Source organism: Mobula hypostoma, chromosome 1 (genome assembly GCF_963921235.1).
Source record: "Mobula hypostoma chromosome 1, sMobHyp1.1, whole genome shotgun sequence".
Classification (NCBI taxonomy): Eukaryota; Metazoa; Chordata; class Chondrichthyes; order Myliobatiformes; family Myliobatidae; genus Mobula; species Mobula hypostoma.
Window position 1 is genome coordinate 63,164,482 of NC_086097.1, and position 72,089 is coordinate 63,236,570.

The window sequence follows — 72,089 nt, forward strand, 5'->3', positions numbered from 1 at the left end:
ATTTTACTTTCCAGGCACTGTACATTCCCCAGCAGAATAAATAACAGTGGAAGTCTGAACCCTCTCCTCCTTAAATGAACTTTTAATCCAGTGTGGTTAAATCACATTAAGAAAATTTATCACCACAGATTCGTTTCCCCCATTATCATTGACTTTCTGAAGCTCTTGAACCAGCAAAGAGGGTGTCTGCACATACAAGGCTTCTACAACCCTTCAATCACTTAACAGCTTCAAGTTTCATGTGCACACATGCTTTCAGATGTTAACATTTCTCCTTTTTCTGCTGATATTCTATACAGTGGGACTTCATTGTTTTCAACACCATGTATGAACTGCTGTTTCTTAGTACTATCCTACCTTCCTTCCCACCCTCATTAAAATCAAACCATTCAATCATGTCCTGATTGTGTTCTATCAATTCAATGAACCATTTTAAATAGTTTATGTTCATTAAGATGCAAAAATATAAGTTTTATTGGCAAACTTGTTTTGTTTAGGAAGATAAATATTGTACATTCTTATTTCTCTGAACATTAAGCTTTCAAATGTCTTAAGTATGTTTTCTGGTAATAAGTAATCTTGAAAAGCTTTATTAGCACATCATGTTTTTGCTTGTACTAAGTAGTTTTCAAATGATTAGAATTGATTTCTTCTCAGAACTCACAGGGGCCATTTTTTCCTTTAGCGTCCCTGTGATACAATAATTTACACCAACAGCAAGGGCCTTTCTGCATGCACTGGGACAAGCATTCAAATGGCAACAGTACTGAAGTAATGATAAAACAGATGATTTCTAACAACACAGTTCAGAATGTCCAACGCCCAGCTGCAACTCGACAGTGAAACGTTCCTAATTTCTGATTTTAGCACAGAGATTTTTAAATCATTTTCATCCAAGGGCAATATTTCCTAATAAAATATATGCTCTTGAGGAAACAAGAAGTTAAGTTTTAGCAAAGACAAGACTCGTTCTGTCACAAGAGAATCATGTACAAGAGAAAATCTGCAGATGCTGGAAATCCAAGCAACACACACAAAATGCTGCAGGAACTCAGGAGGCCAGGCAGCATCTATGGAAAAAACTACAGTCGACATTTTGGGCCGAGACCTATCAGCAGGACTTCTGTGAATCATTCTAATAGTACTTGACCAAACCTGGACCTTAATTCTCCCACTCCCTTCACTATTCTCATGGTTGCACTTGCCTTGAGGATCCAAATGTCCTCAAGAATTTGCAGCCATGACTGTCTTGTGAAGTAAGCAGCAAGCCAGATCATCTATTGACAGATCTATTATTCAAAATTGTTCAAGCTCTGACACGGCTTTGACTACTGAGTCCAGCAGCAGAGTGCTTCCTCAAGTGAATCAACACCTGTCTTCCAGCAACATAGTGGGTTGTAAACCAGGAACCAGCTGGTTTCCAGGTTCTCCAAATCACCTTTAAGTGAGAAGTATGATCCAGCTTTGTGTAAGATTTCTTCGAAGACTCTTCAGAACATATATTCAATATATTGACTGCTCACGAAAATGACCAGGATTACAATCATTTATATATGGGATCATAGCAGCATAAATGACAACTTAGCCCACTGAGACCACTCTGTTCCCTTCGTAAACCAATGCAAGTCCCATTTCCCTTTGTTTACCTTCAGGCCTAAAAATTATCTTTTATTTTGGTGCGTATCCAATTAGCTGCTTAAACTCCTAATTGGCTCTGCTTCCACCAGCCTAGTGGGTGAGGTGATAAAAATCAATCCCTGCCAGAAAATGGTTTTTTCTCAATTTCTCCCCAAATCCATTGTCCATCACTTTAAATCATGTGTCCTTGTGTCACTTAATTACCTGATTATGGGTATTTATATTTTCTAAAGACACAATATCCTATAATTTTCTATCCAATTCCCTTCAACATTTTTTACTCTGAAATGAACAGTTTCTGTAACCTTTGATTTTCCTTTTGAAAACCTGTGATTTTCCTCACCACCGGATTATTCTAGTAAATTTCTTCTGCATCCTTGCTAAGATATTAATTTATTTCCAGAATGAATGTGATAGTCTATTTGTAATCACGCTAGTGCTTCAGCCTAACTTTTCGAAAGTGTAGCTTGAGATAATTTGCACAACAGTTTGAGAGAACAGCACTAAATAGAAATACTTGACTTTTTTTAAATAAAAGTTCAAGAAAATTTACAAGTTACTTAATAATCATAAAACTTTCACTAGAAAAAGGAAACAGCAAATTACCAAGTCTTTAGATTCCAATCAAAATATGCCAAGGCAGCTGAAAATGGACAATGTTTGAGATTCATACAGAGATGTATTTATTCTTTCTGGATTAATTTTACTTCTGAATGTAGTCAAGTTTGGGAAGGCCTCAATAAAGGAAAAGTCTGGGATCCTAATAATTCAAATGTTAGGGTGTCATACAAGTTGTGCATGTTGAGGAAATTGGATATAGAAGAAAATCATGCCATAGCAACAACATATTTTAAATTAATTAATTAATTAATTAATTATTGGGCTCTAGGAAAGCTTGCAAGGCTAATACCTCAAACAACAGGAATGCTGCAGATGCTGGAAATTCAAGCAACACACATCAAAGTTGCTGGTGAACGCAGCAGGCCAGGCAGCATCTCTAGGAAGAGGTGCAGTCGACGTTTCAGGCCGAGACCCTTCATCAGGACTAACTGAAGGAAGAGTGAGTAAGGGATTTGAAAGTTGGAGGGGGAGGGGGAGATCCAAAATGATAGGAGAAGACAGGAGGGGGAGGGATGGAGCCAAGAGCTGGACAGGTGATAGACAAAAGGGATACGAGAGGATCATGGGACAGGAGGTCCGGGAAGAAAGACAAGGGGGGGGGAACCAGAGGATGGGCAAGGGGTATATTCAGAGGGACAGAGGGAGAAAAAGGAGAGTGAGAGAAAGAATGTGTGTATAAAAATAAGTAACAGATGGGGTACGAGGGGGAGGTGGGGCTTTAGCGGAAGTTAGAGAAGTCGATGTTCATGCCATCAGGTTGGAGGCTACCCAGACGGAATATAAGGTGTTGTTCCTCTAACCTGAGTGTGGCTTCATCTCCACAGCAGAGGAGGCCGTGGATAGACACGTCAGAATGGGAATGGGACGTGGAACTAAAATGTGTGGCCACTGGGAGATCCTGCTCTCTCTGGCGGACAGAGCGTAGATGTTCAGCAAAGCAGTCTCCCAGTCTGCGTCGGGTCTCGCCAATATATAAAAGGCCACATCGGGAGCACCGGACGCAATATATCACCCCAGCCGACTCACAGGTGAAGTGTTGCCTCACCTGGAAGGACTGTTTGGGGCCCTGAATGGTGGTAAGGGAGGAAGTGTAAGGGCATGTGTAGCACTTGTTCCGCAAACTTTGCAATAAACTCTATCACTGTTAAGGCAGGGGGAAGATGGGGTGAGTGTGGATGTTCAGGAAGTAGAGAAGACGCCAGTGAAGGCAGCATCAATGGCGGATGAAGAGAAATCTTGGTTCTTCAGTGAAGGAGGACATCTCTGGTGTCCTGGAAAGCAAAGCTGCATCCTTGGAAGAGTTGCAATGGAGCGAAAGGACTAAGAAAAGCGTTTTTACAGGAGACGAGGTAAGACGCGGTATAGTCAAAATAGCTGTGGGTATTGATAGATTTATTATAAACCTGATTTATTATAAATGATGTTGGTCAACAGTTTGTCTCCAGAGACAGAGACAGAGAGATTGAGAAAGAGGAGGGAGGTGTCAGAAATGGACCGTGAAGTTAACGGCAGGGTGGAGGTTGGTGGCAAAGTTGATGAAATTACAGAGTTCAATATGAGTGCACGAAGCAGCACCAATACAGTCATCAGTGCAGCAGGAGGAGATTTGGGAGCATTACAGAGGAAGGCTTGGGACATGGACTGTTCTACGTAGCCAACAAAAAAGCAAGCATAGCCAGGGCCCATGGCTATTTTATTTGATTTTACCTACTTCAGATTTATGTCTTCTAATGTACCCGCCCTGCTTATACAGTTTAGGGGCACAGTAGATGTGGCCAAAAACATCTCTGCTCATTTTACCTGATCTACTCCTGGGGTTGGTGTTCAGAGGGATGGGAAATGGCTACAGAAACTGTGCTAAATATTGCTATGGCTGTTTTGAAATTATCCAAGGTAAACCAAAATCAGCTGAGTTTGTATGCCATTCTGATTTTGTACCAAAATTTGGAACACCGTTGAACATGAGACAATCACAATGATTTTTTCATTTAACAAGGTCATTTTAATTCTACTACTTAGGTTACTTCTGACATGTTACTTAAATGTGCAAGACACAGCCTAGTCATGCTGGAATTGGAATTACTTTTGGTTTTCTTCCAGTGTACCAGAATAATTAAGATGTGATTACATTGGCATAGATGATCCGGTGGCAAAATGAACACTTCACTGTTCATCCCGCCGGCATTCACCCACAGGGTCCAGCAGTCTTTTCAACAGGAGCTTACAGTGTTTGGCATTTGGATAAATTCAACACCCTCAACAAGACCTCTGGAACATCACCTCTTAATGGGATGAGAAAAAAAACACCATGGATTCTCAACCAGTTGGATACAAGAATCCTTTGGCATAGCCAGAAACTATCAACCAGGAAGTACAAATTAGAACTAATAATTGGGAAAGAAATACGAGATTAAGAGGGAAAGATAAAGGAAAATTCTGAAGGAATTAGCCTCTGCAGTCATAAAGTTAAATTTTCAGTGTTAGTGAGAAGGTTTGGCATTAATTGGAACTCCATTCAAAATTCACCCACACCATATTGCACAGACCCTAATTATTTCTGATGTGTTCAAGGGTTGTTAATGGATAAGCAACACTTCACACCATTACACTGACTCGAATACAACTGTGAAGGAACAGGATAACCACTATAGCTTCCAGATGTCTACATTTAATTTCATTTGCAGTGTCCAAAAAGTTGTTTCTCTTTTGGCTTGAAAATGATGGGGAGTATTGTCATCTCACTATTAATCTTAATGCAAAACGGCGGTCAAAATTGGGTATGTAATTATGAGGCCATTGTTTTGGCAAAACAAAAAAAAATTAATTTTAATATGGATAAGATAACTACAGTTTGTGAAATTAGTATTTAAAGAACATGATTGGAACCCCGATGGTGTTGTTTGTGGCATGCTAAATAAACAGCTTCCATGTAGCATCAGTTCATATTATTGGGATGTCTTAAAACACTTCAAAATACTTGAAATGCAGTCACTGTTACTATGTAGGCAACTATAGCAACAACAAAAAAAAAATCACTTCACAGCAAGGATCTACTGACAGAAAATGAATAAGTAAGCAGATAATATATTTGGTTGATGATTATTGAAAAAGAAGTTGAGGCCAGGTAATTAAGAAAACTCAAGATTTGGAATACGTCTACATGGATTTTAGTCTATCAGAGCATAAAATCAATCCCGTCTCATCTGAATATCATGAAATAGTTTGGTGCCCGAGTGTCAGTCTTTACACAGCAGAGTGTCTTGATATTCCACACCCATTGATCTGTGATGATTAATCTGGTCAAACAGTGTTTTGTTACACAATACTCTAGCAATTATTGAGATATATCTCTTGGAGCTTCCAATATTCTGTTTGTGCTTGCATGGGCATTGAAAATCAGTAGGCTTGATTATTCTGGGGCTGGATATCTCCAGACTCTTTGCTTAGCTCATTCTGTAAGACATGCTTTAGAATTTCTACTGTTTCTTGATTCAAATGAACATACAGAAGTCCACACCTCTAGAAGTGCCCCTCTGTCACTCAACATTTGGAGATGCCACAAAATTTTATATCAAACCAACATTCATTCGCTTGATCAGGTCAGCTGTCAAAAGAAGTCTTTATTAATATTTATCAGGACCATTCATATGCTCAGGCTTGCTGGGTTCTGTTCTCAGAGATTGTTTTTTTATTGCTACTGTGCTTTCCTTTCATATACGAATAGTCGCAGCAACATAACTGGCATTTGCATAGCAAGATTTAATTTCATTGATGTTTACCCCTTACATTTCAGAGCTGCTTCAAGACAGGATACAATAAAGGCTGATGTCAGTCACATGCACAAAGGCAAATCTGAAGACCAATATAAATGTGTAAAGTTATTCTGTGGGCCAATACTTTGCTTTTAATATGGTATATTATAGATATGACATACTTCAACTGAATGAAATAATTTCTACTCCAGCAATGAGCTTGAGAAACAGAAAAAAGGAAAAATGGTTCATCCTTTCAATGTTTTACTACCATTCATTAAGACCATTGTGAATCATCTACCTCAATTCCCTTTCCTCAACCACCAGGCAATACACTCAATTTCCTTGCTTCTCCTAGCACTCAGAAATCTAATTACCTTTGTTTTTACTACACTCAATGACTGACTATTTGCAGTCTTATGGGAATGAAATTTTAAAGATTCTCCTCACTTCATTCACAAATGGCTGACCCTTCGCATCTAAAATTGACATCCAGTTATAAATTTCTCAGCCAAAGGAAACAACCTCACTCCCTTTATGCCGTCAGGCCACTTGGAGAAATAAATATGCTCGCCTTTTATCTTGCTAATCTCTAGAGAAATTACACCAAGTCTGCTCAATCACATTCAGCATATTTCCCTCATTTCAGAAATCAGCTTTGTGAATTTTGTTGTTCATCCCCAAAGGCATGTACATCAATCACACAGAAAGAAGCATATACAGAATCTTCCAAGTGTGTCCAGCAATCCCTTATATAATTCCAATAGAATTTATCCTTCTATCCTTTTGAAATTAAGGCTACAAGTCTTGAAATCAAGGCTATAGAGCTTATATCATACAAGATTTTCTAACTACTTTCTTTGCCTAAATGTTAACTTTCAGTAAACTGGTGTTATCTCTTCCTTTAATTAATACAAAGTTTTCTAAAGTATTAAAATGTGAAGTGGAAAGTTAAGTGTTGACAATCATAATCCACATCATACTAATTGGATCACTGCTTTCTGCATGATTTTTGTCATTTGGCGACTGTAGTAATGAGTTCAATGTTAATGCTTGATCAGTAACCATGCTGCTACCCTACACAAAGTTTGTTAAGTGAATATTTAACTATCTGAATGGTGTGTCTTGTATAATCAAGCATCACATACTAAGTAAAGGATTCTGATGGGAGAAATGTTTGGCAATTTGTACATTTCTGCAGCTGTTTACCACATATCAATGTGTCCATTGCCTAGGGCGTCAATCTTTAAAAAGTAATGGAATGGATTTTCATGCAGGTTGGATATTGTGCAGGTAGTGGGTGGATATTTGTTCTGCTCAAAGCAGTCCAATCAATTTTCATGGCTAAGCATCGTTTATGTAAGCTTATCCACATTGTTTAAGCACAACAGTAAATGGCCAACAGTAATCACGCTTCTGGTAGGCAGTTCGGTGATTGGGAACAGCAGGGGAAACAAAATCCTTTGACCATTGCTGAAAAAGAAGACTGCAGAGCTTCAAAACAAAGTTCCCTTTGATAAGGGTCAGTAAGTTTCTGAAGCAGCATGCAGATTGATGGGGTCAAGCATTCCATTCTCCAGTGTTGAGATTAAGTTGTTCATGGAACAAATAAGGAATTAATATGATGTTACTGTTGTAAGAACATGACAAACAGTGTAGAACTTATGGCCCATTCACATCTCCCATATTTTATTACTGTTTTGTTCTATCCTGCACAGTCCATTCTTTCTTCCTTGGGTTTCTGAGCATCTCTCTCTGTTGCACCAAAGCAATTTACTCTGTATTCTCCTATCTGCATCCACAAATTAAATCTATTGCAGGAAACATAGGAACAGAGGCAAGTTTTCATACCTCCTAATAATCCAAAATGCAACTAGAACAGCTTCCCACCTCCTAAATCATAGCTTCTCAAGGGCCATGAAAACAAGCCAAGGAGTAACAAATAGCTTCCAAGTGATCATGCAAAGTGGCGTGCCTCTATTGGCTCCAAGTTAAATCATCGGCACGTGCAAATGGATTAAAGATCTTAAAATTTTTTTAGTCCAATAGACCCTGGTCTCTCTGTAGTATCAATCTAGCTTGTGGCACTGATTTACAATCCACTATGATCATGGTTGAAGTCAATCACACTGGTTCAATTCCTCAGAACATCATCCTAGGCCTAAGCATTTTCCATTGCCTCATTACTGACTTTACTTCCATCATAAGGTGAGAAGTGGAGATGCTCAACGCTGCCTTCACAATGATCGATTTATTTACAGTTCTGCAAAAAAAATGGTGCAGACATTGTCTGCATGCAATTTTATAATTGATTTTGGAATATGCAAAATAATGTTCAAATTCTCATTACTTATGTTCTTTTTAGTTGCTTGGGTAATTTTTTCCGCAAGCAAACTGGGTAACATAGCAATTGTTTGAATGAAATCAAACCATCCAAATATTGGCAGAATATAGTATTAATGGTAAGACTCTTGGCAGTGTGGAGGATCAGAGGGATCTTGGGGTCTGAGTCCATAGGACTCTCAAAGCTGCTGCTCAGGTTGACCCTGTGGTTAAGAAGACATACGGTGTATTGGCCTTCATCAATTGTGGAATTGAATTTAGGAGCCAAGAGGTAATGTTGCAGCTATATAGGACCCTGGTCAGAACACACTCGTAGTACTGTGCTCAGTTCTGGTTGCCTCACTACAGGAAGGATGTGGAAGCCATAGAAAGGGTGCAGAGGAGACTTACAAGGATGTTTTCCTGGATTGGGGAGCATGCCTTATGAGAATAGGTTGAGTGAACTTGGCCTTTTCTCCTTGGAGCGGCAGAGGATGAGAGGTGACCTGTTAGAGGTGTATAAGATGAGAGGCATTAATCGTGTGGATAGTCAGAGGCTTTTTCCCAGGGCTGAAATGATTGCCACGAGAGGGCACAGGTTTAAGGTCTTTTCACAACACCTCTCCTCTAGGCTGCTTTGCACAGCAATCACTGAAGTAATTAGTTGAAAATAATTTTCACATTAGAATGTCCAACCAACAACAATGATCTGGAGAGTTCCCAGGAGCGAAGTAGTGAGAGCATAAGTGGACCAATATCAATGCCAGTGCAAGACCTAATTGTTGCTTCTCGGCCAGCAACCACCATTTCAGTTGCAACTGTCTGAGACAATGCACACGTGATGAGACGTCTTCCTTTATAAATGTCTGAAAAGTAATGCAAATTAATTCCCATTGCACAATTGTCAAAGGGAGTACTTAGCTTGTGCTCTAAAGCTGCTCAATTGCTATGTAGTTACTGTCATTTCACCACTTCCTTCCTCTTGAATCTTACTTATATGAATGTGCAAACACACAATTAGCCCGTTGAAGTTGTTTGGGGTCACTCTCTTTTTCTTTCCTTGTATTTTGTACTCTTGATGCCTTTTAAAGGTGTCCATAATAGGGACAAATCTTCCTGTGATTGAGCCACCAGTCACCTGCCCCTTGGTTCCCATTGTTTTTCCTGCTTGTTCTGGTGCAGTCAAGGCCAGCTCCCAGGTCAGCATATGGACCAACATGACGTAGTGTGGAGCTTGTGTGGTTGTAATCCCCGAGTGTGAAACCCCAACCTTCTCAGGTTGCCTGCTTTTAGTCCAAAATTGAATGTTTGGGAGTGCTTTCAGCATTGCCAAACATTCAAAAGCAGTTGGAAGTTACTAATACTAAAAAAAACTGATACTAAAAAACACACACATTTTGAATTAAAACACAAAAACACACTGATGTTAAAACAGTTAAATACATGCAAACTAGCCGAATAAAAAAAATGGATGTACTTTCATTCAGCAGCCATTTATCATTCATTTCAATGGAGTTACTGTACTTGTGTAAATACTAATCAGTCCCATGTTTAACAACCAAGTTTCCCAGTCTGACAGCTGGGAAACCTGAGGAAGCCAGCAGCTCAGTTGGGCTCCATGACGTCCATTTTCAGCACTGAACCATCAGCTGCCCTGTGGTCCTGTCTGGACACTAAGCTGTTCTCTTCTCACTCTGAAAGCTGCAGTGGCCTTGATAGTGTTCCTTTTATTGTTCCTTTCTGAACTTAGTGGTGCATCAGGCCGCAACCTTGCCATTTCTTTAGCATTTTTGTCTGTTTTTTAAAAACTGAGGCTGAGTTGTTAGTTCGACGCTCGACCCAGCATGGACAAAAAGCATTCAGGGAGCCAGCCAGATTCGAACCCTGGACCACTCGCCTTGAAGTTCGGGTCAGATGCCACCACACTACCAGCCAGCTAATAGTATACTTTACTAATAGTTGTGCCAAAACAAATTAAAAGGAATAATCCTTTTTTTGTTTTATTCTATTACTTAAAATGTGGCTGTTTTTAATTTGTAGAGGCTACATTACAATCAGTCAATCTAATATACCAGCATACATTTCCTGTCAACTGCAGATACGGTTCTAGGAATTTGCCTGCTTGGTGGATTTCCCTGGGACTTGTTAGTTTGTAGGCTTGATTTTGTAGGGCTTTGCACACGTGGGTTAAGCCCTCGCAAGTATGGATATTGTTGTTGTATTGCTCTGGGCAAAAGAACAAGAGAGTGATAACACCATCAGTTTCCAGAATCAGGGTGAGCAATAGGTGGCCATGTAAGAAGACAGGTTGCTCTTCAAAGTTGCTACTCTACTCATGTGATCAAATGGGCAAGAGAAAATTCTCTGGATACGATGGAGGATTGCTGCACAACTCTGAGATCTTCATGAGACCTACATTCTCAGCTGGTCTAATAAATGGACTCTGACTGTTAAACTGCAGGTACAAATCTGTACAACTGGGCACGTATCTTTTGGAATTGATATATTAAGCAATAGAAAAATTAGAAATGTAAATATAGTGTATTGGGAAATAATGAAGAAAGGAAGGAAAAACATCTCCTTGGTTTGGGGACAGCTCAGGCAGCATCTATAGAAAATAATATTTGAGGCCAATATTTTCTGAAAAGGGAGATTGAGTTTTTAAATTTTGTCTAGTTAATGAATGAACAGGTCAATTGGAGAGATCAAGACAAATAACAATACTGGAAATATGAAAAGCGGAACACAGCAGGTGTGCTAGAAATCTAAAACAAAGATAAGCCCCATTGTTTTCTTTATCTCTTCCCCCTCTCTGCAACTTAAAACATACTTGTTTTTTTTCATATTTCCATTTCTGTCTGTTAAGTCTCTTCTGTCCACACATGCTGCTTGACCTGTGGACTATTCTAAGCTCTAGCTTTTTTTTTGAGTAAAATTAGATACTCAGGGAAATGGAAATTTTGAACTCTTTTTTTTCCATTCTTTGATGATAGTTCAATTGTCAATTTGAATCTGAGAATAATAATAAATCTATCAAGGAATATAGAAAAAATTGTTAGATGGAGTTCGGTTAGTTCACAAGTCACCAACAAAATTTAATGAAATAATTTTAGTTAGATCTTGGCTGAGCTTTTCAAAGTGAATTTAGCCAATGTTCATCAATATTTGGACAATGGGTGTTTTCCGTGGAAATATCTAACCTCAAAGTTTCCATTTAGCAGAATATTAAATCACAGCAGCCTCTAGTTCCTTTTAATTACCAAAAATGGTGTAATTATTGCACAGCATTGGTGTACAGTTTCATTCTGACAGCATGGGTCTGATTTACTGCAAGCTAAGAGATGCAATCTTCCCCTCAGGAAAATAATGCCCAGACCATTAAAATGACAGCTAGATGAGAAAAATAAACACCATTAGAAATCTGTAGCAATAAGATTTGCTTTTCAGTTAATGCTAGCAGCAATTATTAACACAAAGAACAATTGATAAGGTATTTCATTTTGTGAAAAGGAAGATACCTAATAATAAAACTTTGATTAGCATGTACAATTTTACAGAACAGTTTAAGGAATGAAATAGAGTTCTAATAAAGGTCAAAATGAATCACTGAGGCATTTTTTTTTAAAAAAAAGCACCAGAATACACCTGTTAAGGTTTTGAAATGATATCAGCAAAATTTACAATTTGTGTATTTTAAGACCATAAGATATAGGAGCAGAAGTTGGCCATTTGGCCCGTCAAGTCTGCTCCGCCATTCAGTCATGGGCTGATCCAATTCTTCCAGTCACCCCCACTCCCCTGCCTTCTCCCCAGACCCTTTGATGCCCTGGCTAATCAAGAACCTATCTATCTCTGCCTGAAATGCACCCAATGACTTGGCCTCCACAGCCACTCGTGGCAACAAATTCCACAGATTTACCACCCTCTGACTAAAGTAATTTCTCAATATCTCTGTTCTAAATGGATGTCCTTCAAACCTGAAGTCGTGCCCTCTCATCCTGGACTCCCCTACCATGGGAAATAACAGCCATATCTAATCTGTTCAGGCCTTTTAACATTCGGAATGTTTCTATGAGATCCTCCCTCGTTCTCCTGAACTCCAGGGAATACAGCCCAAGAGCTGCCAGGCGTTCCTCATATTTTAACTATTAGCCAGAAATAAGTGACTAATATTGGAAATTATTGAATCAGCTACAACTTTTTCCATGTTTCAGCATATTGTGGATGCTCTCACACAGAAAATTTAATTGGACCTACTGTTCAGTATTAAATAATTGAGACAATAGTCCAGAAGTTATTTTGCTGATTAAGCTGGTGAAGTGCAGTTCTGCATGTGTAACAATATTCTACTGTGCAAGCTGCCCAGAGTGTCATGTACAATTGAATAGGCACTCAAAGATTTAGCATAATGGGTTCCATAAACTTATTTAGGTCATGATGGTGATCATGTTGCAAAGGAGAGGAGAGAGGTCCGGGAGAGGAGTGCTATAGCTTCAGGGCATCAGGGAGGGGTATTGGAGGTATGCTTTTGCAATAGAATAAAATGTAATAAAATTATAATTGGTTGCTATCAGCCCATCAGGACATGCTCATGTATGGAACCAAAATCTGTTGGTAGGGAGTAAATTGGAGATATTAGAGGTGAGAGGTTAATTAATATCACAAAGTGGATTTACCTGGAGGAACATAAAAGCATTGATCTCCCAGATGACAGGCATAGCAGGCAGTTCTGGTTGCAGTGATAGTGAAGCTGGCTTCACATTCATTGTGAAGACTTCTTTCTGCACAAGAAGCCTGTGTGATATGCAATAGAATTTCAATGGATGGTTAAACGAACAATGCGACCTTGCATAGCACAGCATTTGTCTGATCATCTCCATCTGTAGGCTGTGCTCCATCTCCCAGCATACAAACAGAAGCTGAAACATGAGAATCCAGTACAGAAAGTCATACTGTGATACCATGAGGAAATAGATGAATTTCTATGCAACTACTTTGAGCCAATAGACTGAGCCACATTCAAAGATTTGGCATTCAGCGTAGATGAGTACGTCACCACTTTCACCAACTTTATTAGAAAGTATCAGCACTGTTTATCAAAGAAATCAACATTGGTGTTTCCAAGTCAGATACCATGGATGAACTGGAGATCTATTTCTGAACTGGAGTACCACAGCATTCAAATCAGTTGGCTTTGACCTTTACAAGAAATTGAGATATGACTTCTGTGATGTTATTAGGGATGGCTAGAGACAAAACTAGTCCACAATTGTGTCCCAGACCAGCTGCCAGATGTGGCAGGACTTATATGCCACAACAAGCTACAAAAAAAAGTCAGGCTAATTGCCGACAACAGTGCATTCTTTCCCGATGAACTCGATGTATTCTGTACACGTTTTGAACAGAAAGGGATTGGAATGTCACGATGCAACCTGACGGTAACCAATGCACCTGAACCCATAGTCACCATAAGATCAATTATAAGATCAGTCTTCTGGAGAATGGCTACATGGAAAACACCTGGCCATATCCTTAGATTCTGCATAGATCAGCTGAAAGGAGCATCACACCTCTCCCTGCTGAGCTCCCCACCTGCTTTAAGAAGATCTCTACCATCCAGTACCTAAGATAACAAGGTAACTTGCCTTAATGACTATTGGCCAGTGGGTCTGATATCAACCACCATGAAATGCTTCAAGAGGCTGGACACACCATGCATTAATTCTGGGTTCCCAGATAACCCTGACCCTCTGCAATCCATTCAACTCTACTCCCTATAATTTCACAACTGTCATGGTCAGGTTCCCCTCTGACTGCATCTTCAGATTTGCAGCTAATACCACTGCAGTAGGTCGTATCTCAATTAACAATGCGTTGGAGTTCAGAGAAGTCACTGAGGACCTAGTGGCATGTGTCATAACAACAACCTTTCCTTCAGTATCAGCAAAATGGACAGTCACAAGGCTGCGGGACCGGACAGCATCCCAGGGCGGGTACTCAGGATGTGCGCAGAACAACTGGCAGGTGTGTTTACAGACATTTTTGATCTCTCCCCCACTCCCAGTGCAGAGTGCCCTCCTGCTTCAAAACATCCACCATTGTTCCAATACCTAAAAAGACCAAGGTAACATGTCTGAACGACTGGCGTGCTGTCACACTCACCTCAATAATAAGCAAATGCTTTGAGAGGCTGGTCAAGGACTACATCTGCAGCTTGCTACCACCCACACCGGATCCCCTACAACTCGTCTACCAACACAACCGATCGACAGATGATGCAATAGCCACAGATCTACACACCGTCCTTACGCATCTGAAGAAGGATGCTGATGTGAGAATGCTGTTCTTGGACTACAGTTCAGCATTCAACACCATAATTCCCTCCAGGCTCAACAAGAAGCTCAGAGACCTCGGCCTTCACCCTGCCTTGTGCAGCAGGATCCTGGACTTCCTGTCAGATCGCCAGCAGGTTGTAACAGGAGTGGGCTCCCTCACCTCCAACCCTCTGACTCTCAACACAGGTGCCCCTCAGGACTGTGTACTAAATCCCCTCCTGTATACCCATGACTGTGTCGCCACCCACAGCTCCAATCTGTTAATTAAATTTGCTAACAACTCTACACTGATTGGCCTTATCTCAAATAATAATGAGGCAGCCTACAGAGAAGAAGTCATCACCCTGATACAATGGTGTCAAGAAAACAACCTCTCCCTCAATGTTGCAAAAACAAAGGAGCTTGTTGTTGACTACAGGAGGAATGGAGACTGGCTAACCCCTATTGACATCAATGGATCTGGGATTGAGAGGGTGAACATCTTTCTCAGCATGAACATCACCGAGGATCTCACATGGTCTGTATATACCAGCTGTGTGGTGAAAAAGGCACAACAGCGCCTTTTTCACCTCAGGTGGTTGAAGAAATTTGGTGTGGGCCTCCAAATCCTAGGAACTTTCTAAATTAAATTGACTTTATTTCTTACATCCTTCACATACATGAGGAGCAAAAATCTTTACATTACTTCTCCGTCTAAATGTGCAATGTGCGGTCATAGTAATTTATAATAGCTTATAATAAATAGAACAGTCAATATAACACAGAAATACACTCAAATCGGTGGGAGTTAATCAGTCCGATGGTCTGGTGGAAGAAGCTATCCCAGAGCCTGTTGGTCCTGGCTTTTATGCTACGGTACCAATTCCCAGACGATAGCATCTGGAATACATTATGGTTGGGATGACTCGGGTCTCCAATGATCCTATTGGTCCTTTTTACACACCTGTCTTTGTAAATGTCCTGAATCATGGAAGTTCACAACCACAGATGCGCTGGGCAGTCCGCACCACTCTCTGCAGAGATCTGTGATTAAGGGAGGTACAGTTCCCATACCAGGCAGTGATGCAGCCAGTCATGATGCTCTCAATTGTGCCTCTGTAGAAAGTTCTTAGGAATTGGGGGCCCATACCAAACTTCCTCAACCATCTGAGGTGAAAGAGGCACTGTTGTGCCTTTTTCACCACACAGCTGGTATGTACAGACCATGTGAGGTCCTCAGTGATGCTGATGCTGTGGAATTTAAAGCTGTTCACCCTCTCAACCCCAGATCCATTGATATCAATAGGGTTTAGTCTGTCTCCATTCCTCCTGTAATCCACAACCAGCTCCTTTGCTTTTGCAACATTGAGGGAGAGGTTGTTTTCTTGACATCACTGAGTCAGAGAGATGACTTGTTCCCTGTAGGCCACCTCGTTATTGTTTGAGATTAGGCCAATCAATGTAGTGCCGTTGGCAAATTTAATTAGCAGATTAGAGCTGTGGGTGGCACCACAGTCATGGGTATACAGGGGGTAAAGGAGGGGACTTAGTACATAGCCCTGAGGGGCTCCTGTGTTGAGAGTCAGAGGGGTAAGAGGTGAGGGAGCCCACTCTTACCACCTGCCGGTGATCTGACAGGAAGTTCAGGATCTTGCTGCACAAGGCAGGGTCAAGGCTGAGGTCTCGGAGCTTCCTGTCCAGCTGAGATGGAATTATGGTGTTGAATATTGAACTGTAGTCCAGGAGCAGCATTCTCACATGAGCATCCCTCTTCTCCAGATGTGCAAGGACAGTATGTTGTTCAGTGGCTATTGCGTCATCTGTCGATCAGTTGTGTCGGTAGGCAAATTGTGGGCGGTCCAGTTTGGGTGGTAGCATGCTGCAGATGTAATCCTTGACCAAAGCATTTGCTGATTATTGAGGTTAGTGCGACAGGACACCAGTTAGGGGCATGTACTGTATAGCTACTGTATAATATGGGACTACTTTATGTTGTAGGGACACGTCATTGCGTGCGCTATTAGGCACGTATTGAGCATGTGCTATTAGGCGCGTATTGATCTGTTACGTGTGTGTTCAGTTCGGTTTCAGTCAGTAAAGAACCCTGGTAACTTAGCTTCCATCTCCAGCGTTTTTATTTATAGCTTTGTTGTGTAACCCGGCCACATACACAGCAAATCGGCAACGAGGTTATTGAACCTACATCATATCGGAACGTCATGTTTTAATTGATAACGACACTCGGAAGAAGAGCACAAGGTATATGCCAAGGCAGAGTGAGGTCGCGAGTCCAAAAGGAAACGGAAGCACAGCCGGGGTCAGGAACGTCGGGAGACAAAGAGACAGTCGGAGCCGCAGCACGTCCAGGCGAGACCACAGCCGGAGCTGACCCCCAGGGGCTGAGGGTCTGCCTGCCCCAGAAGGGAGATAAAAAGAACGACACACACATCTAGATGGAGTGCGCTCGTGGCGCTAGCAAGAAGGACAAGTGAGTCAAAAAGGAAAATAAGGGAAGAATGGGGCTTAATTAACATAACAAAGATGGCGATGATCAGAACCATTACAGCATTTGATAGTGGCATTGAAGACTGGGCAACTTACATTGAGAGAGTGGAGTTATATTGTGAGGCTAATGGTGTTAATGATGAAAAGAAAGCCAGCGTCTTACTCAGTATTATGGGAGCGAAAACATACAGCCTGCTACAGAGCTTGTTAACCCCTGAAAAGCTAGCTGACAAAACGTTCAGGCAAATAGTAGACACCCTCCAACAGTATTTAAACCCCAAACCACTGGTCGTTGTTGAAAGATTTAAATTCCATATTAAACGGAATCAGAGCAAAAATGAAAGCATTTCTGAATATTGTGCTGAATTGCGCAAAATATCAGAACATTGTCAATTTGGAGCTGGTCTATCAGACGCATTGAGGGACAGGTTAGTGTGTGGCATGCACTGTGAAACCACACAGAAGCAGCTCCTGTGTGAAAAAGACCTTACGTTCGAGAAAGTGCTAATCATCTCAACGTCAACAGTCGCACAAGGTGCTTCCGAGATACAACAAAAATCTCTGGAACATGCCACAAATAAAACGTCACTGCACAGAAATGAAGGAAAAAAATGCTACTGTTGTGGGAACAGATCACATGACCCTGATGGTTGTTGGTTTAAAGATAAGGAATGCCGAAACTGTGGCAAACAGGGCCACACTGGCAGAGTATGCAAAGCTGGTAAATAGCAGGGAAAAGGCAAAATACAGAGAAACAAGAAACCCCAGAAAGGAAAATACAACAATGTGCACAAAATGAAAGAAAGCAATTCTGATGAAAATGACTCAGACAAAAGTAAATTGTCTTGTCTGCAACTTCACAGCGTGAGTGAGACAGATGATCAAAGAGTAATATGGATCACTCCACAAGTGGCAGGCGTGAGACTGAAAATGGAGTTGGACACAGGCTCAGCTTTAACAGTGATCGCTGTACACGACTACAAACGACTGTTTTCTCACATATCTCTGAAACGGACTAAGCTACTGCTAAAGACTTACACAGGACAGAAAGTGTGTCCCAAAGGTAAAATTAAAGTAACAGTGACCCACGGAGACAAAACACAGCTGCTGAACCTCTATGTACTGAAAAATGGAGGACCACCATTGTTGGGACGTGAATGGCTCAGGAAAATCCAGTTGGATTGGCACACCATCAAGGCACTAGATGTGTCAACAAAGGAGGACAGCTCAACGGGGAAGATATCCGCAGCTCTCCACTCACCCTTTGTCGACTATTACAATGACGAAGAGGAGCTAGACAGCATTGACGATGAGGACAAACGCAGTATCCGTGGATGTGACTCCGATGAAGTTACAGAGGATGCAAGGGAGATAGATATTGCTAATAAGTAGGATGATGAAGACTACCTGGCAGTAAAAGAGCAGATGTACCAGGAGAAGTTGACGTCTCTCAAAAGACAGCTACAGCAGTTACAGGAAGGCACTTTGCAGGAGTATCAGAAAAGAATGAAGAAACTAGGTCAACAATACAAGGAAAGAATATGAAATGCAGAGCTTTTTCTGCAACTGGAGACAGAACAAGTTGAAAGGAATTACATTAAAGAGAAGAAAGCAGCAGTGAAGGAATTTGAAGATAAAAAGATTGAGTTAGAAGAAAAAGATGACTTAGAATGAGAGGCTAACAATGGAACTCACAGGAGATTCTATGGAGGTAAAGCCAATAATAACTAGGAAACTAAGGAGGAGACCTAATGACCCTGTTCCAATTACAGACAAAAGATGAAAACCTGCACCTGCGCAGTTAAATTACTTGTTAGCAGATGAACAGATAATGGAAGATCTGTCAACTCTCAATAAGCTTAAATCTCCGAAAAGACCAGCATCTCCATCTTCTCCTGAACAATTTCCTTGGGAAAGATCCATGAAAATTGGTCACCCCTTAAAAGCTCTTGGACAAAATCAATTCCATTCAAACAGAACAGCTTTCGCATAAGGTAAATCTTGAACCAGTCATTTCCTCCATTGAGAATCATACACTTAATCCTTTGCAGGAATGTTTCTTTTGCATGTACGAATTTTGAATCCTCAGCCAATGTGTCTTGTTTTGCACAAAGAAGTTGGGAAACAGCATCAAAACAGAGACAAATTCTGGCAACAAATTGTAAGGTTTCTATAGTTGTATTTTCACACTTGTGCTGAATGTGCATCTGAAGGAATCCTCCCTCTTGAATCAGGTTTCGCAATCTTTTCTTGCACTGTGCACAACTGGGATTTTTCATACATAGAATCCTCCAAACAATTCAGAAACAGTGCATAGAGTTCAGTCTCAATTCCTTGACCAAGATTTTTTTTGAACTTCAGACAGATAGTGTTGTGTTCTTTATATTCATACATGGGTTACTAATAAAGAACCGTCTTTTCTGTCTCAAATAGAACTTTTATTTAACAACAACCACAATATTTTTACAATACCATGTTTTTCAATCTTTCTTTCATCCCTGCGCATGCTCAGAACTCTCTCCAATCATGTTCTTACACGTCATATCATCACATCTTCCTTTCCTTAAAAAGAAAAACAATTAGCAACATTGACCAGAGCAAATGCATAACTTAACATGTCTCTATCAGTCTCTCTGGGGATTTATGAACTCGAGTAGACCTTCTAAGTGATTCACACAGTTCTTGTGTTTCATTGTTATTTCCATGTTTTGTCTGGTCTGCATTAGTTAACTGAAACTCTGAAGCTGGCCCTTTCTTGAAGTCTTTGTGATTTCTCCTTAACACTGCTCCTTCTTCTGTTTGGACTATGTATAATCTGGATTGTACTTCTTCAAGTGCTGTAGCTTTCTGTGTCCATGTGATCATTTTGTCTTGTATCCTTACTTCATCTCCTTGGTGCAGTTCAGGTAATGGACGGGAACATCTGTCAAAGTATGTTTTCTGTTTTGTTTTGTGTTCATCTTTCCATCTTTTCACTTGTTCACCTTCCTCTGTTCTCAGAAGGCTCTCATCTATTGGCAGATTGGATCTCAAACGACGTCCCATCAAGAGCTGAGCAGGTGAAAATCCATATTCAAGTGGAGTACTGCGATAGACTAACAAAGCTTTATAAAAATCACCTCCACTATCTTTTGCTTTGTGCATCAGTTTCTTGCTAATTCCTACCAACTTCTCAACTAATCCATTGGACTGAGGTAAAAATGGACTAGATGTTGTATGAACAAAGCCCCATCCATGAGCAAAATGTCTCATGCATTCACCATTGAATTGTGGACCATTGTCTGTGAAAACTTCATCAGGTACCCCTTGTCTGGAAAAAAAACTGATTTCATGCATGTAATTACATTCTCTGCTGTTGTTCTGCTCAGACCACACACTTCAGGATACAAGAGTAGTAATCCCTTATTAATAAATAATATTTGTTGTCAATTACAAAAAGTTCAACGCCTACCTTCTGATAAGGTCTCTGAGGACTATGACGTGGATGCAATGGCTCCTTAGGGTTGCTAGGTTGGTATTTAAGGCATATTTGACAAGGAGACACCGATTCTGCAATTTCTTGATTCATCCTGGGCCAAAACATCACTTCTCGTGCCCTTCTCTTACATTTTTCAATACCTAGGTGGCCTTCATGAATTTTCCCAAGCTGTTCTTTTTGGAGACTTTTCGGAATCACAATTCTGCTACCTTTGTACAATATCCCATCCACAACAGAAAGTTCTGATCTGTGGTTCCAATATTCTTGTACTTCTGAGGTACAGTCATGCTTATTATCTGCCCATCCATCCATCACCACTTGTATTACCTGACTGAGAATTTTGTTCTTCTCAAGATGCAACAGTTCCAACTTTTCGGGAGTAACAGATACAGTTTCTATGACCATATCAATAAATACCTGAACATCAACAGCATCCCTGTGACTGTCTTTTGTTGTTGGATCCACAGCTCTGGAAAGTGTGTCAGCCATGTACATGAATTTTCCAGGTGCGTATGACACATGCAACGTATATCTTAGTAATTTGATCATCATTTGCTGAATTCGCAAAGGACAGTCACTTAACGGTTTGTGAAACAATGCAATCAGAGGCTTGTGATCAGTTTCAACATCAATAGATTGACCTGACACAAACTGATGAAATCTCTCACAAGCAAACACAATGCTGAGCAATTCTTTTTCAATTTGGGCATACCCTGTTTCTGGATCAGATAATGAATGAGATGCATATGCCACAGGTAGCCAATCCTGATCATGTTTTTGGAGTAATACTGCCCCTAAGCCTGCTTGAGATGCATCACACGAGATTTTGATGGGTCTCTCAGCATCACAGAATTTCAACACAGATTCTTTAGTGAGTACTTTCTTGAAATTTTGCCTTGCCTTCTCCTGTCCATGGTTCCAGCTCCATTCATTTCTCTTTTCTGTTAGCTGCCTCAATGGAGCGAGCTGTTCCGAGAGATCGGGTATAAACTTTCCCATGTAGTTGGCCATTCCCATAAACCTCTGAACATCCTTTTCACATTGCAGTCTTGGCATGTTCTCAATAGCAGAAACCTTCAATGGATCAGGACGCACACCCTCTTTGCTGATGATATCACCCACAAATGTAAGTTCAGTCACTCCTAGCTGACATTTGTCTTTATTCAACTTCAGGTTTGCCTTGCGTGTTGCCTCAAAGACTTGTCTGAGCCTGGCATTATGCTCTTGTTTAGATGATGCCCAAACAATAATCTCATCCATGGATGTATCTACGCCCTCAATGTGCTCATATAACATGTGAGTGGTTTATGGTACACTTCAGGAGCTGATGCAATTCCAAACGGAAGCCAAAGAAAACAGTATCTGGCAAAAGGAGTGTTAAAGGTACACAACTTTGAACTCAGTTCATCTAAGTTGCTAGAATTCAGTGGATGCATCTAATTTACTAAAGCACTTTGCATTAGCAAACTGTGACATAATTTCTTCACGAGCAGGCAATTTGAAATGCTCTCGTTTAATGGCTCGATTCAAGTCTCTTGGATCTAAGCAAATCCTCAGTTTTCCATTTTTCTTATCAACTATGACAAGTGAATTGACCCATTCAGACGATTCATCAATTTTTTTTATAACTCCTAGCCATTCCGTTCTGTCAAGCTCTGTTTTCAGTTGATGACGTAATGCAAAAAGCACTTTTCTACTTGGATGACTACAGTTGGCACTGTGCTATCAATTTTAATCATGTGCTCTCCTGGAAGACAACCAAGCCCTTTGAACAAGTCCTCAGACTTTTTCATCAAGTCACTGTATTCTGACTCTGTGTCACTGTCCAGGACCAAATCTCTTTTCACCAAATTCAGTCTCTCTCAGGCCGATAAACCCAGTATTGACTGTACATTCTTTGGCACCACCACAAATGAAAGCGTGTGCACAATAGTTTTGTGTGATACTTTTGCCACACATGTTCCTTTAACTGGAAAGTCTGCACCTGAATACCCAGTCACTTTTATATTTGTATTATGTAACTTTGGTCTTGGCTTTAACGCATTAAACTCAGATTCTGCAAGAACATTTACTTGTGCTCCAGTATCAAGTTTAAACAGAATATTGTTTTGTTTCACTTGCAATGGAATAGTCCAGTCATTCTTACTTCGTTTTCACAAAGCACATCTATATAAAATTCCTCCAGTTCATTTTCAAGTGCTGCATTTATTTGTTTTATTTTCTTTCTACTTCTGCAACAGCGTGAAAAATGATTACTCTTACTGCAGTCGTTGCACATTTTCCCATAAGCTAGACACTGTTTTGGCCGATGCTGCTCCCCACAATGATCACATAGCTTTTTTCCTCTCAGATGACGTCTTGCTCTCTGTCGGTTTTGTTGTTGTTTTATTATTTTTTCTAATATGTTCACGCTTCCTCACAGCATCTACATTGCAGTTCTCAATGAAAAGTTCTTTAGCCTGTGATGTCACAGTTTCCAAAACTTTGCAGAGCATCAAAGCTTTTTCCATGTCTAAGTCTTGTTCTCTTAACAATCTTTCTCTCAGCGTATTATCCAGAATGCCACAAACAATTCTGTCTTTAATGAGAGAGTCTGTCAGTTCTCCAAACTCGCATGTTTTACTCTGGTGTCTCAACTCAGTAACATATGGATCAATAGTTTCACCAGCTCTCTGCATACATGTAAAAAATCTATGCCGCTCGTATGTCACATTACGCTTCAGTGTACAAAATGCTTCAAGTTTGTCCATTATCGAATATAACTTTAAATTATATTCAAAAATAAAATGATTATGTACCTCAATTGCATCGTCACCTATTATGTAACATAGAAACATCGAAAATAGGTGCAGGTGTAGGCCATTCGGCCCTTCAAGCCTGCACCACCATTCAGTATGATCATGGCTGAGCGATCTGTTTAGCCACAAGGGCCATATCTAACTCCCCCTTAAATATGGCCAATGAACTGGCCTCAACTATTTCCTGTGGCAGAGAATTCCACAGATTCACCACTCTCTGTGTGAAGAAGTTTTCCCTAATCTCGGTCCTAAAAGGCTTCCCCTTTATCCTCAAACTGTGACCCCTCGTTCTGGATTTCCCCAACATCGGGAACAATCTTCCTGCATCTAGCCTGCCCAATCCCTTTAGGATTTTATACGTTTCAATAAGATCCCCCCTCAATCTTCTAAATTCCAACGAGTATAAGCCTAATTCATCCAGTCTTTCATCATATGAAAGTCCTGCTATCCCAGGAATCAATCTGGTGAACCTTCTTTGTACTCCCTCTATGGCAAGGATGTCTTTCCTCAGATTAGGGGACCAAACCTGCACACAATACTCCAGATGTGGTCTCACCAAGGCCTTGTACAACTGCAGTAGTTCCTCCCTGCTCCGGTACTCGAATCCTCTTGCTATAAATGCCAGCATACCATGCGCCTTTTTCACCGCCTGCTGTATCTGCATGCCCACTTTCAATGACTGGTGTATAATGACACCCAGGTCTCGTTGCACCTCCCCTTTTCCTAATCGGCCACCATTCAGATAATAATCTGTTTTCCTGTTTTTGCCACCAAAGTGGATAACTTCACATTTATCCACATTAAATTGTATCTGCCATGAATTTGCCCACTCACCTAACCTCTACAAGTCACCCTGCATCCTCTTAGCATCCTCCTCACAGCTAACACTGCCGCCCAGCTTTGTATCATCCACAAACTTGGAGATGCTGCATTTAATTCCCTCATCCAAGTCATTAATATATATTGTAAACAACTGGGGTCCCAGCACTGAGCCTTGCGGTACCCCACTAGTCACTGCCTGCCATTCTGAAAAGGTCCCGTTTATTCCCACTCTTTGGTTCCTGTCTGCCAACCAATTCTTTATCCACATCAATACCTTACCCCCAATACCGTGTGCTTTAAGTTTGCACACTAATCTCCTGTGTGGGACCTTGTCAAAAGCCTCTTGAAAATCCAAATATACCACATCAACTGGTTCTCCCCTATCCACTCTGCTAGGTACATCCTCAAAAAATTCTGTGAGATTCGTCAGACATGATTTTCCTTTCACAAATCCATGCTGACTTTGTCCGATCATTTCACCGCTTTCCAAATGTGCTGTTATCACATCTTTGATAACTGACTCTAGCAGTTTCCCCACCACTGATGTTAGGCTAACCGGTCTATAATTCCCTGGTTTCTCTCTCCTTCCTTTTTAAAAAAGTGGGGTTACATTAGCCACCCTCCAATCCTCAGGAATTAGTCCAGAATCTAAAGAGTTTTAAAAAATTATCAATAACGCATCCACTATTTCTTGGGCTACTTCCTTAAGCACTCTGGGATGCAGACCATCTGGCCCTGGGGATTTATCTGCCTTTAATCCCTTCAATTTACCTAACACCACTTCCCTACTAACATGTATTTCCCTCAGTTCCTCCATCTTACTGGACCTTCTGTCCCCTACTATTTCCGGAAGATTATTTATGTCCTCCTTAGTGAAGACAGAACCAAAGTAATTATTCAATTGGTCTCATGTCCTTGCTCCCCATAATCAATTCACCTGTTTCTGTCTGTAGGGGACCTACATTTGCCTTAACCAATCTTTTTCTTTTCACATATCTATAAAAGCTATTACAGTCAGTTTTTATGTTCCCTGCCAGTTTTCTCTCATAATCTTTTTTCCCCTTCCTAATTAAGACCTTTGCCCTCCTCTGCTGAACTCTGAATTTCTTCCAGTCCTCAAGTGAGCCACATTTTCTGGCTAATTTGTATGCTTCTTCTTTGGAATTGATACTATCCCTAATTTCTCTTGTCAGCCACGGGTGCACTACCTTCCTTGATTTATTCTTTTGCCAAACTGGGATGAACAATTGTTGTAGTTCATCCATGCGATCTTTAAATGCTTGCCATTGCATATCCACCATCAACCCTTTAAGTGTCATTTGCCAGTCTATCTTAGCTAATTCACGTCTCATACCTTCAAAGTTACCCTTCTTTAAGTTCAGAACCTTTGTTTCTGAATTAACTATGTCACTCTCCATCTTAATGAAGAATTCCACCATATTATGGTCACTCTTACCCAAGGGGCCTCTCACGACAAGATCGCTAATTAACCCTTCCTCATTGATCAATATCCAGTCTAGAATAGCCTGCTCTCTAGTTGGTTCCTCTACATGTTGGTTCAAAAAACCATCCCACATACATTCCAAGAAATCCTCCTCCTCAGCACCCTTATCAATTTGGTTCACCCAATCTACATGTAGATTGAAGTCACCCATTATAACTGCTGTTCCTTTATTGCACACATTACTAATTTCCTGTTTAATACCATCCCCAACCTCACTACTACTGTTAGGTGGCCTGTACACAACTCCCACCAGCGTTTTCTGCCCCTTAGTGTTATGCAGCTCTAACCTTATCGATTCCACATCCTCCCGGCTTATGTCCTTCCTTTCTATTGCGTTAATCTCCTCTCTAACCAGCAACACCACCCCACCTCCTTTTCTTTCATGTCTATCCCTCCTGAATATTGAATATCCCTGAATGTTGAGCTCCCATCCTTGGTCACCCTGGAGCCACGTCTCTGTGATCCCAACTATATCATATTCATTAATAACAATCTGCACTTTTAATTCATCCACCTTGTTACGAATGCTCCTTGCATTGACACACAAAGCCTTCAGGCGCGCTTTTACAACTCTCTTAGCCCTTATACAATTATGTTGAAAAGTGGCCCTTTTTGATGCTTGCCCTGGATTTGTCGGCCTGCCACTTTTACTTTTCACCTTACTACTTTTTGCTTCTACCCTCATTTTACAACCCTCTGTCTCTCTGCACTGGTTCCCATCCCCCTTTGTGAACTAACCTCCTCTCGCCTAGCCTCTTTAATTTGATTCCCACCCCCCAACCATTCTAGTTTAAAGTCACCTCAGTAGCTCTCGCTAACCTCCCTGCCAGGATATTGGTCCCCCTGCGATTCAAGTGTAACCCGTCCTTTTTGTACAGGTCACACCTGCGCCAAAAGAGATCCCAATGATCCAAAAACTTGAATCCCTGCCCCCTGCTCCAATCCCTCAGCCACACATTTATCCTCCCCCTCATTGCATTCCTACTCTCACTGTCGCATGGCACAGGCAGTAATCCCGAGATTACTACCTTTGCGGTCCTTTTTCTCAACTCCCTTCCTAGCTCCCTATATTCTCCTTTCAGGACCTCTTCCCTTTTCCTACCTATGTCATTGGTACCTATATGTACCACGACCTCTGGCTCCTCACCCTCCCACTTCAGGATATCTTGGACACGTTCAGAAATATCCCGGACCCTGGCACCAGGGAGGCAAACTACCATCCGGGTCTCTGGACTGCGTCCACAGAATCGCCTATCTGACCCCCTTACTATTGAGTCCCCTATTACAACTGCCCTCCTCTTCCTTTCCCTACCCTTCTGAGCTACAGGGCCGGACTCTGTGCCGGAGGCACGGCCACTGTCGCTTCCCCCAGGTAAGCTGTCCCCCCCAACAGTACTCAAACAGGAGTACCTATTGTCAAGAGGCACAGCCACCGGGGTACTCTCTAGTACCTGACTCTTCCCCTTCTCCCTCCTACCCTCCTGTGGAGTAGAAGTGCAGCTTTTGTTTTCTCTTGCTTTCGATCTGCATCAATCGCCAGTAAATACAATTCAAAATGTTGCTTAAATTTTCTCCAGTTCTCAGCTACATTCCCAGACAATTGAAGTGTCGATGGAGGCTGCAAACCTTCCATTTGTAAAACTGTTAGCAAACACCAAAACAATTTGAACTCTTTTTTTCAGAAAGTTATTTCCGATTCTCCTGTGTTAGGAAACGTACTATTCTTCTAAATTGAATTCTGACACCATGTTATGTTCTTTATATTCATACGTACCATGAGTTACTAATAAAGAACCATCTTCTCTGTCTCAAATAGAACTTTTATTTAACAACAACCACAACGGTTTTACAATACCATGTTTCTCGATCTTTCTATCATCCCTGCACATGCTCAGAACTCTCTCCAATCACGTTCTTATATGTCATATCACCACAGACAGCACTACAGGTAATCCTTAACATCACAAAACTGTACTTTAACAGCAGTTTAAGAACAATGGAGCCACAAGTGAGAGAGCGACAGCAGCCACACCCCAGTCAACAGCTTCGACAAGACAGCTAAACCAGGTGAGGGTAGCTGACGGGTCTCAAACCCTTGGTGAGATAGGGAGATGTCTATCCCAGCATGTGAAGACACACAATTCCGGCAGATTGAGCGAACGAGACCAATGGAAGGTCCAACGGTCAAGAAAGCGGTTTCTGCAAGCGTCGTGGAACGTGTTGAGCACAGGACACAGAAGACGTCCTGGTCATCCACTGCACCTGGTCCCATCTCCAGCCATCTCAACTCTGACTTGCCACTGCATCCAGACAAGAATTGGGAAGAGAGAGTGAGACTGACGCTGCGCAACTCTCCCTCACATAAATCCAAATCGTGCGCTAGTCTCGACACTATCAATGGTGTCGAGGTCTTCATCGATGATGACAATGGACGAACATGGAAGAACAATGGAATGAACAACAGGATTTCGATCAACAGCTTCTTCAAACGGTGAAAGATTACTGGTAAAGACAGCAGATCACCAACCACTTCTTTTGAAAACCAAAGCTACGAAAAATGCATCACACCTCTTGTGAAATATGACTAATTTTGCTACAGCTTCACTTATTTCTTCTGTTACCACTGGTACATAACCATCATCTAGAGAAGTATGGCACAGTGGGCAAAGTCCCCCTCAGAGACTTGAGTTATAAATGGGTCTTAGACCAAAAGTAAGAGAAAGGCTTGTTATAATTTGGTATTATTATGTTATTTTGTTATAATTTGATACTATTAAGTTACTAATGTTACAGTGTTACATACCTCATGGATATCTTGTGACTGTCTTATGACCATGATGTAATTGAGTAGCTGATGAGCATGATGTAATGGTGTTTTGGAGGTCATCTGATGTAATGTTCCCACCGATGTGAGGTCACGTGATGACATGTCCACCACGGGTATAAAGGGGAAACCCCTGGTGACGCAGTTAGTTTTCAGTTAGATCGTCAGTCAGGTACTCCGCTATGCTGCGTATTCGTCCCATGATGCAGTTTAGTTTTAAAACGGAGTTTTACTTTCTATTGTAAGGTACAGAAGTGTTGGGCTGGTAGTTTCACCAATAGCTGCCAGCTTTGTTGGTGTACCTTTTCAGTAGTATTGGAGAGTGAAGACATTACTAAGGTACGGAACCGAAGGGAGTTGAGTAAAGCTGATATCGTTCGGTGGTATTGGAGAGGATCGACCATTATTGAATCTTTGTTCAAGAAAGAGTAATCTGCATGAGATAACCTCTGCTAAAGCAGAAAAGGTTGTGCAGTGTCTATTCTACAGAGGAAGAGGTCAGTTCCTTTAAACCGTTTTATTTCCGTCGTTGTGAATCCTGCGGACAAGGCAGGTTCCGGCTGGGATCAGCAGTAACGTCAAGTCTTCGAGGAATTCTTTACTTCAGGAAAGTCTCTCCTAATTGACTGTATAAATCTCTTGGACTTTCAAATTTACCATTCTAAGAACTGTTTGTTCCAATTTACCACTTTAATACTGTGTTCACATTTACCGCTTTAAGAACTAGTACTGAGTTTGGCAGTTTGTTAAATGGCCGCATAGCAGTTTACTTCCGGTTAAGGTTTTCGTTTGTTTATCTTTTTACTAATGTTGAGCAGAGTTTAGTAAATGTTTATTTGTTTATAAAACCTGGCTCATTTCTATATTCATTGTTGCCGGTCACGTGATACTATGTAAATAAATGGTAGGCGTTTGTATGTTAGGGGTAAACATATTTGTTTACCATAGTGTTCCAGTAAAAAAAACAGTTGATACACTATTAAAATAAAAGGGGAGGAGTGTATTGTATAGCTACTGTATAATATGGGACTATTTTATGTTGTAGGGACATGTCGTTGCATATGCTATTAGGCACGTACTGAGCATGCGCTATTAGGCACGTATTGATCTGTACGCGTGTGTTCAGTTTGGTTTCAGTCAGTAAAGAACCCTGTTAATATAGCTCCCATCTCCAGCATTTTTATTTATAGCTTTGTTGTGTAACCTGGTCACATACACAACAAGGCACAATTGAGAGCATCCTGACTGGCTACATCACTGCCCGGTATGAGAACTGTACTTCCCTCAATCACAGGATTCTGCAGAGAGTGGTGCAGACAGCCCAGCGCATCTGTAGATGTGAACTTCCCACTACTCAGGACATTTACAAAGACAGGTGTATAAAAAGGGCCCAAAGGATCATTGAAGACCCGAGCCACCCCAACCACAAATTGATCCAGCTGCTACCATCTGGGAAACAGTACCCGCAGCATAAAAGCCAGGGCCAACAGGCTCCGGGACAGCTTCTTCCACCAGGCCATCATACTGCTTAACTCAAGCTGACACAACTGTATTTCTATGTTATATTGACTATCTGTTGTACATACCATTTATTATAAATTACTATAAATTGCACATTGCACATTTAGCTGGAGACGTAACGTAAAGATTTTTACTCCTCATGTATGTGAAGGACGAGAATAATAAAGTCAATTCAATTCAACACAAGTGTTGGTCATCAACTTCAGGAAGGGACATGAAGCACATACACCTGTCTTCCGACAATGGTGCTAATGTTGAGGGCTTCAAGTATCTTGGAATGAACATTACCAAATTTTATCAATGCACCATAAAGAGCATCCTAGCCAAATGCATCACAGCGTGAAATGGCAACTGCTCTGCCCATGACGACAAGAACCTGTAGAGTGGTGGATACAGTCTAGCATATCAAGTAAAACATCCTCCCCTCCATACACTCGCTGGCTCAGTAAAGAACCCAGCACTATCAAATGCCTCAGCAACATGGGCATCCTCCCCAGGCAGAAGTTACAAAAGCCTGAAAGCACTTACCGCCATGCTCAAGGACGGTTATAAGACCATTGAAAGATTCTTTAGTATGATAAGATGGACTCTTGAGCTCAATCTATCTCGTTATGATCTTGCACCTTATTATCTGCCTGCACTGCACTTTCTCTGTAGCTGTTATACTTCATTCTGCATTCTGTTGTTGTTTTACCTGGTACACAGTTGTAATGAATTGACCTGAATGAATAGTATGCAAGGCAAGTTTTTCCCTGCACCTCAGATTGTGTGACAATAATAAACCAATTTACCAATTTGCAATATACAATATGTAGTGGCTTGTTTGAAAAACAGCAAATTGAAACTGCTTAAGTGATGAGTCCTCATCATTCTGCTGCCCTGAGCTTCTATGACGTTTACATGTTGTAGAGCATGTGCAGCATAAACTCGCATCACACAAAAAGAGCACCAAGAAAAAATTGTCATCATTTGGAATCCTGTCTTTAGATACTTTTGTGCTACATAATAGAATCTCTAGACCATTATATCTGCTCTTTTGGATGGGAATGAACCTGTGATGACTTTGATATTTGTTCAGATTGGGCAATATTAAGCAAACAATAACTCAATGGTAATACAGAATTTAGTAAAGCCAAAGCTTAATGCATGAAGCAAGGACTTGCAGAGAGTGGAATCAATCCGGGTCCAGGAGGTATTCATGTTAGGAAATGATCAGAATCAGGTTTATTAACACTGAGGGATACGCGGAACTTATTTGTGGTAGCATGACAAATAAATTACTATAAAGCACAAAAATAAATAAATAAACAAATAGATAGTACAAAAGGGAACAGTGAGATAATGTTCAAGGACCAATCAGAAATCTGATGGCAGGGGAAGAAGCTGTTCCTAAAATGTTCAGTGTGAGTCTTCAGGCTCTGAATCGCCCCCTCAATGGCAATAATGATAACAGAGCAGGTCCCAGACAGTGAAGGCCCTGACGATGGGTTCCACCTTCCTGAAACACCATCTTTTGAAGATGTACTCGATGGTAAGGAGGTATCTGCCCATGAAACAGCTGGTTGAATCTACAACCTCTGCAGCTTCTTAGATTCTGCATATTGGAGACTGCATTGCAACCAGTGATGCAACCTGGCAAAATGCTCTCCACCGTACACCAGCAGAAATTTGCTGGGGTCTCAAATCTCCTCAAACTCCTCATGTAGTATAACTGTTGGTGTGTCTTTTTTGTGATGTGTTGGTCCCAGGATAGATTCACTGAATTGTTGATGCACAGAAACTTGAAGCTGCTCACCCTTTCCACTGCTGATCCCCCCCATGAGTGTGGGTGTGTGTGCTCCCCAGCTTCCCCTTACTGAAGTCCACAATCAATTCCTGACATTGAGTCTAAGGTTTGTTGTCGTGACACCATTTAACTGTCAAATCTATCTCAATCTGTACTCTTCCTCATCAACATCTGAGATTCTGCCAACAACACCTGGCAAATTTATAAATGGAGTTTGGGCTGCGCCTAGCCACAGTCATGAGTGTAGGGAGAGTAGAGAAATGTTATGCATACATTTTTCAAGTACACTTATGTTGATTTTCAACGAGAAAATGTTATTATTGATGCACACTGTGGTCTCCTGACAACAAAGTAAAGGATCTATTTGTAGAGGAAGGTACAGAAACCCAGGTTTTAGTACTGACAGGGTGATAGTGTTCATCACAATCGATAAACAGCAGACTGATATATGTTCAGTACATTGTTGTTGTCCAGGAGCTCCAGAGTCAAGGGGGGAGTCAATGAAATTGCCTTCATTAAAGTACCCTTTGTGGTGACAGGTATATTGTAGCAGGTTCAGGTTTTAGTACAAGCAGGAGTTAATTTTAGCCATGACCAACATTTCAAAGAACTTGGTAGGTGTGAACACTACTGTGCAATGGTTGTTAAGACACTTCACTCTGCTCTTCTATGACTGATGCCCTTATGAAACAAGTGGGAAATTCTAACTGGAGTAAGTGAGATTAGAGAAAGATTAACTTTATTTGTCATACATATATCAAAATATGCAGTGAGACACACCATTTGTGTCAAATCAAATCAGCAAGGATTGTGCTGGAGACAGCCTGCAAATGTAATCACAATTCTGAAGCCAACATACCATGCCCAAAACACACTTACAATAACTGCTTGTCTTTGGACTGTGGGATGAAACCAGAGAAAATCCACGCTGTCATGGAGAGAACGTACAAAGTCCTTATATTCAGCAGTGGGTATTGAACCCCAATCTCACAGCCATTGCTGTGAAGCATTGCACTCACTACTCCATTGTGCCCGACTTGAGAGGTTGAAGATGTTCATCAACACTTCGACCAGATGATTGGCACTGGGGCCTGACTCCTTGTGAAGATTCAATCTCTTGAAGGATATTTTGACAATAGTCTCCAATCCAATATTGGGTCCCCGGGGATATAAAGTGAAGAGATTGTAGACAATAGGCTGAAACATTAGTGGCTTAAGAACAACATTCTCAGGGAAGTACAATTACAAAGGTACTTTGCAATGTACAGAAGGTCAAACAGATAGAAACTCACAGAGGAAAAAAAGTACTAAAAGAAAGGTTAAGGTTGCATTTTCCCAAAGGGAATATCAAGGGAAATAGGAAACTATTTAAAGTTATTTTTTGCAGACAATTAACGATCAAGAATGAGGAAGGTCCTTTGAAGGATGTTTTTAAAAAGGTTTTAATGAAGGATAAAGAAAAGCTGATTAGCCATAAAGACATTTTAGCCTAGATTCTAAAAAAAAACTATTGCAAAAACTTTACCTACTAGGATTGAAGCCTACAAGTTAGTATTACCCATCATTCTGATTCCACAGTCATAGTCATACTTTATTGATCCCGAGGGAAACTGGTTTTCGTTACAGTTGCACCATAAATAATTAAATAGTAATAAAACTATAAATAATTAAATAGTAATATGTAAATTACACCAGGAAATAAGTCCAGGACCAGCCTATTGGCTCAGGGTGTCTGACCCTCCAAGGGAGGAGTTGTAAAGTTTGATGGCCACAGGCAGGAATGACTTCCTATGACGCTCTGTGTTCCATCTCGGTGGAATGAGTCTCTGGCTGAATGTACTCCTGTGCCCAACCAGTCCATTATGTAGTGGATGGGAGACATTGTCCAAGATGGCATGCAACTTGGACAGCATCCTCTTTTCAGACACCACCGTCAGAGAGTCCAGTTCCATCCCCACAACATCGCTGGCCTTACGAATGAGGCCTTACGAATTCCAACACATGGTCAGAGCATGGGAAAAGTGTTCCTGTACCAGAATAGTTTGTTTCACCTGGAACTGGCCTTGGATCTCATTTACTTGAGGTATCATCAGGCTGGTCACTCTCAAAGAGGACTTCAGTTTAGAGCTGTTGTGCAAATCCTGGGTATGCCATGTGGATGGAGGGGTGGAATCAGGAGTGCAGGGAGTACTGCAGGCAATTTTGAGAAGGTGAGGATTATCCTGCAGGAAGGTAGCGATCAAGAGATGGTAAACAACCTTGAAAGAGGCCACGAGTGCAAGAGCGTGAGATGAGTTTAAGGTGACATGAAGAAAGAGAGGAGAAAGTCAGTCAAGTCTGGCCATCAGGCTTTGACACAGCAGTAGATCTGGAAGGAGCAGTCATTAATTACACATTCCTTTGGTATTCAAAACTTTTTGATAACTTCTTACTTTAAAGGTTATTTTCCAGAATAGACACCTACATCTATTCATCTGAATGGAAATTGTCTTTACAAACTTCCTCTGCTAATTTACACTTCATCACAATCTCACCACTTCCATCATACCACTACATTCTCGAAATCATTACCTAAGCTAATTAGAAAATCAAAGTTCAAACCATAAAAATTCTAATAGATACCTTATGTATCTTATGGAGTCCTATGGTTACAAACTGAGCTGTATACACACAAGTGGGTTCATCCTTTCTTTCTTAAGTGGCTTCATTCATTTTAGATATTGCTGTCTGTCTGTATCTTGTTTTACGGCGGTTGGCATCCAGCTTAATGGTGCATTACCGCCACCCTCTGCTGCAGAATGTGCACTAGACATACATTCTAAATCCCTTCACCCAATCGCACACGCGTATACACACACACACACACATATACAAACCTACACTTCACCCTCCCATCTTTGACCATCCTAGTATCCTATTCCTGTTTATTCGTCATATTCTATAAAAAACCCCTGTACCCCTTAAAAACGCTAAAAATACCCGGACGTGCTCTCTCACCCATGCCCAGCAACCCTTTTAATGTGAATTCCTGCATCCCCAACTCCCTTAATTTATTTCTCATCATCTCTGTCTGTATCCCATACTTCCTGCAACACAAAACTACATGTTCTACTGACTCCTCTTCCTGACATTCCTCACACAATCCTGTCTGGTGTTTCCCTATTATTTTCAATGTTTTGTTTAATGCACAATGCCCCAGCCTTAACCTAGTCCGCACAATTTCCTCTCTTCTGTTTCCATTACCTACCCTAGTAACTGCAACACTCTTTTGTATTTGATATAAATGCCTCCCTTTCCCCTCCCTGTCCCATCTTTCTTGCCACATTCGGTTAATTTTTTTCCCAGATTACACACTTAACCTCTGCTTTACTGATACTGATGTGCATTTCCACATTTTCTTTCTTTAACGCCCTCTTTGCCAACTCATCCACCCTCTCATTCCCCTTCACCCCTACATGTGCTGGAACCCATAGAAATTTTACCTGACCTCCCTGATTTGCAATTCTTGTAACTAACTGAAGGACTTCATAAAGTACATCTTGCCGACTGTTTGTGTGAAAAGACCTTAAACTTGCTAGAACTGAGGATGAATCTGAACATATCAATGCTTTGGATGGTCTGGCTTTCTGCACCCATTGCAATGCAACCAACACTGCCAGCATCTCCACTGTAAACATCCCTAACTTATTAGATGTTCTTCTGCTGATTCCAATTTCTTTTGCTGGTATTACCACCTCAAACCCTGTCACTCCTGTTTCAGGTTCCTTCGCACCATCCGTATAAATGTGAGTATAATCACTATACTTTTCCATCACATGACAGTTAAATGCATTTACCAAATCTGTTTTATATCTTTCTTTCCTTTTTACCTCTAACAAATGTCAGTCTATGTCAGGCCATACAAGCTTCCATGGAGCTACAACCGGATAAACTACTGAAGGACTTATCCTCAGATCAAATACTCCACATTCTTTCACAATATCATTCCCTACCCGACTAAAGGTATCCCTCTGAAACCTCCCATTTTCCCAGCACTCCTGCAACACTCCTTTAGTAGGGTGAGAATCATTGTGCCCCTGCAAGTTAGCCCAGTAGTTTGCCATCAGTTGCATCCTTCTTAGTTCCAAAGGCATTATTCCCATTTCTACCTGTAGTGCTGACACTGGTGACGTTTTAAAAGCCCCACTGCACACTCTCAAGGCCTGAGCCTGAATCACATCCAGTTTCCTTATAAGAGACCTAGCTGCTGATCCATATACTATATTTCCATAATCCAATACAGATCTCACTAAAGTCACATACATTCTCTTCAAAGCTGAACAACTTGCTCCCCATTCCCTACCAGTCAAACATCTCATCACATTTATTACTTTTTTACATTTCTCCTCAACTTTCCTGATATGGTCTACCCATGTTAATTGTAAATCAAATATAACTCCCAGAAATTTAAATGATGCAACCCTTTCTAATTCAACCCCATACATTCTTAACTTCTTCCCTACCTCAACCCTTTTCCTGGTAAAAAATACAGTTTGAGTTTTATCTACTGAAAATCTACATCCCCAATCATAACCCCACTCCACCACTTCATCAATTGCTTCTTGTAGTTTCCTGATTATATGGTCCATGTTCCTGCCTCTTTTCCACAAGGCCCCATCATCCGCAAACAGTGACCTACCTATATCCACTGGTACCTTTGTGAAGACATCATAGATCATAATGATGAAAAGTAACGGGCTAATCACACTACCTTGAGGTGTGCCATTTTCCACTATGTACTGTTTTGATAATTCTGATCCAATCCGAACTTGAATTTTTCTACCAAACAAAAAATCTTTAATCCAATTAAAAACTCTCCCACCAACCCCCATCTTGTGCAGTTTAATTAATAATCCTTCCTTCCACATCATATCATAGGCTTTTTCAATGTCAAAGAACACTGCCACTACTGACTCTCTATTTGCCTGGGCCTTCCTTATTTCAGTCTCTAACATAATCACTGAGTCCATGGAATTCCTTCCCTTTCTAAAACCACTCTGATAACTTGCCAGCATTCCCCTTTTCTCAAGCTCATATGATAACCTTTCTGTTATCATCCTTTCCATTATCTTACATACACTTGATGTTAATGCAATTGGTCTGTAGCTAGTGGGTTTTGACAGATCCTTGCCAGGCTTCCTTATTGGAATTACTATTGCTTCTTTCCATGCACTTGGTAATCTTCCCTCCTCCCACACTCTGTTATAAAAATGCAGCAACTTCAAGAGCGCTCCTTCTCCTAGATTTTTTAGCATCACAGAGCATATCAGATCTTTCCCTGGGGAGGTTGGTCTCGATCTCTTTATTGCTCTCACCATTTCTGCTAATGTAAATGGATCATCAATTACATCATCTGTTCCTTCCCTCCTGCTTAACACACCTGGGTGTTGGCTCATTATTCTTTCCCTTCTTCTTCTCCCTTCTTCAGACAAATTTTCTGAACTGTGTATCAGTACAAATGACTTGGCCATGACCTCAGCCTTATCCCTACTGGAGACTGCAGTTTCCTCCTCAGATATCATTACTGGATATTCCCATTCCCTTCTATCTCCTCCCATCCTCTTAATCATTCCCCATATCTCTCCCACAGGTGTTGTTTTTCCTACCTTGTCGCAAAAACTCCTCCAACTTGCCCTTTTAGCTTGACGTATAGTTCTTCTCACCACTGCCTGTGCTTTCTTATATTGAACCAAATGCTGCATATTATGGGTTCTTTTAACTAGCCTGAATGCTCTATTTCTGTTTTTTACAGCCTGACAACATTCCTCTGTCCACCATGGTACCAGTTTTCTATTCATCCTATTTTTACTCCTAGGTATAGATCCTTCTGCTGCCATGATAATTGCTGAAGGCACCTGACTGTTTAATTCATCTACATTTCCAGAAATATCAATCTTTGTCAACCCTTCTTCACTCAACTTCTGGAACTTACCCCAATCAGCTTTTTCAAACACCCACTTTGGGGTTCCGCCACCTGGTCTTACTTCAACTCTTTCACCCACTGAACACAAAACTGGGTAGTGATCACTGCCTACTGTTGAAGCAGTCCAAACTCCCCAGTTACTAATGCCAGCCAAGGTATTAGACACTAACGTAATATCTAACACTGACTCAGTTCCTGTTGTTATATCTATCCTTGTGCCGCTACCATCATTCATACACACCAAATCCCTTTCTTCCATCAAATCTTCAATTACCTTTCCATTTGGATCTGTAATCTGATCCCCCCATATTGTGCTATGAGCATTGAAATCTGCACACCACACTACTTTATGTCTGTTTTGTCCTTGTATCTTTAATAGGCTGTCCAAATCCAACCTTTTACATGGATTGTAGTAGTTAATTATAACCACTCCCTCCCTCTCTCCCACACTTCCAACACTATGTATTCCTGATCATCTCCTTTTTCCAGTACCCTATATGGTATACCTTGCTTGATTAACATAGCACAACCCCCTCCTCCCCCTAGATTTCTATCTTTCCTTATCATTGTATACCCATATACCACAAAGTCTAAAGTTGGTTTCAACCAAGTTTCCTGAATACACACTACATCCGGTTTTACAACCATTTCTTTAATAAAGTGCTTGAATTCCTGGCTATTGGCCAGTAAGCTCCTTGCATTCCATTGTAAAAGAATCACCATAATTAGTATTAACCAACACATGACACTTCCTGGCTTGACTGATTACTGAGGTTCTCCCTCACTTCCTCTCATGTCAGTCCTACTAACCCTAAATGGTTTACTGCTGCTTTTACCACCAGCTGAATTTTGTCACTTTTTGACTTTACCTCAGCCGTACTATTAATCACTCCTGCAATGAATGTTACTAGAGCCTTTTTGTCTACATAAATCCTGTCATTTGTTCTTTGTTGCATCTCTCGTATCCCTATTGCTCCCTGTTCATTAGGAGCATTATTCTGTTCTCTTGACATTCTTACAGCTTCTGCATAAGTGATCTTTCTTTTCACTCTTATTTCTTGAATCTTAGTCTCCCGTCTCACAACCTCACACCCACTATATGCAACATTATGAGCTCCTCCACAATTGCAGCATTTTGGTTGAACTCCTGTTCCGCACTTTCCATATTCATGATCACCCCCACATCTAGCACATCTCCTCTGCCTTTTACAGATTTTAGCCACGTGTCCAAACCTTTGACAATTATAGCACCTCAATGGCTTTGGCACATACACCCTTACTGGGTAACTCATGAAACCCAGGAACACCTTCCTTGGCACTCTTTTTTCTTCAAATTCAATCAATACAGATTCACTTTCCTTTTTCACTCCTTCCTTTGTTGTTTTCAGTCTTTGAACATTCATTACTTTCCCTCCTTTGATATTCCTCTTTATCTCCTCCATATTTATACTCATTGGTATCCCCGTGATCACTCCTTTACAACCACTGTTTCGTGCTCCCACCCTCCCAGTGTATTCCACCTTGCATTTTCCTACCTCTTTTAGCTTGAGTGCTTTCTCAAGTTGTTCCTCATTCGCACATCTTACCAATAAGTTGCCATCATTAAGGACTTTTGCAAATACTATTTCCCCTATCTTATTTGTCAGAGTTGTTGTTAGCACAAACAGGTTAATTTTCTTCATATGTCCCTGAGCCTTCTCATTAAACCTAATTATGACAACACCTCCTCTCTGAGCTTGTTCATCTTCCTCACTTTCAGAGCTTTCTCCACTATCATTTCTTATTCTTTTATTCCCTTTGTCTTGGTTTTTATTCATCCGACCCCTCACTACCTCCTCATTCCCTTTATTTCTCCCTTCACAATAATCCAGCTCTCCCCAGCTGCCTACTTCTGGTCCCAAGTCTCTATCCCTCTCCTTCTCCACTTTCTTTCCCTCAACCCCGCCTCTTATCTTGTCCACCATTACCGGACCCACACGACCCCCCTCCCAGCAATATCCGTTCCTTCCCCACTCTCTTTCCCTCAACAGGTTCCAAACCACATTCACGCATCAAGCAAAACACAGCCAGCTTCCAGTCCAGCCAACTCAGCCACTCCCTTCTCAGACGCCGGATTGCCAGGCCACTCCTGAACGGAGCACGACTCCCGACCAGCCTTTAGATATTGCTCCCATCTTAAACTGTTTAAAAGCAATTTCTTTGCCAGGTGCTGACGTTATCATTTAATTTAATTGGCCTCCTGACAGCTTGGTTGCTGAATAAGTATGATTGCAGTAATATTCACCTGTGAGAAGTAGCCAATTAAAAGTTCAAAGCCCAACAAAGGTTTCTCCTCAACCAACATTAGGTTTTAATTTCCAATCAGGAATCAGCAGTACGAACTGCACCAGTGAAATGGTGCATTTACACACTCATTCATGTGATGTGCAGAGAATCTGCATGAGTCATGGATTTACAGCAGTGCACACTAATTCAAGATTTACAGTGGGTTTGCATCAGTTGTGGATTCTTAGAGTTATAGAGTACTACAGCACAGAAACAGGTCCTTCGGCCCATCAAGTCCACGCTGAACTGTTATTCCCAATGGCCAGCACCTGGACCATAGCATCCATACCTCTCCCATCCACGTACTTGTCCAAATTTCACTTAAATGTTAAAATCAAACTCAGATCCACCACTTCCGATGGCAGCTTGTTCCACACTCTCGCCACCCTCTGAGTGAAGAAGTTCACCTTCAGGTTCCGTTTCAATAGGTACAGAGGAGAAGTCGGGCTAAGTTTTTTACTTAGAGAGTGGTGAGTATGTGGAATGAGCTTCCAGGAACGGTGGCGGAGGCGGAAACGATAGGGTCTTTTAAGAGGCTCCTGGACAAGTACATGGAGTTCAGTAAAATAGAGCGCTGTGGGCAACTCTAGGTAATTTCTAATGTAAGGACATGCTTGGCACAACTTTGTGGGCCAAAGGGTCTGTGTTGTGCTGTAGGTTTTCTATGTTTCTAGGTCTATGCTTCTATGTTTCTAAATATTTCACCTTGCACCCTTAACCTATGACTTCTAGTCCTAGTCTCACCCAACCTCAGTGAAAAAAGCGTGCTTTCATTTAGCCTATTGATATCCTCATAATTTTGTGTACCTCTATCAATTCTCTCCTCATTCTCCTGTGCTCTAGGAATGAAGTCCTAACTTATTCAACCTTTCCCTATAACTCAACTCTTCAAGTGCCAGCAACATCCTTGTAAAATTTCTCTGAACTGTTTCAATCTTATTGATATTTTTCCTGCAGATAGGTGACCAGAATTACACACTATACTCCAAATTAAGCCTCACTGGCGTCTTATACAACCTCAACATAACTTCCCAACTCCTGTATTTAGTATTTTGATTTATGAGGACCTTTGTGTCAAAAGCTGTCTTTATGATGCTGTCTACCTGTGATGCCACTTTGATGAAATGATGGATCTGTATTCCCAGATCCTTCTGTTCTACCACATCATCAGTGCCCTATTGCTCCCCATGTAAGGCCTACCCTGGTTTGTCCTCTCTCATACCTATCTGCATTAAATTCCATCTGGCAGTTTTCAGCCCATTTTTTCAGCTGGTCCAAATCCCACTGCAAACATTGACAGCCTACCTCAGTGTCCACTATGCCCCCAAACTTGGTTTACAGTTTACTACATTATCATCCAGACCATCGATATAGATAACAACCAACCATCAATATAGATAACAAACAACTGACGCAGCACTAATCCCTGCAGCACATCTCTAGTTACGGGCCTCCAGTCAAAGAGGCAACCTTCTACTACCACTCTCAGCCCTCTCATGTGAAGACGATTTGCTGCCTCTTCCTCAATGCCAAGCAGCTGAACTACCTTGACCAGCGTTCCATGAGGAACTTTGTCAAAGGCTTTGCTGAAATTTGTCAAAGGCCTTGCTGAAGACCATGTGAACAATAGCCACTGACTTTCCTTCATCAATTGGTAACCTTCTCAATAAACTTTTTAAAATTGGTTAGACATGACTTACCATGCACAAAGCCATGTTGACTATCCCTAATCAGGCCCTCACTATCCAAGTACTTATATTTTGTTCCTTAGAATACTTTCCAGTTATTTATCCACTACTGACTTGGGCTCACTGGCCTATAATTTCCCAACTTAATCTTAAAGTCTTTATTAAGCAAAGGAACAACATTAGCTATCCTCCAGACATCCTCATCTGTGGCTAAGGATGTATTATATGCTTCTACCAGGGCCACTACAATTTCTTCCTAGCCTCCCACAAGGTCTGAGGGGACACCCTGCAGATTTATCAACCCTAATTTGCCTGAAGACAGCAAGCACCTCATCCGCTATAATCCACATACTGTCCATGGCCACTGATGTTTTGCCTCAATTCAATAGACCTTGTGTTCTACAAATGCTTTTCCAAGTGAATACAGATGCACAAAATCCATTTCAGATCTCCCCCATCTGTTTCGGTTCCATACATAGATAACCACGCTGATATTCAAGAGGCAAACAACAGGAATTCTGCAGATGCTGGAAATTCAAGCAACACACATCAAAGTTGCTGGTGAATGCAGCAGGCCAGGCAGCATCTCTAGGAAGAGGTACAGTCGACGTTTCAGGCCGAGACCCTTCGTCAGGACTAACTGAAGGAAGAGTTAGTAAGAGATTTGAAAGTGGGAGGGGGAAGGGGAGATCCAAAATGACAGGAGAAGACAGGAGGGGGAGGGATGGAGCCAAGAGCTGGACAGGTGATTGGCAAAGGGGATATGAGAGGATCATGGGACAGGAGGCCTGGGGAGAAAGACAAGTGGGGGGGGACCCAGAGGATGGGCAAGGGGTATAGTCATAGTCCCTCTGACTATACCCCTTGCCCATCCTCTGGTCCCCCCCCCGCCCTTGGCTTTCTCCCCAGACCTTCTGTCCCATGATCCTCTCCTATCCCCTTTGCCAATCACCTGTCCAGCTCTTGGCTCCATCCCTCCCCCTCCTGTTTTCTCCTATCATTTTGGATCTCCCCCTCCCCTTCCCACTTTCAAATCTCTTACTAACTCTTCCTTCAGTTAGTCCTGACGAAGGGTCTCGGCCTGAAACGTCGACTGTACCTCTTCTTAGAGATGCTGCCTGGCCTGCTGCATTCACCAGCAACTTTGATGTGAGTTGCTTGATGTTCAAGAGGACTAATTTTATCCCTTGGTATCATTTTGCTCTTACTATATATCTAGAAGCCCTTGGGATTCTCCTTCACTTTGTTGCCAGAGCAACCTCGTGCCTTTTTCTCGGCCTCCTGACTTCCCTCCTAAAGCAGGGTTCATGGCCGGGTCTGCTTTAGTAGCAAACTCAGAGCAAGTTCATATTGTCTGGAACTTGAAACAAGTCCCCTTTGGTCTGGAATATATGACAGGTGATAGGGTCATGACAGGGCCTTGACACCTGTTTCATATTAGTTCAGGATATAGAATAGGTCAGCATTATTCCTGGATGGTCTGGGGCATTAATCAATGATTTACTGTGGGTCTCTATTAGGCCAGGAAGTAGCATGGTTCCATAATAGTTCAGGGTCTGGACTTGCACCATTTCTGTATTAGCTTTGGATTTACATTGGATTTGTGTTATTCTGGCACTTGAAGTGGATCTACATTTGGGGGGGCGTCACGTGATGACGTGGGATTGAGATGTGTAAATCCAGCTCTCCTGTAAAAAATCAGCAAAGTACCGTTTAAACAAAGTAAAGTTAATAAATACTTTCCAAAAACTACTTATACACTTCGTAAGACTACTCTACGATGTGCCTCGTAAACCGCAACAGAAGAAGTCTGTTGTTGTGAAGTGGCTGCGAGATGGGAAGGAAAAAGGGCCTACTGCAGCGGTGGAGCCTCGGATTCAGGTTGGATCTCCTTCGGAGGAGACGTATTTTATCTCTGGCGTAGAAGAACAGGGAGCAATGGCGGCGGTAGCGGTCTCTCAAAAGATGATGCCAGAATTGCGCATACGCAAAGAAGTACGCATGCGTAAATCGACACAATTTAAACTACAAGAACCGACGGCCACTGCAACTGAATGTGACTCGGAGTCAGAATTGGATATCGCAGAGAATACAGATGAAGAAGAGGAGGAAGAACTGGAAGAGACTGGAAGTAAAGGAGATGACGGAGACATAAGGGAGGCTTTATTGCAATTAACGGCTGAACTAAGAAAATTAAGAACAGAGCTTAGAGACGTGAAGATGTGCTATGATAAAGCTATGAAAAGACAGGATAAAATGGATAAGAAATTTCAGAAGATGGAAAGAACAATGGAGCATATTAACAATAGAGTGGAAAAAACAGAAAATAATGTGCTCGTCTGGAACATGGAAAGAAATCGACTCTTGGAGAAAGTGGATGTGTTGGAAAATTTTAGTAGACGTAATAATATTAAAATTGTTGGTCTTAAAGAAGGTATAGAGGGAGATAATCCAATAGAATTTTTTCAAAGATGGATCCCGAAAACCTTGCAAATGAAAGAGGAAGACCGATCAATTGAAATTGAGCGGGTACATAGAGCTCTAAGACCAAAACCACAAGATGACCAATATCCACGATCAATTTTAATAAAATTCTTAAGATTTCAAGACAAAGAAAGGATTCTACAGGCGGCTGCCCAAGCTGCCAAGAAGAGAAAAGGGCCACTGATGATAGAAGGGAAGAAAATTTTTTTCTACCCTGACATAAGTTATGAACTTTTGAAGAGAAGGAAGAAATTTAATCCAGTGGAAAAAGCCCTATGGAATCGCGGTTATCAATTTATATTGCGTTATCCTGCAACCTTGAAGATTTTTTTGCCTGGTGGAGAGAAAAGATTTTTTGACGATTACTGGAAAGTGGGGGAGTTTGTGTGAGATTCTTTGAATATTCACTAGATACAAGAACAAAACCAGGGGAGCAAGATGGATTGAAGATGAAGACTGGATCAAGGATTAGGCCTGTTGGATTTTTAGGTGGATGAATATATAAATATCTTACTAATTATATGAGGGAGGGGAAGAAAGGTTAAAATTTGAGGAATATTAGCTGGAAATAATGACATTAATTTTTTTATATATATACAATTTTTTGTTACGGGGGAGTTGGAAGAAACACTGACCAATCGCTATGTTATTCATGTGTGCAAGCGTGGCAATAGCCACGACCCGCACAATGGAGGGGGGTAGTGTTGTGTATCTTTTCATTCACAATTAGTGGGGGTATTTTGTTTTTTCTTTTTTTGTATCTTATCTATCTTTTTTTTTCTTTTTGCCTGGATGATTGGGAGGGAAACACATAGCAACATGGTGAAGTTCAAAGAGATTCCCCAGGGAACTATGAGAGTTGAGGAGCTAAGTAGTGTTTTAGATTTTAAGAGATAAATATGAAACATTTTTGGATATTTGGAGCCCTTATTTACAGCTCCGATGATGAAGATCTTGGTTCCTTGGGGAAAGTAACAAATATATATTAAATTTATTTTTAATCCCATGGAGCGTGTGCAAACCTTCCAATATTCAGGTGGTTCATTTTTTTTCTTCTTTTTTTCTTTTTTCTTTAGGTAGGAGTATATATCGGGGGGAGGGTAGATATTATTTTCTCATGTATTCACTTTGAAAACTCAATAAAAATTATATATTAAAAAAAAGAAGTGGATCTACATTTGAACTATGCATACAGCTGGTCAGCAATATTCCAAGACTTACACTAATTCTGTACTTTTAAGGAGTTAAAGTGGATATGCATTGGTCCAGAACATACACCATGTCAGAGAATTGTGGATTAATACAGCAGGGAGATAGGGTCTTTGGCCTGCCGTGTCTTCTATGCCTGGCATCTGAAGTAATTCTCTAAATGTTTCTTACATGTAGTGAGAATCTCCAGTTCTAATTCAGGCAGTGCTTTTCAGATTTCAAACAGCTTACTGCCATTCATGAATGAAAATAACATATTTAGTGCACCCTAGTCATCTGGCACCTCTTCTGTGGCCAGAGAATGCTGGAAATTTATGTCAGAATCCCAAGAGTTTTGCTGGAAAGTGATAGATGAACTCAGGTGAGAGGGAAGCTAATCTTTCAGTTTGCACTCCTTCCCCTCCCCCATTTTCTTATTCTGGCTTCTTCACCCTTCCTTCCCAGTCCTAGTGAAAAGCCCTGGCTCAAAATGTCAACTCTTTATTCAGCTCTTTAGATGCTGCCTGACCTGCTGAATTCCTCCAGCGTTTTGTGTGTGTTATTCTGGATTTACAGCAGCTGCAGAATTTCCTGTGTTTATATTCAAACACCCACCTCACCAAACATTTCTGCCCCTTTGTGCCCTACTGAATCTATACACAATCTGTCTACTAGACAGATTTAATTTTCCTTCTATGTTTGGTTGTCACTCTACCGACACCCCCCGCCTAACTACCACTCCAGCCCAAGTGCATTGCTACCCTCTGTCTCATTCCCCTGCCAAGTTAGTTTGTAGTTTCCCCAGAAGTTACTGTAAGCCGTCCCAGAGAGAATTGCAGTTTACGTTTATTTTGGATTCAAGTTGTTCTGGGGTTATAGTGGGATTGTGATATTCTATATCTTACCGTTAGTTGGGCCAGGATTTAAACATACCTGTGTTAGTTCAATATGTCTACATTACTACAGGAACTGCAGTCAGCCTGTATTAATCCAGGATTTGCACTCATTTCATGTTAGACTGGGACTCACAACATGTCAGCTATAGTTGGGGATATACTTGCCTGGGTAAGGAAATCCTCCTCTGAAACCAAGCTCAATTCTATTTATTGAGTGTTTCAAGTAGCAACGTCTCAGTTTTCTCCACTAACACAATTAAACCTAGATTCCAGGAAATGTTTTTCAAGATTTAATCAGAACATCTTAAGAGCTTTACACACAATATCTACAAAATAATGGTTCTCTGCCAACCGGCCCATCATTTAGCACCAACAATTAAGGTCCACAAGAGTTAAGAAAAGTGGACTACCTGTGAGGCCAGCACTCAGCAAAGACAGACAGTGATGACGAAATTCAGTATCACTAGATTGCTACCCCCAACATTATCTCTGCAACCTCCTCCAAACCACTGGAAGAATGACAGAACTACGTTTGTGTCCTCTTCTAGGCCACCATCCACAACAGCAAGGCTCTAACTATGTTCAGTCAACTCCATTATGCAGGCTTAATCAATTACATTCTGACACTGGACTCCTGAAACAGACTACATTCCCCGCTCCATCATGGCTAGAGATAACCAGGAAGACAAAGGAATATATTCAAACATTTTCTCAAGTACTTGGAAAATGGTAATATCTCCACTCACTACCTGCTGTACCTAAAAAAGTGGCCACTGACTATATGTTTGTGGACTTCGCTGCTGTAGCCTATCCACTTCAAAGTTTGACATGTGCATACAGATAAGCTCATCTGCACACCACCGTTGTAACACATGGTTATTTGAGTTACTGTCACATTCTTGTCAGTTTGAAATATTCTGGCTATTTTCCTCTGGCCTCTCTCATTAACAGGTCATTTTGCCCACAACACTGCTGCTCATTGGATGTTTTTAGTTTTTCATACCATTCTCTGTAAACTCTAGAGATTGGTCTATGTGAAAATCTCAGGCAATGGGCAGTTTCTGAGGTACTCAAATCACCCCATCTGGCACCAACAATTTTTCCACAATCAAAGTCACTTAGCTCACATTTCTTCCCCACTTTGATCTTTGGTCTGAACAACAGCTGAATTTCTTGACCATGTCTGCAGGCCTTTATGCATTGAGTTGCTGCCACATGACTGGCTGATTGGATATTGGCATTTATGAGCAGGTGTACATGTGGACCTAATAAAGTGGCTACTGAGGGTATACCCAAAATGCTATTGAAAAATCCACATCCCTTAGTTGGGAGCAACCCAGCAAAAAGTGGAAGGAGCTCATTCCCTACCAACTACTCAACCACACCCACCACCATCATTCCCGGCACTCTTATGTTTGTAATTCAAGCACATAAAAACTAGTTGAAAGGAAAACAAAGGAGGAGAAAGACGAAAATCTTAGTTTGTTTTTACACTTAAGTGAGGTGCGCACGTAACGCGTAGTTTTGTGAAGGCATATGCCATTTACGTACTTTTACATATAACCCACAATGCATTGTGTAAACAACAGAGAATGCTTAATCAAACAATATAATTACAATATCACTCAAACATTACTGAAATATTAAATACACAAGCACCTCTTGCTCAACTATAGCATTATTAGACACCATTATTAGAATCACCGAACAGATGTTGAAGCAAGCCATCCACAATGCTCTGTGGTTACCCAGGAAGTGGAAGGATTGGTAATATCATTGTTGCCACATATCTTTGCTCTCAGTTGACTCTGTTGGACAAGCCACATCACTCGCATGACTGACTTCAGACTCCTGAAATGAACACTCTATTCATAGCTCTATTTATGGGGAAACTACCTGGCAAACAGAAAAAGAGATTCAAGGAAAAGAAGACCTAATGAAAAACCTAGGGATCATGCGTTCAGATTAACATTAATATTTAATAATATGAAGTCATAATTAAGTCAAACTTCTTCAGCACTGCCAATTTAATTTTACAGCATAGAATTATTGTGAGACATTTAAATCTCTATCCATCACATTCATTATCTCATTACTACTACTACTAATACCACTACATCGACTCAGGCCTAGGGGGCCAGCGTTGGGCACGATGACGGACTCTCCACTTCTCCCTCTCCCTCATCAGTGTGTTCAGTTCATCTACATTAGCCGCGCCGCTGTCTTCTAGGAGCGTGTTGACCATAGTCTTGGGAGGGCGCTCACTGAGATACCCATAAACAGCCTCAATGAACACTCTGCTCTCCACTCCCTCCGCACTAATCCTAACCTTATTATTAAACCCGCTGATAAGGGGGGTGCTGTTGTAGTCTGGCGTACTGACCTCTACCTTGCCGAGGCGCAGCGACCACTCGCGGATACCTCCTCTTATTTACCCCTCGATCGTGACCCCACTAAGGAGCACCAGGCCATTGTCTCCCACACCATCACCGACTTTATCCGCTCAGGGGATCTCCCATCCACTGCTACCAACCTTATAGTTCCCACACCCCGCACTTCCCGTTTCTACCTCCTACCCAAGATCCACAAACCTGCCTGTCCTGGCCGACCTATTGTCTCAGCTTGCTCCTGCCCCACCAAACTCGTTTCTGCATACCTCGACACTGTTTTATCACCCCTTGTTCAATCCCTTCCGACCTATGTTCATGACACTTCTCACACTCTTAAACTTTTTGATGATTTTAAGTTCCCTGGCCCCCACCGCTTTATTTTCACCATGGATGTCCAGTCCTTATATACTTCCATCCCCCATCAGGAAGGTCTCAAAGCTCTACGCTTCTTTCTGGATTCCAGACCTAATCAGTTCCCCTCTACCACCACTCTGCTCCGTCTAGCGGAATTAGTCCTTACTCTTAATAATTTCTCCTTTTGCTCCTCCCATTTCCTCCAAACTAAAGGTGTAGCTATGGGCACCCATATGGGTCCTAGCTATGCCTGCCTTTTTGTTGGGTTTGTGGAACAATCTATGTTCCGTGCCTATTCTGGTATCTGTCCCCCACTTTTCCTTCGCTACATCGACGACTGCATTGGTGCTGCTTCCTGCACGCATGCAGAACTCGTTGACTTTATTAACTTTGCCTCCAACTCTCACCCTGCCCTCAAGTTTACCTGGTCCATTTCCAACACCTCTCTCCCCTTTCTAGATCTTTCTGTCTCTGTCTCTGGAGACAGCTTATCCACTGATGTCTACTATAAGCCTACTGACTCTCACAGTTATCTGGACTATTCCTCTTCTCACCCTATCTCTTGCAAAAACGCCATCCCCTTTTCGCAATTCCTCCGTCTCCGCCGCATCTGCTCTCAGGATGAGGCTTTTCATTCTAGGACGAGGGAGATGTCTTCATTTTTTAAAGAAAGGGGCTTCCCTTCCTCCACTATCAACTCTGCTCTTAAACGCTTCTCCCCCATTTCACGTACATCTGCTCTCACTCCATCCTCCCACCACCCCACTAGGAATAGGGTTCCCCTGGTCCTCACCTACCACCCCACCAGCCTCCGGGTCCAACATATTATTCTCCGTAACTTCCGCCACCTCCAACGGGATCCCACCACTAAGCACATCTTTCCCTCCCCCCCCCCTGCATTCCGCAGGGATCGCTCCCTACACAACTCCCTTGTCCATTTGTCCCCCCCATCCCTCCCCACTGATCTCCCTCCTGGCACGTATCCGTGTAAGCGGAACAAGTGCTACACATGCCCTTACACTTCCTCCCTTACCACCATTCAGGGCCCCAAACAGTCCTTCCAGGTGAGGCATCACTTCACCTGTGAGTCGACTGGGGTGATATACTGCATCCGGTGCTCCCGATGTGGCCTTTTATATATTGGTGAGACCCGACGCAGACTGGGAAACCGCTTTGCTTAACATCTACGCTCTGTCCGCCAGAGAAAGCAGGATCTCCCAGTGGCCACACATTTTAATTCCACATCCCATTCCCATTCTGACATGTCTATCCATGGCCTCCTCTACTGTAAAGATGAAGCCACACTCAGGTTGGAGGAACAACACCTTATATTCCGTCTGGGTAGCCTCCAACCTGATGGCATGAACATCGACTTCTCTAACTTCCGCTAAGGCCCCACCTCCCCCTCGTACCCCATCTGTTACTCATTTTTATGCACACATTCTTTCTCTCACTCTCCTTTTTCTCCCTCTGTCCCTCTGAATATACCTTTTGCCCATCCTCTGGGTCACCCCCCCCCCTTGTCTTTCTTCCCGGACCTCCTGTCCCATGATCCTCTCGTATCCCCTTTTGCCAATCACCTGTCCAGCCCTCGGCTCTATCCCTCCCCCTCCTGTCTTCTCCTATCATTTTGCATCTCCCCCTCCCCCTCCAACTTTCAAATCCCTTACTCACTCTTCCTTCAGTTAGTCCTGACGAAGAGTCTCGGCCTGAAACGTCGACTGCGCCTCTTCCTATAGATGCTGCTTGGCCTGCTGCGTTCACCAGCAACTTTGATGTATGTTGCTTGAATTTCCAGCATTTGCAGAATTCCTGTTGTTCAATGAAGAATTTCTCTGGTTCCAAGCAAACCAAGTGCTGCAGCATTTCACCACACCAATTACACCATCAAGCTATTCAAGCTCTGCAAACAAGAAATCTCGGAGTAACACAAAACAGAACACTGGAAGAATTTAGTGGTCAAATTGATAAATGCTTTAAGCTGATTATTTAGCTTGAGAACTTGCACCAGGACCACTTGACCCACTGACTTCTTCCAGCTTTCTGTTTTTTGTTCCAGATTCCAATATCTGCAAACTCTTCTGTCTCCAAGTCTCAAAGCTTCCTGACATTTAACAGCCCAAGAGAAAGTAAGACAATTTCAGGAAACAGCATTTCTTCCAAACTTGTGGTCACCTCATGGAGATGTGGTACTGAAATACTGAAGACCTCATCTCTCACATTAGTCGATGTTATTGCTGCCTAGTCCAAATTGAATGATACTGACAGGCTTCAATCAGAAATCAAAAGGTGAACCTGGTTAGTTAAACATATAAAATCCATGTCTTTATTGCCACTTTCAAATATGATTTAATACATGATTTCTATTAATATATGTTCTATTCTAAAATGTAATTTTATATACGTATTTAAATGTGTTATGTATTCAATCATAGAGAATTAATAACTACGTGTAAAAAAGCTTTGAAAGACAGTAAAATTTATGCATATGTATTCAAGCTAACATTATAATCTACAGTATGCTGTACTTATTAGTTGAATTCACAAATAACAGCTTCATTTTTAGAATCCTTTGAATCTTCAATCACTAGCGAGATCTTTTTTCAGGTTTGATTTATTTTCCACATTACTTAATCAAAATGTGGACTGTATGCTGAAAATCAGATTTATATATTCATTACTCTGAGGAAAAACTAATTCTGCACCTAGGCAATCTATCCAATGACATGGTTTCAAATTCCAATTGACCAATCATATGTAAAGTCTCATTCAAGTTTCTTTTGTGTGATGAAAGCAAGTAGTTATTTCAGCTTCCTTCAGAACATAGAAACTTCAGTGTAAAAGTAAACCTGACCTTCTTCTGGGAACCTTAATTTATTGTATTTAAAAACAGAGCATGCTATGTTATCAAGTAGATAGGATTAAAATAACATATGATAACCTATAATCAATATCTCTGAATCTGAATTAACGTAACTAATGATGGATTCTCATTAATTGAATGCCCAGTCAATAGTTTTTAACACTCAATGCTTTTGACTTCAAACATTTCAAATTAATACCTCTTCTTTTTTTCCTTATTTTTTAACACAATGTGTGTAGGTTTGATGTGTACTATCTTGACAAGTTTCAGTAATGGGTAAGTCTTGCTGCGGTAAGTTGATATACACATTTCAAAAAATACTGTTATCAGTTTTGATGGCTCTATGCACAAACGGAAGAATTTTAGTATTTTTGCTTTTTTTAATTACTTTCCCTAAGGTACACAGCACTGGTAATGACAGGAAGACATGTTTAATCCAAGTTCCCTTTATCACTTGACATGTCAGGTCAATACAGAGGGCATCTAAGAATCAGATTGGTTGCCGTTAGGCTGGAGTCACAGATAAAAGCATACTACATGATAACGCCAGTTTGCATTCGGTAAATAATGGTTACAATCATTTTCAGTTTTTCTGTACTCTAAATACACGTCTTAAGATTTTATTTCTGGTTACCAGGTTCCTGTGGATTGTTCCAGGCTGTTTAGTGGGAAGCACTTGCCTCTGTGGGCTAGGATTTCTGATACTCCATTCCAATATCCTTACCAAACCAAACCATTTGTGTCAGGTAACACTTCAATCCTTTGTGCAAACTTATCAAAGTGAACAGGTCCAGGAACAGTTACGACATCTCAATCATCGTTTGTATTTGCACAGTTTGTTGGCTTCTGCACTCTGGTAGAATGCCCCAGTTGGGAGGTCTTTCATTGATTCCGTTATAGTTATGATTCCATAGATTTATTGAGTAAGCCTGCAAGAAAATGAATCTCAGGGTTGTTTATGGTAACATATATGCTTATCGGACAAAGTCAGCATGAAGTCAGCATGGATTTGTGAAAGGAAAATCATGTCTGACGAATCTCGTAGAATTTTTTGAGGATGTGACTAGTAGAGTGGATAGGGGAGAACCAGTAACCAGTGGATGTGGTATATTTGGATTTTCAAAAGGCTTTTGACAAGGTCCCACACAGGAGGTTAGTGTGCAAACTTAAAGCACACGGTATTGGGGGTATGGTATTGATGTGGCTAGAGAATTGGTTGGCAGACAGGAAGCAAAGAGTGGGAATAAACGGGACCTTTTCAGAATGGCAGGCAGTGACTAGTGGGGTACCGCAAGGCTCAGTGCTGGGACCCCAGTTGTTTACAATATATATTAATGACTTAGATGAGGGAATTAAATGCAGCATCTCCAAGTTTGTGGATGACACGAAGCTGGGCGGTAGTGTTACCTGTGAGGAGGATGCTAAGAGGATGCAGGGTGACTTGGAGAGGTTAGGTGAGTGGGCAAATTCATGGCAGATGCAATTTGATGTGGATAAAATGTGAGGTTATCCACTTTGGTGGCAAAAACAGGAAAACAGATTGTTATCTGAATGGTGGCCGATTAGGAAAAGGGGAGGTGCAACGAGACCTGGGTGTCATTATACACCAGTCATTGAAAGTGGGCATGCAGGTACAGCAGGCGGTGAAAAAGGCGAATGGTATGCTGACACTTATAGCAAGAGGATTCGAGTACAGGAGCAGGGAGGTACTACTGCAGTTGTACAAGGCCTTGGTGAGACCACACCTGGAGTATTGTGTGCAGTTTTGGTCCCCTAATCTGAGGAAAGACATTTTTTGCCATAGAGGGAGTACAAAGAAGGTTCACCAGATTGATTCCTGGGATGGCAGGACTTTCATATGATGAAAGACTGATCGACTAGGCTTATACTCGCTGGAATTTAGAAGATTGAGGGGGGGGATCTTATTGAAACCTATAAAATCCTAAAGGGATTGGACAGGCTAGATGCAGGAAGATTGTTCCCGATGTTGGGGAAGTCCAGAACGAGGGATCACAGTTTGAAGATAAAGGGGAAGCCTTTTAGGACCGAGATGAGGAAAAACTTCGCACAGAGAGTGGTGAATCTGTGGAATTCTCTGCCACAGGAAACAGTTGAGGCCAGTTCATTGGCTATATTTAAGAGGGAGTTAGATATGGCCCTTGTGACTAAAGGGATCAGGGGGGTATGGAGAGAAGGCAGGTACAGGGTTCTGAGTTGGATGATCAGCCATGATCATACTGAATGGCGGTGCAGGCTCGAAGGGCCGAATGGCCTACTCCTGAACCTATTTTCTATGTTTCTATGTTTCTATATATGCACTCTAATAATAAAATTTAGTTGGAACTTTGAAGTTGATGGAAATAAGGATGAGCATGTGTACATTGATATTCTGGGCTCTTTGGACATCAGTGGACAGTAAATGCATATTCCAATTTACCCTAAATTTAAAGTGTTCATTTAAATCATATCTTGTCATTTTAGAAAATATGCCCAAATTCTCCCTAAATTTTTATGATGCTACCCACTTATGTAAAAGCACATACCTGAATACCAGCTTACTTTCCCATTTATAACACAATTACCATTAATTTCTATTGTGCTCGCCTCCTTTTGATACATACCATTTTGCACGTCTATCCACAGTTCAAGCTTTTGTTAATGTCCAGGTGAATTGAGAACACCAACTTAATATTTTGGCTGGTTTGCCACAGGCTTTCTATGACAGAAAAGCTACTGTTAATAAGTTGACTGCTCAACTGAGATTTGAACAGTGGTAAGGTTAAAGTCAGAGGCTTGAAATGCTATGCTGAAAAAATAGGCTGTACCTGAGTCTAATGGAACATCGTGAACAGAGCAGCTTTGAAAGGGTAAAGCACCAGACCAAACTATCTTCTAATAATGTCCAAGCCAAGAGTTTATTAGATTTTGGGACCAAAAACAGGTGTTTTATGCAAATGGTGTAAAAATCGATGTGTCGTTTAAGCTGGGTTCAGGGGAATCAGTGTTCAAGGTTTCGATGGGGATGGGGAAAAATGTTTGGTGGTTCGTGGCCTTAAGCTTTGTTAACAAGTCTTGGGGATTATTTTTAGAGGTTCATTTAGTGAGCACACAGATATAAATTCTTAAGTGATGATAATGAAGCTACATTTTATATTTTTCAAACTTGATGACACCAAACTTTTGAACTTGCTAATTAGTCAGCTGGAATTGCATATGGATTCAGATCTTAAACTGGCCTCTAAGGTACATTTACCAGCAGTTTTCTTCCATTATTAGCCAGAGAAAGTGGCTCACCTGAGGACTGGGAGAAATTCAGAGTTCAGCAGAGGAGGACAAAGGGCTTAATTAGGAAGGGGGAAAAAGATTATGAGAGAAAACTGGCAGAGAACATAAAAACGGACTGTAAAAGCTTTTATAGATATGTAAAAAGGAAAAGACTGATAAAGACAAATGTAGGTCCCCTGCAAACAGAAACAGGTGAATTGATTATGGGGAGCAAGGACATGGCAGACCAATTGAATAATTACTTTGGTTCTGTCTTCACTAAGGAGGACATAAATAATCTTCCAGAAATAGTAAGGGACAGAGGGTCCAGTGAGATGGAGGAACTGAGCGAAATACATGTTAGTAGGGAAGTGGTGTTAGGTAAATTGAAGGGATTGAAGGCAGATAAATCCCCAGGGCCAGATGGTCTGCATCCCAGAGTGCTTAAGGAAGTGGCCCAAGAAATAGTGGATGCATTAGTGATAATTTTTCAAAACTCGTTAGATTCTGGACTAGTTCCTGAGGATTGGAGGGTGGCTAATGTAACCCCACTTTTTAAAAAAGGAGGGAGAGAGAAACCGGGGAATTATAGGCCGGTTAGCCTAACGTCGGTGGTGGGGAAACTGCTGGAGTCAGTTATCAAGGATGTGATAACAGCACATTTGGAAAGCGGTGAAATGATCGGACAAAGTCAGCATGGATTTGTGAAAGGAAAATCATGTCTGACGAATCTCATAGAATTTTTTGAGGATGTAACTAGTAGAGTGGATAGGGGAGAACCAGTGGATGTGGTATATTTGGATTTTCAAAAGGCTTTTGACAAGGTCCCACACAGGAGATTAGTGTGCAAACTTAAAGCACATGGTATTGGGGGTAAGGTATTGGTGTGGGTGGAGAATTGGTTAGCAGACAGGAAGCAAAGAGTGGGAATAAACGGGACCTTTTCAGAATGGCAGGCGGTGACTAGTGGGGTACCGCAAGGCTCAGTGCTGGGACCCCAGTTGTTTACAATATATATTAATGACTTGGATGAGGGAATTAAATGCAGCATCTCCAAGTTTGCGGATGACACGAAGCTGGGTGGCAGTGTTAGCAGTGAGGAGGATGCTAAGAGGATGCAGGGTGACTTGGATAGGTTGGGTGAGTGGGCAAACTCATGGCAGATGCAATTTAATGTGGATAAATGTGAAGTTATCCACTTTGGTGGCAAAAATAGGAAAACAGATTATTATCTGAATGGTGGCCGATTAGGAAAAGGGGAGGTGCAACGAGACCTGGGTGTCATTATACAACAGTCATTGAAAGTGGGCATGCAGGTACAGCAGGCGGTGAAAAAGGCGAACGGTATGCTGGCATTTATAGCGAGAGGATTCGAGTACAGGAGCAGGGAGGTACTACTGCAGTTGTACAAGGCCTTGGTGAGACCACACCTGGAGTATTGTGTGCAGTTTTGGTCCCCTAATCTGAGGAAAGACATCCTTGCCATAGAGGGAGTACAAAGAAGGTTCACCAGATTGATTCCTGGGATGGCAGGTCTTTCATATGAAGAAAGACTGGATGAACTGGGCTTGTACTCGTTGGAATTTAGAAGATTGAGGGGGGATCTGATTGAAACGTATAAGATCCTAAAGGGATTGGACAGGCTAGATGCGGGAAGATTGTTCCCGATGTTGGGGAGGTCTAGAACGAGGGGTCACAGTTTGAGGATAGAGGGGAAGCCTTTTAGGACCGAGGTTAGGAAAAACTTCTTCACACAGAGAGTGGTGAATCTGTGGAATTCTCTGCCACAGCAAACTGTTGAGGCCAGTTCATTAGCTATGTTTAAAAGGAAGTTAGATATGGCCCTTGTGGCTACAGGGGTCACGGGGTATGGAGGGAAGGCTGGGTTCTGAGTTGGATGATCAGCCATGATCATAATAAATGGCGGTGCAGGCTCGAAGGGCTGAATGGCCTACTCCTGCACCTATTTTCTATGTTTCTATGTTTCTATTATCTTTATACCGTGAAATGCATTTGGGTTATATTATTCATTTTTTCCTGTTGATTGTCAACTTTCTGTAAATTCAGTTGAAATAAATCTCAGTTACTATAGCAATGTTTGCAACATCTGTACTGTTTTTAGTATAATATTTGAAAATAAGCTAACTAAAATAATTAACTAAAACAATTATTTGAGTCTACACTGATACACAAAATCAGATAGCCTGTGAAGATAATAAAACCAAAGTTATGGTCAGGAAATGCCTACAATATCTCTCCAGGACTGGTAACCTGGCACTTCATTGAAGTTTGGAAGTACAGGAGCCTTAGGTTCCACACCACCATGTTCAGGAATAATTATTACCTTTCAACCATCAGGTTTTTGAACCAGAATAGATAATTTCACTCAGTTCAATACTGAACTGATTCCAAAAACTATGACTCACTTTCAAGGACTCTACAGCACATGTTCTCAATATCATATATTTACTTACTTATTATTAATATATAGATATTGCTGTGTGAGCCTAATTGTTTAATGCTATTGTGTAGTGACTTTGGGATGATACTAGTTATTACTATTGAGATAATATGTATACTCTGTTTATGTTCCATAATCTTTCAATTTTCTCTTTTAATTCAGTGTATCTCTGCTATTCTTCACTTACTGATTTCTGTACGTTATGTGTGTTTGCAATGGCGATTTTCATTAAGTAACTTCTTCTTGCTAGTTTGTCCTGTAATATTATATCCAGATGGTTATTACGGATTGTCCCATTTGTAATAATGGATCAGTCGTAATATAATATATAGGACTGTCTGCAAAACTGGATTAGGCTTGTATTTGTAGTAGGGTATGGTTTATTTTATGAGTTTGTATTTTAAAGCAAGATTTAAGTGAATGATGTTTGCCACTTGATTGTGCCCGTGTAGGTAATCAGATTGAGTTTAAGCTCCTGCAGGATCCTGTAATGTGTTGGATTGTTTCTAGTTTCTCTTGGCATTTTCGCATTTAGCATCTTGAATTTGTTGGTCTTTTATTGTAAGTTTTTTGATCGTTTTTTGTGTTATTCACCTAGAACCAAGGAACCCCTCTGTTTCTGGGAAGGGGTCTCCTACTCAGAGACAGGCATTCAACACTTCCCTGTTGACATCTGGCCTGCTCAAATCCTGGGGATGTCTTCCATGGAGGGTCATGCTCTTTCAGTGATTAACTTTCTCTTCTGTAAAGATAATATCTTCATTTTTCTGGGCATGCTTTTATGTGGTGTGTACCTCTTATCAGAACTGCATATGCTCATATGGAGTGCTGAATCCTGTCCTAGGTAGTATGTAAATCTAGGTATGTTTGAGTATACATAGTGTTTTCTAAAATTTATCATTTCATTTCTTATGTTTCCTTATAAATTTTTCAGGTTGGTTTCAGAAGATGACATTATGCCAAAAGAATATGTTAATATGGGTGTAGTGAGAGTGTTTATTGCCTTTGTTATATTTTTACTGTTGAGCTCTATTTGGCAGATCTTCTGAAGCCTTGAAGTAAATTCTGTCGAAAAGTTTTCTCTTTATCACACTATGATCTATTTTCTTTGCTTGTTGATATCCCAGAGACTTATATGTTTCATATTCATGAATCAGCAGTATTGTATCCTGCTCCTCTGTTTAATATTCTACTAGAGGAAATTCACCTTTCTTTATGTTTAACATTCTGAATTTATCTAGTCCAAAGTTCATTTTATATCTACTATTTGAATAAATTACTTCAGTGTTGCTGATGAAGGAGTTTATAATCACAGATAGTTAATGGAAATAGCCATTCCAAACATACATAGCATACAGAAACATTAAATGAAAAACAGCAGAAATTTGCTGAATTAAAAGAGGAAATTTAAAGACTTTGGAACATGGACAGGATATACATTGTCTCAATAGTAATATCTACAAGTGGTTTCATCACAAAGGCACTACACAATAGCATTAAACATTTAGGCCTACATGGCAATATTTATGTAAATCTCCAAAAAGCCACAATACTAAACACTACTAGAATAGTCCAAAAGTTCCTAGCAATTAAGAAATGAATATGCTTGGCTATTCCTGATAAAACCTTAGGCATAGTTTGTCCTGTAATATTATTAGGTTTTATCAGCTTGAGCCTGAGAAAAAATAATAGTATTAATAATAATTTGAAAATAATAATAATGATTGTTATTAATATTATTGTTTGGTTTTTTTATTTGCACAGTTTGAACTTTGGTTATTTGTCAGTCTTTGTGATTCTATTATATTTCTTTGTTCTACTCTGAGTGCCTGCAAGAAAATGAATCTCTGAGTAGTATATGGTGATGTACATATATCCTTTAATAATAATTTTACTTTGACTTTGTATGTTGGAGGAACTACAAAGTGCTCATGCACAGAAACAAGAATATGAAAAGGCAGAGGTGAATGCAACCAAAAATATTCAAGCAGTTTATATTCTTCAAAGCTGTTCCTTTTTTAATGGTCACTATTTGCAAAATTAAACATTCAATGAAAAGTAAAACATTTAAATGAAAAATGAAATGAAATTAAATGAAATTAAATGAAATTAAACATTTCAATGAAAAGTAGACAAATAGTGAATTAATTAAACTGAATTTACTCCTAGTGATTCTAGCCATAACAAAAAGATTTCGAAGATAGCTGTCTATCCCTTGAAAGAGGTGATTTATATCTCCCAAGGTAAAAGCCAAAATACTATAGAGTCTTTTGCTTTTGAAAAGATCCCATTTAATGAAAAAAGTCCTCAATAAATTGCTGGAAAAATGAATGTGTACTGGAGAGAAAATACTAGTATGTGTCCCTCCATCTTCATTCCTATATTTGCAATTTAGTGCTATTTTGTACCACGGTACACTTTATTCGGCTATAAAGCTTTGCCAAATCATAAGTCTATCTTTGGATTTATTAGGAATATTGGTTAAAATTTTGTTAGACATTTGTTAGAAGGAAGCTGCAGGATCTCATTGAAACCTACCAAATATTGATAGAGAATCAGAATCAGGTTTAATATCACTGGCAAATGTCATCAAATATGTTGTTTTTTGAGGCAGTAGTAAAATGTAATGCATAATAACAATATATAAATTATAATATGAATATATTAAATAAGTAGTGCAGAAATGAAAAAAGAACAGAGAGGTAGTGCTCATGGGTTCATTGTCCATTCAGACATCTGATGTTGGCGGGGAAGAAGCTGCTCCTAAAACATTGAGTATGTCTTGAGGCCCGTGCACCTCCTCCTGATGGTAATTTGAGGAGACTTGCTATGTCACCAAAGAACCCAGCACTCCAGCAAATTTCTACAGATGTGTAAGAGGGCATGTCCTGGGTGATGGGGGTTCTTAATGATGGATATCATCCTTTTGAGGTATAGCCTTTGTCCTTGATGCTGGAGAGGCTATAGACCATGATGGAGCTGGCTGAGTTTGCAACTTTCTACATCTTTTTCTGATCCTATGCAGTAGTCTCCCCATACCAGATGGTCATGCAACCAACCAGAATGTCTCCAGAAATTTGCTGGAGTCTACAGTGACGAATGAAGTCTCCTCAAACTCCTAATAACTTACAGCTGCTGCCGTACCTTCTTTGAAATTGCATCAATATGTTGGGCTCAGAATAGATTTTCACAGATGTTGACACCCAGAGACTTCAAATTGTTCATTCCTTCCACTGCCGATCCCTTGATGCGGGCTGGTGTGTGCTCCCTCGACTTCCCCTTCTTGAACTCCACAATCAATCCCTTGATCTTACTGACTTGGAGGTTATTGTGCTGACACCACTCAGCCAGTTGATCTGTTTTATTCCTGTGCGCCTCCTCATCACCATCCGAAATTCAGCCAACAATAGTTATGTCATCGGCAAAATTTATGGATGCTATTTGAGCTTCGCCTAGCCACACGGTGATGGGTGAGTATGTAGAGGATGTTTCAAATAACTGGAGATTCCATGACCAGAGGGTACAGCTTTGCAACAGAAGTCATCCCTTTAGAGCAAAGATGAGGAGGAATTTCTTTAGGAGAGGACGGTGTATCGGTGGAAATCATTGCCACAGATGGCTGTGGAGGCTAAGTTATTGGATTTATTTAAAGCAGTGATTGATAGGTTCTTTATTAGTAGCAGCATCAGAGGTTACAGGGAACAGGCAGGAGAATGGGGTTGAGAGGGAAAATAAATCAGCCATGGCAGAACGGTGGAGCAGACTCAATGAGCTGAAAGAACAGATTCTGCTCCTATGTCTTATGGTCTTGCAGAAAATCTTGTAGAATCCAAGCAGTCAGTAACCAACAACAAATATCTGTGTAAGTTTAATCAATGCTTCCACGGCAGCCTAACTGAGAATGTTTTCTTTAGATCAAATATTTTCTTTGAATTATTTTGATGTAGAAATTAATATTTCTGATAAAATTGGTTTAACATTGCAGCAAGCAAGCTTGAGAGCATATGTTGCTGGGGTAAGATTATCATTCTTATCTACCCATATTTTCCCCATTAGTCAATTTTAAATATTCATTAAAAGGGACGAAGTTGAAGCCCTGTTGTGCATGTTTGCTACACATGCTCCATTGTTTGATGAGCCCAAGTAAATAATGCTACCAAGAGACACGTTGTAAAAATGGCTTACTAGGGACTCACTGCAGAACTCATTCATCTTGTGTAGGATTCAGGCTCTCAGGCTATAGCATTCAACTCGTAAAAAATAATTGACTTTCGTCCATGATTGCATAATTCACATAGCACAAAGTTTCCTGTATCCTTCATTTCAGTGAGTTATTATGTCAAGGCAATAACTTATCAGTGTCAGGCAATTTACTGGGCATGTACTGTCAAGGTGGCCACCAGTGGTGATTGACCTGAAATGTTTCACTATAAGGATTTCCAAAAATATATTCTGCCTCACAGAAAAGATTTTAATGTTGATACTTCAAGCTCACTCTCATTGCAATGCATCTCCTCGCCAAACATTTGCAAGACCATTGTCTGTTAGATATTTTATTGTGATAACTCTGGTTTATTCATCCTGATTCAAGTTGTTGATAACAAATTATACTGTAGAAACTGACTAGTAAAAAGCTCCATTTGCATCAAATATACTTACACGAGGAGGAATTTGAAGTTCTGATTTTAATGATTACAGAACTCTTGGCATTGCTAACTCAGTTCCATAAGTGAGGAAACTATCACAATGTCATCATTTTTTTTCCGCATGCAATCAACAAAGAATAAATCGAAAAGCTTTACCTGCAAATTCCATGCCCTTGGAGCACAATGGCAGGAGGACTTTAAACTATGGCCTTTTCCTATTGGTTATGGGACAGTCCTTGCAAGTTTCGGGTGTCACTTTTGCTGAGTTAATCATTTTCCAGCAGGCATTGTTTGAGTCAGTAACATTCCTGGGAACTGCTGGCAGTTCTGCAGTGAAGAACCCTGACAAAGACTCTTCGTTCTTTTTTAGACTGGCTGTATCACTGCAAGCTCCAGAAGGTGATTCATGTCTGCAACATTGCCACCACAACCGCCCAGGGCCGGTGTACACTGATAACAAGACTCTGGTATGCATAGGAAATCTAACAAGGGGATCCTTCTCACTATCAGCCAAGCAAGGTCTGGATAGTTCTGGTCATGAGGTTTCAGCCAAAAAGCCCACCACAGGCTGCCTGAAACTTGTTGCTCAGGCAAACAACCTAAAGGAATCAACCATCTCCTTTCTCTACAGGGCCTCAAGAAACCTCCATGCAAACCACTAAATGATTGACCTGTGGCCAGAGATATGTTTCTACACATCCTTTACTGTGAGTGACAGGAGGTACAGCACGATCCAAATTAGTAGAATATTACACTGCAATCTGGCTGTTTTTGCACAACTAGGGACAGAATAGCACATCAGCACAGTGTCGTATCTGATATCTGCCCATTCAAGGTCTAGGCATAGCACAAAGCAGCCAAAAACATTCGGGTAACTTTGAGTAAATATTGGTAAATCACATTTACCAATCTATGTATCTATGTATTCAATCCACTTTTGATAGTCCAGGCATAGCAACTACTGAATGGCTCTCTTGTATGATAAGATGGACTCTTAACCTCTCAATCTACCTCATTATGATCTTGCACCTTATTGTCTACTTGCACTTTCCTTGTAGCTGTGGCACTTTATTCTGCATCCTGTTATTGTTTTATCTTGTACTACTTCAATGCACTGTGCAATCATTTGACTTGTATAAAAGTCTGCTAGACAAGTGTTTCATTGTACCTCAGCACACGTGACAAGGATAATCCAAAGAGCTTTTACAAGTATATTAAGAGCAAAAGGATTGTAAGGGATAAAATTGGTCCTCTTGAAGATCAGAGTGGTCGGCTTTGTGCGGAACCAAAGGAAATGGGGAGATCTTAAATAGGTTTTTTGCGTCTGTATTTACTAAGGAAGCTGGCATGAAATTGAGGGAATCAAGTAGTGAGACCATGGAAACTGTACAGATTGAAAAGGAGGAGGTGCTTGCTGTCTTGAGGAAAATTAAAGTGGATAAATCCCCGGGACCTGACAGAGTGTTCCCTCGGACCTTGAAGGAGACTAGTGTTGAAATTGCAGGGGCCATAGCAGAAATATTTAAAATGTCGCTGTCTACGGGTGAAGTGCCGGAGGATTGGAGAGTGGCTCATGTTGTTCCGTTGTTTCAAAAAGGATCGAAAAGTAATCTGGGAAATTATAGGCCGGTGAGTTTAACGTCAGTAGTAGGTAAGTTATTGGAGGGAGTACTAAGAGACAGAATCTACAAGCATTTGGATAGACGGGGGCTTATTAGGGAGAGTCAACATGGCTTTGTGCGTGGTAGGTCATGTTTGACCAATCTGTTGGAGTTTTTCGAGGAGGTTACCAGGAAAGTGGATGAAGGGAAGGCAGTGGATATTGTCTACATGGACTTCAGTAAGGCCTTTGACAAGGTCCCGCATGGGAGGTTAGTTAGGAAAATTCAGTCGCTAGGTATACATGGAGAGGTGGTAAATTGCATTAGACATTGGCTTGATGGAAGAAGCCAGAGAGTGGTGGTAGAGAATTGCTTCTCTGAGTGGAGGCCTGTGACTAGTGGTGTGCCACAGGGATCAGTGCTGGGTCCATTGTTATTTGTCATCTATATCAATGATCTGGATGATAATGTGGTAAATTGGATCAGCAAGTTTGCTGATGATACAAAGGTTGGACGTGTAGTAGACAGTGAGGAAGGTTTTCAGAGCCTGCAGAGGGACTTGGACCAGCTGGAAAAATGGGCTGAAAAATGGCAGATGGAGTTTAATACTGACAAGTGTGAGGTATTGCACGTTGGAAGAACAAACCAAGGTAGAACATACAGGGTTAATGGTAAGGCACTGAGGAATGCAGTGGAACAGAGGGATCTGGGAATACAGATACAAAATTCCCTAAAAGTGTCGTCACAGGTAGATAGGGTCGTAAAGAGAGCTTTTGGTACATTGGCCTTTATTAATCGAAGTATTGAGTATAAGAGCTGGAATGTTATGATGAGGTTGTATAAGGCATTGGTAAGGCCGACTCTGGAGTATTGTGTTCGGTTTTGGTCACCAAATTACAGGAAGGATATAAATAAGGTTGAAAGAGTGCAGAGAAGGTTTACAAGGATGTTGCTGGGACCTGAGAAACTCAGTTACAGAGAAAGGTTGAATAGGTTAGGACTTTATTCCCTGGAGCATAGAAGAATGAGGGGAGATTTGATAGAGGTATATAAAATTATGATGGGTATAGATAGAGTGAATGCAAGCAGGCTTTTTCCACTGAGACAAGGGGAGAAAAAAACCAGAGAACATGGGTTAAGGGTGAGGGGGGAAAAGTTTAAAGGGAACATTAGGGGCGGCTTCTTCACACAGAGAGTGGTGGGAGTATGGAATGAGCTGCCAGACGAGGTGGTAAATGCGGGTTCTTTTTTAACATTTAAGAATAAATTGGACAGATACATGGATGGGAGGTGTATGGAGGGATATGGTCCGTGTGCAGGTCAGTGGGACTAGGCAGAAAATGGTTCAGCACAGCCAAGAAGGGCCAAAAGGCCTGTTTCTGTGCTGTAGTTTCTATGGTTCTATGGTTCTACTAAACCAACTCAAATTCCAATTCCAAGACCCCTCCACACTCTTGGAATCCAGAAGCGGCACAGTGTCAAATTAGTTTGGTCTTTGGGAGATAGGAGACAGCGCAGTGTCAAAAGCTCTCAGCTTCAGGAATCTGGAAGCAGTGGTGTTGAAGACAGAAGACAGAAACAGGCAATGATTTAGATTAAGAGCCAAGCAAATCTCCCCTCAGTGATATCTCCTTACTGCCGCAGGCCTCAGGTTGTAGGGGAGACGAGGATCTATATCTCAGCCTGGGAAACGGGCAGAGGTTCCCTCATGCCCTGGATGAGATTGTATTGAGAGCATCCTGAGCAGCTGCATCACGACCTGGTTCGGAAATTGCACCATCTCGGATCGCAAGACCCTGCAGCGGATAGTGAGGTCAGCTGAGAACATCATCGGGGTCTCTCTTCCCGTCATTACAGACATTTACACCATACGCTGCATTCGTAAAGCAAACAGCATTATGAAGGACCCCACGCACCCCTCATATAAACTCTTCTCACTCCTGCCATCTGGCAAAAGGCACCAAAGCATTCGGGCTCTCACGACCAGACTATGTAACAGTTTCTTCCCCCAAGCCATCAGACTCCTCAATACCCAGAGCCTGGACTGACACCAACCTACTGGATTCTACTGTGCCTATTGTCTTGTTTATTATTTATTGCAATGCCTGCACTGTTTTGTGCACTTTATGCAGTCCTGGGTAGGTCTGTAGTCTAGTGTCGTTTTTGTGTTGTTTTACGTAGTTCGGTGTAGTTTTTGTATTGTTCATGTAGCACCATGGCCCTGAAAAACATTGTCTCGTTTTTACTGTGTACTGTACCAGCAGTTATGGTCGAAATGACAATAAAAAGTGACTTGTCTTGACTTGACTTGACTTGATCATGGAAGAGTGCACCCCACCAAACCTCACCGACAACTGTCAGAGGTCATAATGGCAGTCTCATGTACAGAATGGAGCTGGGACAAGCCGGCAATATCATGAAGGATACTACCCATCTGCTTATGGTCTATTTGACCTACTCCCATCAGAGAAGAGGCTACATAGCATCCACAGCAGGACCACCAGATTCAAAAGCAGTTTCTTCTCCCAAGAGGTCAGGCTGATCAATATCTCCATGCATTAATCCACCCCTGACCACCTCTGCATGCACATCATCTTGTGTCACTTTATGTACATACAATATACAAACCTTATAACAGTTACTTGTATGTTGTGTTTCATAGGATTGTTTTTACATTTACATGTATTATGTTTTATTGTTTTGTTATTGTATTCTTTATGTTTATTGTGATTTTTTTATGCTGCATCAGATCGGAGTAACAATCATTTCATTTTCCTTTACACTCATGCACTGAGGAATGACAATAAAGTATTTTTAATCTTAAATAGGCAGTCAATCTGTAACAATGCAGCATTTGGTACATTTCCAGCAAGGCTATTCTGCTGTGGAAAGGCAACCTCACTGTCACTCAGGATAATAGAATAGTTGACAGCTCCCTAATCATAAGAGACATAATGCATAATAATGCTCTGCTCCAGCCTGGTACAAACACATAGCAGTGCCCACTGTCACTGGAGATATCCCAGTTAGTTGCTCTAGGTGGTGGCTTCAGTTGCATCCTGAGTTCTGATGAAGAGTCTCAGCCCGACATCAACTGTTGATTCCCCTTCCTAGATGCTACCTGAATTGCTGAGTTCCTCCAGCATCTTGTGAGTGTATTGCTCAAGATTTTCAGAATCTATAGAATCGCTTGTGTTAATCAATTGGTTCGCAAGCTGGTCTGCAGGTTTATGAATGGAGTGCCAAAAGATACCAGGCCTTGCAAAGTTTACAGCAAACTTACAGGTGAGACACCACAACAATACAATCCAATACGGAAACTAGGAGCAGGAATACGTCAGCCAGGCCCTCGAGGCTCCTCTCCCAGATAATGAGATCATGGCAGAACTAACTGTATTCCCAAGTCCATATCTCCCCTACCTCTGATATCTTTTTACATAGAACATAGAAGAGTACAACACAGAACAGACCCTTCAGTCTGCGACGTTGTGCCGAGCCAATTAAATTTACCTCCGTGTTTCTCCAATGACAAAATGCAGTTTCCTGTTTTACGACGTTCGCCATCTTACTATTTTCGAATGAAGTGAAACCTCCTCCATATGGGGGTCGTTAGCATGGAACAGTTGGACTGATATACCTGTTTTCATACTGTAAGGCTATGTCTTTGGCAGTTAGCAAAATTAAAATCATCGCATCATTTGCCTCACTTCTGTTGGAGGCTCTCAGTCATAATCTTTTCTGTTAGATATAGACATTAATGATCAGAATATGATATAGGGACAATTACTAATTTTGCAGCTGATAATGAAATCACTGTCATTGTTGATTGGGAGGAGAACTGCAGACCAAGACTGACTTGTTGGCAAGATGAGCAGAACAACAGCAGTTTGCAGATAACATGAAAGTCGTTGGCAACGCTAACAGTGAGGAGGGTAGACAAGGACCATGGGAAGATATTGATCACCTAGTAAAATAGGCAGAACAATGGCAGGTGGAATTTTATCCTGATAAGTGCAAGGTGATCTAATAAACAGAGGACACACACAATGAATGATAGGGCCCTAGGGAATACTGAGTAAAGCAGACCTTGCTGTACATGTCCAAGAATTCCTGAAGGTGGCAGCACGAGAAGGCAAGACCGTGGCTTACTTCATTAGGAGTTAGAAGAGACTTGGTATGTCAACAAGTACACTCAGAAACTTCTATAGATGTACTGTGGAGAACATTCTGACAAGCTGCATCACTGTCTGGTATGCGGGGTGGGGGCTACTGCACAGTACCAAAAGAAGCTGCAAAGGGTTGTAAATCTAGTCAGCTCCATTTTGGGTACTAGCCTACAAAGTACCCAGGACATCTTCAAGGAGCGGTGTCTCAGAAAGGCAGCATCCATTGTTAAGGACCTCCAGCACCCAGGGCATGCCCTTTTCTCACTGTTACCATCGGGTAGGAGGTACAGAAGTCTGAAGGCACACACTCAGCGATTCAGGAACAGCTTCTTCCCCTCTGCCATCCGATTCCTAAATAGACATTGAATCCTTGGACACCACCTCACTTTTTTAATATTTAGTATTTCTGGTTTTTTGCACGATTTTTAATCTACTCAATATATGTATACTGTAATTAATTTACTTATTTATTTATCATTATTATAATTTTATTTTATTTTGTTTTTTTTTCTTCTATATTATGTATTGCACTGAACTGCTGCTAACAAAGTTAATAAATTTCACGTCACAAGCTGGTGATAATAAACCTGATTCTGATTCTGAAGTAGGTAAGGTGATGAAGCAGGCATTCGGTATACTTGCCTTCAGTAGCCAGGGAACACAATGTAAAGTTATGTTGGAACTTTATAAAGCTTTTCTTAGGCCGCTTGTGGAGTACTGTGTGCAGTTCTGGTCACCACATTGTGGAATGAAAGATGTGATCACACTGGAAGGTGTGCAGAGGAGATCCATGAAAACGTTGCCTGGGATAGACAAGGTAGAAAGTAGATATGAAGAAAGTAGATATGATGGATTTACTTTCCTTGGAGACTGATAGAAAGTTACAAAATTATGAGGGGTATAAAATGACTAGATAGAAGGAAACCTTTGCCTCTAGCAGAGGAATCTAAAACTGGGGCCATTAGTTTAGAGTAAGGGAAGCAGAAACAAGGATGAACCTCTTTACCTCAAGAGAAGCTGAAATGCATTGGCTATGTGACTAGTGGAGGCAGGCACTCTCACAACAATCACACCCTCGCTTAATTCACCAAACCACAAAGGTCTACTGACCAAGACCTGGTAAATGGAATCAATTTGGATCGATGTTTTGTGGTCAGTGTGGAGATGGTAGGCTGAAGGTCCTATTTTAATGCTTTATGATTCTGTGATGTTATTTATGACCCAACATAAAGTTCAAGAGATTGTATGATCACGGGTTGCACATTCATCCCTCACCCCAGAGATTAAGGTTGATAAATGAGCTGTTATCTCAGACAAGGTCCATGTGCATCCTTGAATAAGCATAAATCCTAAGGTATCAGAAAAAGAAGAGTGTGATATATTCATCACAAAAGCTCCTTCCCTAAAAATAATAAATAACCTGAACGTTTATCTCACTGCTGTTTGTATTGCAGAAATTGGTCGCTGAGTTTGCCTACAAATCAACAAGTGATTTCTCTTTCAAAGTAATGCATTGCCAATGAAATGATCTGTAAGATCCTGATACTGTAGAAAGTAAGACAGTGACTAATTATCCAGATCTCTGTCATGTGCTCATCTTGAAAGTTCAAAGTTCAAAATAAATTTGTTATCACAATACCTTTGTTACTATATACGATCTTGAGGTTCAGTTTCTTGCAGGTGTTTACGGGGAAATACAACAGAATTTTATGAAAACTATACATAAACAGATGAAGACTAACAAACACCCCAAAGTGCAAAAGAAGGCAAACTATGCAAATAAGAATAATACTCAGAACATGATTTCTAAAGAGTCCTTGAAAGTGGGTCTCTAGATCGTCAAGTCAATTCAGATTAGTGGAGAATGAAGTTATTTACACCAGTTCAGGAGCCGAATGGTTGTAGGGTAATAGCTCTTCCTGAACCTGGTGATGTATGACCTAAAGTTTCTGTGAAACAATGCCAAACTGCGTAGCAGATACTTGAGCTATGTAGCATCTAATTGATGTCAAAGGGCCATAATTTTAAAATCGAAAATTCAGATTCCAACACCCGGATGCAATTCTGGTAAGATGTCGCCATTAAACGGAGGCTGCATGCAGCTCCAATGGGAGTCATCAAACATTCTCTTTCTGGCCCTCTCTTTTTGCCTGCACTATGTATATAATTTATTTTTATTTTTTATTTTCTTATTCCAATCTATAGTTTTTATTTTTATGTATCACAAAGTACTGCTGCCACAAAACAACAATTTTCACGACATATGCTGGTGAGACTATACCTGATTCTGACTTTGATTATTTAATTCACATACTTGAAGATACTAAGCATCTTCACATACTAAGTACACTTAAGTACTTTCAGTAAATAAAGGCAAACTGTGTCTAAACTCAGGAGGAAATGGCAGCACAATGGGGAAAAATTGCATATTTGTCAAAACTCTTTCCCCTCCCCCCACTAACCCACCCAAGTTAACGGGAACAATTGCTTTGAACTAGGATAGATGCTTGCAGGTTGAACAATTGTGCTAGTATTTGAGAAAAGATTGCTGTGTGGGTGGGAGTAACTTGTGACCCGTGCTTTTAGTCAGCTGTTGCTGGAGGATTTGATTGAAACAATAATATGTGCCCTCTCATTTCCCAAATGTTTGATATTTTTCAAGCTATGTGACAGCCAGGTAAAAATGAGACCATAGAGCAATGCTGTTCTGTAAAATCTTTGCTGCACTATCCATAGAAAGCAAGCACAGAACAAAAGAGTGACACAGTAGCAACACTAGTGAGAGTTCCAGTAACTACTGGTCCATCCTGATCTCCGGTGTTGCCTGTGTAGAGTTTTGTCCTTGACTCCCTGGCCATCCAGTTTTGAGTCGATCAGTTGACCCTGGTAAGTGGCTGAGCACGCACGTGAATTGTAGAACATAAGGGGAATGCAGAGAGAATTTTTAAAAAATTGGAATTTGTGTAGAATTTGCATTTGGGTGATTGATGGTTGGCACAGACTAAATGACCTGTTTTAGCAATGACATTGAAGAGTTGTATTTGCATATCAGCTTTCCTGATCTTGGTTGTTCCTAAACACACTTGCAACTCATAAGATAACTTTGAATTATAGTCACTCATATAGTGAATCAGAATCGGATTCATTATGAGTGACATACTGCGCGTCGTGCAATTTGTTTTGCAGCAGCGGTAAACATTAATATAAGTTACAAAAATAAAGAAACAATGCAAAGATGAATAATGAGACAGTATTCATGAGTTCATGGACGATACCAATCTGCAGTGACTGTGGTCTCCCGATAAGGAGTCGAGGATCCATCTGCAGAAGAAGCAGATTACCATTTTATGCTCATTATTTCCCACACTTACCAATGTGATAACCGCCTCAGTGATGTGATTTGAGTGATCTCTTGTCTCTACAGGATGCAGAGTCACAGGAGTTATACCTCATATTATGTTGAAGTGCTTTGCAGTTTGTGTTACCTCTTAATATTCATGAGCATGTGCCTTTCTTTGCCAGCTATTCCAACCTGTTTGCTGCGTTCCTAGAATATGACTTAATGAACAATTACAAGACTTAATGAACAATTATTCAGTGGTATGCACTGGAGGGAAGCCCTGCCAACTGATGATGTATATTATAAAATCATTGGCATAGTGTCCATGATATTCTATGCATTTAGTTTAATAGATCGAGATTCATGAGCAGTCCACAATGTAATTCCCGATTTAATCTGTTTCAATGATCCCTGCTGGCAACACAAATTAGGACATTACTTCCTAGAGGCCAGGAGGATGTTCAAAGATGTAACATATCAGGAAATGACAACTGCACCATCTCAAAAATCAATGATGCCTGACATTATTGGAAAAAAATTATGAAGTAATTATCTCCAGAGAAAGACCATTCTCCC